A 72,089-nucleotide genomic window follows, 5' to 3' on the forward strand; every position below is an offset into this window, starting at 1 on the left:
GTGGATGCAGTGTGGGTTCTGATGCAGCAGAACTTGCAGGTTAGGCAGGTGAAGGGTCCGTGGGTGCGTCCTGGGGCGGCTTGGTGGCAGTCGGGGAGTCGGCCGGTGTTGAGTGCAGTGAGGGACGCGGCGTCGTACTTAAGGCGGGTGGAGTGGTTTTTGCGGGGGCCAGGGGCTATGGCTCTGGGCGTGGTCCAGGCGTGGACGGGCGTAGACGGGCTTACCTTTGGCGCACCTTCGGCGCGCATGGGGCGCGTCCGCTGCAAGTGAACGCTGCGCGTAAGTGCAGCTGTCATAAGTGGAGAGTGGAGGGGGCGGAGCGAGGGAGGAGCAGCTGGGAGGCGGGAGCAGGGTGGCGATGTCCAGGGAAGCTCGAGGGAACGGGGGTGGGGCCGCGGGGGAGCAGCGGCAGGGAGCTAGGACTAAATGGCACAGTACAAAATGCAGTGGGGGGGATCGGGGGCACAACCAGGCGCAAGCAAGGCACAACAGTTGAAAAGCAACAATAATACGATACCAGATACAGAAATACGATCACAAGCGAGATCGGGGGCACAATCAGAGATCAAACAGCAGAGCTGAGGGCAATATCAGTCTCCAGATGATACCAGGCGAGTTTGGGGGCACAATCAGGCGCAAGTGGGTCCAGGGAGCGAGTGGAGCGACCGTAGCTGACTTGATCCATCCTCATTTGACATTTCTCGTTTTTAATGGTAGTCCATAACTTGCAATTCTCCCCAATAACTCCTCTAGCAACCCATCATGTTCAGTGAATGATTTTCCCACCGCCATATTGACATCCTGAAAACATAATACCTTTTGCATTCTCTGAAAAATATTTTACATGATCCTCTGGAAGACAGCAGAGGCAGATTCCAAGCCAAACAGCATTCTTCTGTATCGGTATGAAGGACGAGATTACGGATGTAGATTTATCTGGTAGTAGGTTGCTGGCATATCCAGAACACTACACACCCTGCCACCACCCATCATGCTCAGCATCTCCCCTCAGCATCTCCCCAATGTTTGGTAATGGCAGCCTATCTACCCATATATTTCTATTGAGGTCCCTCAAGTCAATACATAGGCACATTTTTGTTACTTCCTTTGGTGCGACAACAATGGTAGCCAAAAATTCGAACGACCTAATTGGAACAATGATCTTTTCGTCAAGTAGCCTGGTCAATTCATGTTGAAGTGGTTCTCTCATTATATATGGTATGGACCTCACTTTATGCACAGCAGGCGTAGCATGATTCTTAAAGAATTGTCTGATGCATGACCTTCTTCCATACACCTTACCTGTCAGAGAACACCAGCAGAAATCTTTCTATCAATGTCTTGCCCCACTTGACACCCACATCGTGTGTCACAATTCCATTTTCATTGACTGGTTCTATCATCATGATTGGTTCTTTGGCATTGGGGTCAAGCACTATGGTTAAATCCTTATGGTGGCACCATCCCAATAGATCCGTACCCTCGCTAGTTATGTAGACTCTCCCATGCACCCCATTCTGTTTGATAATATGTCCATCCATGGCATTCCTATTATATTGATCCTCTTGCCGCCATATCCTACTGCCTTCACATACGATTGTTGCAAATCGTTAATTACTGCACTCAATTTTTTTTCTCATGTATCCTTGGAAATCAAAGTGAACAGATTTCCTGAATCAGTCAATACTTCAACATTCACAGTCCCTAATGTGATTTTGCAATGTGGCTCCTATAATTTCTCTAATGAAGTACCGGGTTTTTAAGAACCCAGCGGTGCCAGGGGACACACCCAAAGACTTCGAGTTCTCCTGTCTCAGACTACAGAAACGCAGAGACTTCCTGGTGACTTCAAAGATCAAATTTATTGGCTGCAGCCAGTAACAGGCATCCTAGAAGTACAACACGGTGTATATTCTCAGGAGACTGCTCAACTTTACAAAGCTAGTCATCCTTTTTATACCAAATATTATGCTTCAGGCAAACATTCCTTATTTACAGTTGACCATTCACATATTTTCACGACAAAGAAAAGCAGATTCATGATGACAAGCCCATTTTTCAGTTTGTCCAGCTCACAATCAATTACTCGGCAAGGCCCAACACTTTTCATCAGATAATCGTACGGACCCCTAATAAATTCGGGCACCTCCTCATCGTAAAGCAGGCCATAAAGAAAGGAACAGAGACAGGTGTGAGTAAGATTAGACATAGTTGTGTGCAATGAAGGGTTTATGGTATGCTGTGCCTTGATCCTAATCTCGATCGGCCACTGGGAAAGGAACTGGCCGAACAGGTTTGGCTTCGGTCAGTGGAGTCAGCTTGCCCAGTTCACACAGAAGTCAGCAAAAGGTGCACATGTCCCTAAAACTCGTTTTGGCCTTAGTCATCGGCCTATGTGAGGGCAACCACAAAATAACTGCCGTACTCAAAATGGAACCTGAAGGTTCAGAACGGAATCTCTGATTTCATGGTGATCTTGTCACTCGAATACGCCGAAAATACTCGTATATAGTATACTCATCATTCTCGGTCTGCTGATACCAAAATCGTCATGCTACGATGATGTTTATGACATGGGTCCAGAATCCACGGAACCACAGCCCTCCTTTTGCCCTTACATAGGCAATAACCTCTACTCACGCTAATCTGAGTCCAGGTCTATATTCATAAAATCATTGAGATGTTGCTGATGCATCATCCTATTACTTAGCTCGTCCCTCGATACAGGTTTCCTCACACATGATGTAGCACAGAGGCCACATATAGCAGGAGCACACTGTATACAAAGACAGAACAGGAAAAGAATGGCTAAGATCATCCCAATGACCATCAGAATCTTCCATCCCCAGGCGGATAACAGTCCCATAACCATCCCATCAACGACCAATCTTCTTTATCCACATGAATAGATTCAGAGAATTTATGCAGTTCGGAAATGGCCTGGTACACTGTCGGAGTGTTATCTGGAATGAAAACACAGCAACTTGATTGGATCACTTTACATACCCTACCTCGGTCTGCAAGTATGACATCTAGCGCAACTCTGTTCTGAAGAGTCATAAGACGATCCGACTGGAGCTCAGCAGTCAAGTTACTAAGGGCACCGGCAGTTTCAACTACGGTGGACTCAACCACCCTCGTTAATTGCCTTATATTCCTGCTGTTAACCATAGGTCCCCAAAACGGCAGAAAACCCTTCAAGAAGTCTCCCAATTCTTGTCCTGCAGTGTCTTCCTTACTGAAGACACCTCTAACTACCCTTGTCTCGTGGTAATCTGCAGCAGCTGTGTAGGTGGGAGGCAACAGGAACGAAACAAAACATGTGCCCGAGAAGTCAGGGGGCAACCATGTATATGCTCTATCATAACAGATGAAATAGGTACCCTTAGCTGCTAGGAACGAAGGGGAAGTCTGGGACGCAAAAACATACGTCTCAGTGCAGGTACTCTTCCCTAACTGAGCTCTTGGATTCTTGCCATTACCTTGCAGACATAGATGACCCTGATGTGGTACAATCCAAATCGGAGAGGATCTCTTTGCTCGCTGGTTCTCACTCAGACTTGCTCCATATCCAGTCACGTTCCATCCAATATATGCTTGTGTCTCATCTCTCGGGATAGTCTCATAGGAAGTAGCTCCTCTAATCATATCTACTATACCCTTAACTAGAGCACTATTCTTTGGATTATCTTTTACAGAACGTAGGGGGTGGACTTCACGAGCATAGATGAACATCGTTCTGTATGCCCACACAGAACCATTATGGCTGAATGGCAGGAGCAGATAAGGGATACCTTTATCAGTAGTATGAGGCATAAGACCACACACCCAACAGTTAGTCGTGTTCACTACTAATTGGTGTTGGTGCAAAAGCTGAACGAAGGAGTTATTGATGAACTCTAATCTTCTAACGGACTCATGTTCAGGTAGAGGGTGAAAAGAATGTGAGGAAGCAGTAGAAGGAGGTATGGGCTGTGTAGTGGGTGCCAAAGTCACTTGAAAAGAGAATAAAACATATCCTATTAAAAACATCATTACACTAAGCAACATGAAAATGCATAATATCAAGAAACGTTTTCTGGTCATCATTATACACATTTTGTCCTTAAAGTCCATCTCTTTGGCAGGTCTCTCCATCTCGAAAAACTCCATCCTCTAACTTTGCTGCTCGCGGAGGTAGGGTGTTCCGTGCTAAGGAATGCGCCTGTCAGTCCAAGGGAAACGCCCAAGAACCAACCAGAACCGTCGACCTTGTGTCTTCGGCTTGCACTCCAAAGACTTGTCGCCCGCGACCCTACAGCTGAACCCGGATGGTGGTTCGAAAAACAAAAATCAAAAAAGTTTCTCAGATGAGAGAGCTGCACTTTCAAAAATAGCAAAGAAAATAATTGTATTTGTCCATAGTTCTAGGCCTCAGATTATAACGTTTTTTTCCAGGTAAAGTCTGGTCTTGAAATAAGAGTTCAGGCTTGGTAGTGTCCAATCGAATTGACGGTGGCACGGCTTCTTGCAAAAGATTGTCACTTTCACGTTCAGAATTTGTTTCTTTTACACGTGCATCGCTGAAAGGCAGAAAACGAGGCACAGTCTCAGTCTCAGAGTCAGCAATACCCTCCTGGACCCACTGGCCGTACGGCAGAGGCAAAGGGACCCTCTTGCAGTGTACGCCGTGGATCCAGTTCTTCTTTCCTTCCACTTGCACTGCGGATCTCGTTGACAAAAGGACTAGGTAGAGGCTGGTCCAACGGGTCTGATCATTCTTTGTCCGCTGGAAGTTCTTTACTAGGACCCACGATCCAGGATCGATGATGTGCCCTGGATCTTCAGAAACCTGAGGCAAAGTATCGTGAACCTGTTGGTGTAAGACACGCAATTTAGCCGTCAAATCATACAAGTAATTAAGCAGTACAGGGTGTTCAATTTCACTGAATTTTGTCGGTCTTGGCACTCCCCATATATTGGCCGGGCGGCCAAACACAATCTCATACGGGCTAAGTCCCACTCATGAATGCACAGTCATTCTTGTCGATAAAAGTGCTAATGGCAACGCATCAGGCCATTTAAGGCCAGAGCTCGCTTGTATCTTGGCAAGTTTAAGTTTTAGAGTGCCATTGTAGCACTCTACTAGTCCAGCTGATTGGGGGTGATTTGCAGCGTGAAACTTTTGGCATATACCTAGCCCTTCACATACTCTCTTCATCACTCGACCCACAAATTCACTCCCATTATCACTCCAGACCATTCTCGGCAAACCAAACCTAGGGAAGAATTCTTTGACAAGGGCTTTAGCTGTTGATAAGGCAGTGTTATCTTTAAGGGGATATGCTTCTACCCATCTCGAAAAGGCACAAACAACAACGAGTACGTATTTCAAGTTGTTGCACCTCTCCATGTGGATGAAATCTAGATGCAAAACCTCGAACGGATACGTTGGAGGTGCAAAATGACCAGCTGGAGTTGGAGTTCCCTTACCAGGATTGTGTTTCAAACAAACCATACAGTTCTTGACCACATTCTCTGCACACTTAGGAATTACAGCATTTTGCCATACTGGAGCCAACAACTTACAAATCCCTTTCACACTGATGTGAGCCATTCCATGCGCCATTGTAACCACTGCGAGCACATACGCATCGGGTAACAACCATCGCTGATGCTCTGATAATTCAATCCAACAACCATTTGCATCTAATTTACCCGTACTCTCTCTCCACACACTCAACTCCTTTTCTGTAGCTTCAGCTTGAATAGACTTCACACTTTCTATCGTATCTTCACACATTCCAACGTCACCAACCCATCTTGCAGGGCCCGCAACATACATTCGACTCATCACATATCTTGCTGTTTCTTTTGCAACTTCATCAGCAAATGCATTGCCACGACCAACATCATCAGTAACCTTCTTGTGTGCACTACATTTCACAATCGCAACTTGCAAGGGCAAGGTAAGTGACTCAAGAAGCTCATTCACCAACTGACCATGCTGAATCTTGGTTCCATGCGAAGTCAGAAACCCACGTTCTTTCCACAATTGTTCAAAACTGTGAGCCACACCAAGCGCATACTGGCTGTCAGTATATATGGTCACTTTCATTCCTTTCGACAATACACACGCTCTCGTAAGTGCAATCAACTCTGCTGCTTGAGCTGAATTATGTGGGATACGTGCAGCTTCAACAATCGTATGCAAAGTCGTAACAGCATATGCTGCAGTTGTATCACCATTCGGAAGCTTGAAGCATGAACCATCCACCCATAAGGTACCATCACACTTCACAAGAGGAGTGTCATCAAGATCTACTCTCCCTTTCGTTTCCTCTTCTGTCCTGAGAAAGCAATCATGCTGTTCAGGAACATCTGTCCCTGCTACAATCGGCAACAACGTAGCTGGATTCAACGTGTTGAATCTCTTTATGTGCACATGACTCGCTAAAAGTGTCAACTCATAACCTGACAATCGAGCACTAGTTAAGTGCTGTGTCTTGGTCCTGTTTAACAAAGTGTCCAGTGCATGTGGAACCATTACAATCAACATATTATTCATCACTAACCTAGCAGACTGCCGAATAGAAACAGCGGCTGCCGCTGTGGCTCTCAAACAACTCGGCAACGCTCTAGCTACCGGATCCAAAGTCGACGAGAAATACGCGCATGGACGTTGCTTGTCCCCAAAAGACTGTGTCAACACTGACAATGCACATCCTTCTTTCTCATGGACATACAGTGTAAAGGGCTTACTGTAGTCGGGGGTACCCAACACAGGAGCTGAACACAATGCATCACGCAATTCGGAAAAACTTTTCTGACAATCTTCAGACCACGGAAGGGGATTCGGTGTATCTTTACAGGTCAATGCTACCAAAGGTTTGGCCAGCAGATAAAAATTCGGTATCCATTGTCTGCAATATGATGTAATACCCAAGAAAGCACGCACTTCTCTCTGTGTCATTGGCACACTCAATTTTGCAATTGCCTGAATTCTTTCTGGGGTCAGTTTCCTTCCCTCCTTTGATAAGAGATGACCTAAGTAGGTCACTTCTTGTCGACAATATTGCAATTTCGAAAGAGACACTTTGTGATGCAAATCAGACAAATGACGCAACAACGACAAGGTGGCTTCTTTACAAATTTCCTCAGTATCTGCAGCGACTAGTAAATCGTCGACGTACTGAATAAGGGTAGCGCCATCAGGTAAAACAATCGTATCAAGCTGTGTTTTTAAAGCCTGACTATATATCGATGGACTTTCACAGTAGCCTTGAGGAGCGCGTTTGAATCTGAAGCCTCGACCTCCTAAACAGAAGCCGAAAATATCCCTGCTCTCCTCGGCAATCGGGATGCTGAAGAAAGCATTCTTCAAGTCAATCACCGAGAACCAAGTCGCGGAAGCTGGAATCATAGTCAATAGGGCAGTGATATCAGGAACAACTGGAAATTGTGGCACACGATTTTATTCACCTCTCTAAGATCAATCACAAACCTGTAAACAGGTGGCTGAGAAGGGTCAGTACGCTTCAAAACAGGCAGAACAGGACTATTGCAAACGTTGCCTCTTGTTTCTTCAATTACATCTTTTTCAATCAGATCATAAATGATCGCTATTATTTATTATTATTATTTAAGGTTTTATAAAGCGCATAGTAACCCGTAAGCATCCCAGCGCTAAGATCAAGACACTCAAGAGGATAACGTCAGGGTGGAGATCATGGGAAAAGGTGAGTTTTCAGCGATTTTCTGAACCGAAGGTGATCTGGCTCTATCCTAAGATTGGGGGGGAGGGCATTCCGCATGCTGGCCGCGTTCACCGAAAACCGCTGTCCGCCCGTGCGTGCCTTCTTCACTCTGACAGTTGTGATAAGGTGTTTGTGGTCAGAGCGAAGGGATCTTGCGGCTTTATAGGGCCTAATAAATTTCTTGAGGATGGGGGGACCTTTGTACTGCAGGAGTTTATGGGACAGGCAGAGAGCCTTGAATTTGACTCGCTCTCTCACTGGGAGCCAGTGGAGATACTTCAGAGCTGGTCTGGCCGAAGATCTGGCCGGAGTGTTGGTAAGGATCCTTGCCGCGGCGTTCTGGATCCTTTGCAGTTTATTGAAGGTTGCTTCGGGGGCCCCCAGGTATATGGCATTGCTATAATCCAGCCTTGAGAGATGAGGCCATGGATGAGCAGTTTCTGGGAGACGGCAGGGAGCAGGGGCAAAATTTTCCTGATAGATTTGAGCAGCCCGAAGCAAATCCCAGTGGTTTTTTTGGCCTGGGTCTTAAAGGACAGATCTTTTTCTAACCAGATTCCCAGGCTTTTGATCTCAGCTTGGGAACTGGAGGTGCGCCCAAACAAGGGGGCCAGATGTTAGTGGGAAGGGAAGTCCCCTTTTGGCCAAGGATTAGGATATCTGTCTTTGATCCGTTGAGCTTCTACGATGAACAGTTCATCCATCCCTGAATTTCTGAGAGACAGCTATGGAGGTTAGATGGTTTCTGGTTGGGGTGTGACAGAGACACCACTAATTGCGTGTCATCGGCGTAGCTGATGATTTTTACTCCGAACGGCGTGACCACCTCCTCCAGTGTGGACATGTAGACATTAAATAGTGTCGGGCTTAGCGACAAGCCCTGGGGCACTCCACACCGGAGGGGGGTTGCAGGGGAGCGGGTGTCATTCTCCCAGACCTGGAAGCAACGGCTGTCCAGAAATGATGCGAACCATGCCAGGGCAGTGCCATCCACTAGCAACGCTTTTTCACCACTAGAGATCTTGCATTGGGGAATGCGTGGCATTTTAACATTGGCTTTCAACGTCACAACATATGGCGGTATTTCCAAAAGACCTACATCATTAGGACCAGTAGCCCAAAGAATATCAGGAAGAAACGACAATTCTGTCGGAAGTTTATCCTTCGACAAATACATTGGGGAGACCACTTTCTTACCCAATGTAAGTTGTACTCCCGAAGGAGAACAATACAATGTCGCATACAATCTTTTCAACAGATCCAATCCTAACAAGTTCTCACCACAACCTGTCGTCAGAATAAGGGGTGCTTCGAATTCACAAGGTCCAACAGAAAGGGACATAGGACTAGAAATCGGGTTCTCAACCGGGGCGCCAGAAAAACCTACTGAAACATTCGTCTCGCCAGACAAAGGTGCGCCAGGGAGTTTAGAGTGCATAATAGAACTCTTTGTAGCACCAGTATCCAACAGATCCACTCTGATCTACTGGAACGGAAACAACTTCCTCTCTTTGTCTATGGCTGTCCTAGCAATCGTCACCTTCCATATTCTCACCCTCCGCATAGTAGTCATCAGCATAGTACTGAGTCGTCCTACCAGACGCGTTATTCTGCTGATCAAAACTATTCATTGAATTTTGAGGAGGAAAGGGACGCGCGTTCTGGGGGAAATTTCCACATCCTCTACCTCTAGGAGCTTGTGAAATGCCTCGACCTCTTGCGCTAGAAACACCATTCATACGCTGTAACAAAACAGGACAGCTACTTTTAAAATGACCCTCTTCTTTACAATATGCACACTGATTAGGACCTACAGGAAAACGTGGTTGAGAAAACTCGAACCTTTGCGAGTTTCTCTGAAACTGCTGAGGTTGCTGATAGTCACGCTGACCACCACGAGGCGGATACGCCTGCTGTAAAAGAACCTTCATCTTCAATTCTTTAGTTTTCTTGTCTGCTCTATCCTTCTCATCTTTATCCCTATTTTCGTAGTACTGTGCAGTAGCCAATATCTGTGCTGAGGAGGAAACGGCCCAAGAACTCTCTGAATCTTTCAATTTCTTACACAGCTCGGGAAGCAAATTGTGCACAAACTTGTCAACGAACAACCGTTGACCACCTTCTGTACTCATATCTTGACCACTGTGGTCGATAAACGTTTCTTCAAACCTACTGAAGAAATCGGACACAGTTTCATCTTTCTTCTGCTCACACGCAGACAATTTGTCCCAATTCACTCGCATAGCAGGCATTAAGTCTTCATGTACATAACAATCTTACCAGGGAGGTCTGCAACTAAAGGCTCAGGTTTAGCACCACCAATTTGTCGGCCATCTGCAGCAGCGATATTAACCCATGAATCACCTAACTCTTGCGCATGATCTGTATGACGGATCAATCCCCATAAAGGCTGCGGAACAACATTTCCAAACAACATGTCTATGTCGGCTAAATTCATAATACATGAGTCTGCGGTCTGTGATAATTCCTTACAATACCCTGCAGGATTTTTACGGGGGTCAGGCAAAGTCTGCTTAAGAGCCAAAACTTCAGCTCTTTTCCATGGAACTTGTACCCAAACACGCTGAAAGTGTGGCGGAATGGCCGGATTAGCATTTGGGTCCCCTTCTCTCCAAACTGGGGGAACTTCTCTCATTGGATATTGTTTCACTTTCCTCTTAACAGAAAGATCAGGCTCAAACAACTGTTGAGAAATAGTCTCACTCCTAAACAACAACAATGTCGCAACTGCTTTCTCAACATCGGAACCCACAATCGTGCCTTTTGCAAACTTGAACCGTACACGGCACAAATCAGGCGGATTGGATTCCAAATCATTATCCTCCAATTCTTCACAAAGAAAAACACACATTTTCTCAAAAACATATCTCTGTTTCGGTGCTTCCCATTGACGGAAGACATCCATAACAGACTCTAATTCATATTTTGTGGGGTCGGTAACCCATTTATGCGCCAAATGATCCAATATCTCCCACTCTCTAGAATCAGGCAATTGACTACGCAACTGTTTGCGTGTTGAAACCGGGGTCATACTTGCTGCCCCAAAGAAAGGAGATAGGAGGCTAACAACAGTATCAGTCATTCTCTGTCGAACAGAAGGAGAAGTCGACAAAAGAACAGGAGGAAAGACAGAGTGAGGTAAGGCAGACGCAGAGGCAGTATCAGAAGGAATATTGGAAGAAGTAGTCAATACAGTAGGCAAAGTCGTAGGAGGCACAGGTGGAGCAGGTATGGTCGGCGTCCCTTGAGGAGGCTGCACCAGAGGAATAGGGGCCAACTGAAGAGGAGCTGGCGGCTGTGGAAGAACCTGAGGCAAAACAACCGGGGGTTGCACAACTAAAGGTTGTGGAGGTGCTGTAGCACTCTGCGCATAGGGGGGTGGCGAACTTAACAAATGTGACATTAAAGGATCTTTCTCGAGTTCCTTTGCTGCATCTTGCTGGAGAGGCGGAAAAACTGGAAAGCATTTATCAATCGCCATTTTACGTTGCCTGCGCAACTGCTCACTCGCTTGTTCTTCTTCGTTATCTTTATACTGCATAGCAGCTTGCATTATCGAGATACCCTTTTCCCTTTTATTTCTCTTTGCTAATTTAATTTCTTTCTGTTTGGCTTTCTTTCGCCATAGGCGGAAAGAGTCAAACATCGCCGGCCGGGCTTTCTTCTTAAAGAGTCTAACCTCTAGATTATCTAAAATCTCCGTGTCAAAACTACCATATTGGAGCCACTTTAGAACACCATCCTTCCTGGTGCATCGGATCCATACTTCATTATATGTGATGGGGCCCACGCCATGCTTCACATAAAGCTCATAGGTTGGAGTTCCAATCGGAGGAACCGGACACGAGTCCTCCAATCGGGAATCCCTATTACAACCAAGACAAAACAAATTTCCAAGTCTGCTAAGACCAGGCATCTTCGCTCACTAGTCTAGCTTCAAACTTCAAAGGATTATCGAATACGATAGCCTCGTGACTACACGAGTCCCTCGGCTTTGGTACTTGCAAGTTCCAAATCAAAGATCCCAAGGGGATATCAAAAACTAAGAACTAAAACTAAGGACTGGGAGACGCTCCACTCATACTTAACTGAGGTATCGATGACGTCACCAGAAGACTCATCTATCGTCTCGCTCTACAAATCATCAAAGGGTCCAAGACAGGGCGATAGTCAGAGCAGCAGTCCTTCGTAGCCGTCCGAAAGTGGGGAACCTCGCAGCAAAGACTTTCGGACCACGATGACATACAGGGGTCGATGAAGTGGTTGGCCTTCCTCCAGAATTTCACACGAAGCTCCTCACGAACCTCTGGCTTGGACCGGTACCACTGAAATCGCCCTACGTTGGGCGCCAAAAGATGTACCGGGTTTTTAAGAACCCAGCGGTGCCAGGGGACACACCCAAAGACTTCGAGTTCTCCTGTCTCAGACTACAGAAACGCAGAGACTTCCTGGTGACTTCAAAGATCAAATTTATTGGCTGCAGCCAGTAACAGGCATCCTAGAAGTACAACACGGTGTATATTCTCAGGAGACGTCTCAACTTTACAAAGCTAGTCATCCTTTTTATACCAAATATTATGCTTCAGGCAAACATTCCTTATTTACAGTTGACCATTCACATATTTTCACGACAAAGAAAAGCAGATTCATAATGACAAGCCCATTTTTCAGTTTGTCCAGCTCACAATCAATTACTCGGCAAGGCCCAACACTTTTCATGAGATAATCGGACGGACCCCTAATAAATTCGGGCACCTCCTCATCGTAAAGCAGGCCATAAAGAAAGGAACAGAGACAGGTGTGAGTAAGATTAGACATAGTTGTGTGCAATGCAGGGTTTATGGTATGCTGTGCCTTGAACCTAATCTCAATCGGCCACTGGGAAAGGAACTGGCCGAACAGGTTTGGCTTTGGGCAGTGGAGTCAGCTTGCCCAGTTCACACAGAAGTCAGCAAAAGGTGCACGTGTCCCTAAAACTCGTTTTGGCCTTAGTCATCGGCCTATGTGAGTGCAACCATAAAATGGCTGCCGTACTCAAAATGGAACCTGAGGGTCAGAACGGAATCTCTGATTTCATGGTGATCTTGTCACTCGAATACGCTGAAAATACTCGTATATAGTATACTCGTCATTCTCGGTCTGCTGATACCAAAATCGTCATGCTACGATGATGTTTATGACATGGGTCCAGAATCCACGGAACCACACTTCCTTTATACTTTTGTTGTTAACACTGTTATCCCTTTAATGAGCATCATCTTCTATATCATTTATAGTCAATACTATTTCTGCTTGATTATCGCCCTAATCTGCAACAGTTTTGACACTAGCATTCTGTACTCATCCTTTTGATCTACAAACCTTTGCTAAGTGCCCCGTCTTTCCACAAGATGTACACATCACATTTTATTGTTCTAATTTGGATGTGATTTGCAATAATTAATTGTCATGTATAAACTGTAACATCTATACATCTGTCCATGTTTTAACCTGTGCTTTTATGGTATTTGTTTTACCGAAATAAAGATTTTATGATGATGATGATGATGATTTCTTGCCCCACAAGGGAAAATAGAGCCAATGTGGCATGGACACCCACACCTATAGCATGTTACAGTCCAAAGTTCCTCAGGTTTGAGATTGGCAGAACTTTCATATTTGATAGGTTTCATTAAATCTTCTGTTCTGACCTCTTGCTCTGTGCTTCTTCTATTGTTTTTTCCCCATATCATCAATGTACCTTATTCACACAGCAATGTCCTCCATGCTTATTGCAATCTGTATGGATTCCTCTAAGGTGGGATCTTGAGATAGCCTTTTTTAAACGTTTTTATTGTTCATGTGCCTAACAATCTGATCACAAATTAAAGAGTCAATTAGGTTCTGGAATTCCCAGGTTACTGTCAAACCACGCAAAGTGATAACATAGCTCATTGTCTTGATCCTGCCCCTATAACCTCTTAAAGAACCTATGTCTCTCGAAGACAGCATGAGGTGCTTTTTCAACATTTGTAGTAACATATCATACATATTCCAATCTCTGGAAGATCCCAATACATTTTTCTACCTTCCACAGCAATATGGTGCAGGAAAATGGCTGGTTTTTGTACTGGACCATATTTATCTCCACCTATAGCTAACATATACATGAAGAAAATGTTCTTCCATCTTTTCCAAGGAATTGCGGGCTCCCCAGGCAGTGGTAAGACATTAGGAGGTGCTGCCATACTTTGTTCTGCCATACCTGCAAGAAATGTAAATTAACAAACTACCATAAAATACTAAAATAACAGGCCAATAAAATGAACTGAAATAACTGGCTAAAATAATTATCTAAAATAATTATCCAAAATAATTATCTAAAATAATAATAGTGGTCATTCCTGTTTTCAAAATCCTCTTCAAATTTGTTCTTTCACAGTAATCATCTTTTTTTTGTAAAGTCTTTCTTTTTCTTTATTTGCTTAGTAGTTTAAAGTCTCTTTCCTATTCCTTTCTATTTTTCAATACCAAGGAAGTACTGATTTGAAGATAACACGCATACACGTGTGGAGCACAGTTTGCACAGCTTAATTTATTATGATGAACTTGCGTGTATATCTTTTTATTTTTTTTCCAAAAGAAACCACTTTGTAGCCGTCTTTCTATTTAGCTATATTGCATGTGTTTGCAGAACAAAAATGCGTGGTGGCATTCGTTAGGCTCAGATGCCGCCTTTCTGATGCGCACTACAAGAGGCAGTAGCACATGACTAGCTGCAGCACGGGGCCCACTGAAGAACCGGGTTTTAGAACCCAGCGGCGCCAAGAGCACGCTCAAAGTCTTCGGATTCACCTGTCTTGGTATACAGAGACACGGAATACTTCTGGGTGGCGTCAGAGATCAAATTTATTAGCTGCAGCTAGTAACAGTAATCCCAGCAATACAACACGGTGTACAACTCAGGAGACTGCTCAATTTTCGTAGAGCAAGACATCACTTTTTATCCACATTTTACTCATTATAAACGCACACCCACTGCGACAAATACTGACGAATTAAATACATTTTCCCACACATTATCACATTGCAAAAAGCTCGATTTACATTGTACCAACCCACAAGTTAATTATTACGAATGTCCCAAATTCGATTTCCACAAGCCGGACAAACCCATAATTGAAAGCACTACCCATGTAATGAAAAGTCGTAAGAAAAGGAAATAGTTCAGATGCTGAATAGGATAAGATATGTGCAAGGAAACTAAAGTTAACGATCTCCTGAACATTGATTGGCAATCTCAGACAACGATCTGCCAGAGAAATTGGCCTCGCAAAAGGGTCAATTTCAGGTGACGGGCTCAGCGTCCTGCAGTTTACTCACAAGGGCAAAAAAGGCCTAGTTAATGCGTACATGAACAACGAAGCCCATGCAACTTTGTTCGTTTGGTTACCTCCACGGCCTACGTGAGGGCAATACAAAATGGCGTCACGAACAACTCAGACAAAATGGAGTCTGGTCCGAGAATCACAGAACCTCACCTCTTGGAGTATGGCATATCCTAGCAATGCGGCCTCTGCGATGCGCTAGGAGAATGCTAGTTTCCTGGTGCACATTCCTATGCAGAAGCGTGTTGGGCCTAGCAACGCGGCATACAAAGAGCTGTGTTGAATTTCAAGTGCGGATCATTGTGCGCAATTCCGTTGCTCCACCATCCCAAATAGCTAATTACTCTAATTAGCAGTAATAAACAGCCACTTAAATACGACCACTGCAATGCTAAAATATGTTTTTTTTTAAACTTACTGTTTACGGTTTGAGTAATCGCATTTCCATGTTCATGTAGTGCTATTCCCACAACTTGTAAATAGCACTTTTGCAAAGGTGGAGGTTATTTCATCAATCTCTGTCCTTTGCGAAGAGCTGCTCATCGCCAAAACTTGTAGTAACCAGGCGCAATCCTTGTTACTTTTCTCTTGACTTTATTTCCAGTTAATCGTAGACCAACATTAACCTCCAGCAGATTCCAGCAGAATGGCAACCAGCTTAGAATCCACCCATCTCCCCATTCCAACAGCATCAGCCCTTACATCACAGCACGTTCCATATCTCCTCAGAGTCCTGTCCTGCCAATTGGTGCCAATCCAGTCCTCGGCCCTTGAAAGGTGATTTCTGCTTTGCTGATCCGTCACAACCAACGCATCAACAACTTTACGCCGATTAGAACCGACGCATCACCCTTCAACGCCGACATGACTGCTGCTCGATGACATTGTTTTGATGGATTGCGCATCTCAATGATGATGGACAGCGTGGCTCGACGACGTAGAGCCAGCATCGTAAAGGGGTATGTCGACAAAGCCTTCATCTTCTGCAAAGTCAGAACCAATGCATTGAGTCGTCAACATTGACTCTTCCTCCGTCCAAGGTACTTTTTCAGCTGGGCCTGCATGAGTCTTGTAGCTGGCCTGATGTCCATCGCGGTTGGCCTGAACTTTGGATCTACCCCAGTACAGCGCAACCTCAATTAATCCTTAAGCATTATTTGCTTCAAAGCACCACATTTTGATTTAATCTTTAAAAATTCATAACTCCCGTTCTATTCATTGGATTTTTTCCATTTTGGTCTTGTTTTACTCATATGAATATAATCTATTTTTCTAACCATGTGCGGAGTATTTTTGCTGTGTTGTGTTGCTGTGTGGGTGTGCTGCACAAATTCTGTACTCATTGCCTCTGTAGATAAGCCTGACTGTTCTGTGCAAAGCAACCAGGGGGTGAGCACAGGTTATTTTTAGTGTGTATCTGGCTTGCCCTGACTAGAGTGGTGGTTACTGCTTGTAGAGGGGGCATACCTTGACAACCAGTAACCCCATTTCTAACATTGGTGATCAGCGGTGAGGATAGGACTTGTTTTTGTACATTACCATATAGTAACTCATTGTTCACCACACCACTATACTAAGACAAATTCAAACCTTTTAAATTCTCCCTGATTGGCCTTTTGATTTTTCTGCTAAAGTATGTCTCATTCTGGAGAAGAAGGATTTTCAAGTGTCCACTAGAGGCTTCTGTCAGACGTTGGAACTGTAGAAAGCCTTGAGAGCCTGGACAGAGACCAAGGTTATAGGGGATGGAAGTCTAGAGGAGGAGCCGGTAATTCATGAGGAGGAGGATTACCTGATTCTGTAGTCTGAATTGGCTCTAACTGCCTGTAGAGGGGGCCTACAATGTGCTGGATGATTCCCAGACCAGGGAACAGTATCTCCTCTAAGAACCTGTCCCCGGAGGAGCTAGTAGACAGGAGGGGGGAAAGAAACTCAACTTGGTGCTTGCTAAATTGGAGCAGGGCCTAGTAGAGAGGAGGCTGGCCATGGAGGAGAGGAAAGTAATTCATGAGCCCAACCTTAAAGAACTGGACATTAGATCCCTACAAGTGAGGACCAGCAACAGCAATGGCAGCAGCATACCTGCAGTGTCCACCGGTGAGTCCAGAGTTCTGATACCTAAGGATTTGGTGCCCAGTTTTGTGGTGGGGATGACATAGACAACTGGTCTGCAGCCTATGAAGTAGCTCTAAGAGTGAACATTGTCCCATCGGAGTTCTGGGGTAGCAGTTTATGGAGGTATATGCCACACAGTGGGAAGGGACACACTCCTTACACTAGAGGTAGAGGACCAGGCATGCTACACTGCTATGAAGGCCATCCTAGTCAGTAAATTTGTTCTGACCCCTGAGAGGTATAGCCTCAGATTCGGGGGCAGCCACAAGATCTCATCACAAACATGGGTGGATTTTTGGGATTATGCCAGCACTGCACTGCACTGACCATATACCTACGCTCTGCCCAACTGCCCCTCACCAACAACCCTCGGATATGCAAGACCAGGATCAGAGGAAGATCCTTCTCCTACCTCGCCGCCAAATTCTGGAATGTCATGCCCCTTCACCTCAGACTCTCCCTGTCACTGGCATAATTCAGGAAGGATCTTATGACCTGGCTCTTTGAATGAACAACAGCGTCCAGTTGGATCTGTAACCCTCCCCTACCCAGCGCCTTGAGACCCTCACGGGTGAGTAGCAGTGCTTGACAAGTATTGATTGATTGATGAAGGCAGGTTCATTTGAAGAAGAAGCAGGCCATTGTTGTGCCGAAGTTGAAAAAACCTTCCTTAGGCCCAGAAAAACCAGAAAATCTGAGGCCTATTGCTCTGCTTCCATTTTATGCCAAAGTGACTGAAAAACAGGTGAGTGATCAGTTGATCAATTTTATTAAAAGGGGGATCTATTATATTAGACCAAATCGGGCTTTCGCACGCAGTTCAACACAGAGTTGGCACTGCTGTTAGAATTCGATTCCTTGAGACAAATAGCAGGCAGGGGCAAAACTGCTACACTGATCATGTTGGATCTAAGTGCAGCTTTTGATACCATATCCCACAGCATTCTGCTAGAACCACTGTAGAACTGTGGATATGGCCTTGCGCTGGATAGCCTCCTTTTTTCAGAAGTGCCAATCTATCCTTTGACAGACAGATTTCCTATCTGGCGGGAAAGTGCTTCAGAATTTTGAAAAATCTGAGCAAAATCTTTCTCCAAGTGGTGATCAGGAAATCAGTAATCCAGGCACTAGTCATTTCTAGGTTGGACTACTGTAATATGCTGTGTCTTGGTGTTTTACAAGGCAGACTAGCTAAACTTCATGTTGCTACACTGCTGCTGCTTAACAGTCCGAGGCAGGCTCAATCTGCTTTTGCCAATTTATACTGGCTCCCTGTTAGGAAGAGAGTACTTTTCAAGGCTTTGTGTCCCCCGATACTTACACTCCTTGGCAACTTTTTGTGTACTGGGCAGATATCTCAAATCTGCTTATTGCTACTTCCAGGGTAAAAGCTCATCTGGGCAGATGTTCTTTTGGCTTTTTGACCTCTAAAGTATGGAAATCATTGCCTCTTGATCTGTGACAGGAAGGCTCTGTATTAACTTTCCGTAAGAAACTTAAGACGTCGTTCTTGTGGCAACCCTAGGGGCTAGCTGGTCAGTTTTGGGGTGGGGATGGACACTGTTTACTTAGCGCAGGGAAACTCCACCTGGAGTAACCAGGTGGTTTATAAATCATGTATATGTTATATACAGGGGCACTGTTATCACAGTTAAATTAAGAGGGCCTAGACAAACCTGTAGCTTTTAGTTAGTCGCCAGGGAGAAAAGGTGGCGTGCTGTAGAAAGATACACTTTTGCTGTGATCTGGGCACTGAAGAAGTTGAGGCCATGCCTGTCTAATATTGACTACCTGAGTCATACTGACCACAGGCCCCTAAGGTGGCTCATGCAAATGAGGGGTGAGAGTACAAAATTGTTGAGGTGGTCAATTTCCCTAGAGAGTATGGACTTCTAGGTGGAACAAAGACTAGGGGAAGACCACGCCATTGCTGTTGTTTATCCAGGTTCTTTCATCTAAGTGATGAGGACTCCCTAGAAGCTGGGTAGATCTCCCCACTTTCTGCTGGGGTGCCACATGTTAGACCAGTCATCCTTAGGGTGGTCTTTCCCCAACAGTTTTGCCTGCTTACTTCCTCTTTTTGCTGTATATTGTTGTTGGCCTTAGGACTCTGAACACTTAGCCACTGTTGACCAGTGCTAAAGTGCAAGTGCTCTCCCCAAAACATGGTAACATTGGTGTATAATCAATTGATATATTTAGTTGACTTGTAAGTCCCTTTTAAACCATATGCCCAGGTCCTGTAAATTAAATGCTAATAGTGGGCATGCAGCTTTGATTGTGCCACCCACACAAGTAGCTATCAATCCTGTCTCAGGCCTGCCATTCTAAGGCGTGTTTGTGTGTAGTTTACTGGTACTTAAACTTGGCATTTAAAGCCACTTGACAAGCCTTAAACTCCCCTTATATATTACACCAGGCACCCCTAAGGTAGCTCCTATGTAGCCTTAAGGGTAGGTTACTGTCTCAGTAAAAAGTAAGGCATGTACTTTTAATCTTTGCACGTCCTGGTAGGGACAAACACCCAAATTCGTTTTCACTACTTTGAGGCCTACTCCCCCCAAAGGCTAGTATTAAGAATTCCTTAAAACACTTTTAAGCTGTAATTCCTGATGAGAAAGGAGTAAATGCATCATGATTCATATCTTTGGAATGGTAATGATAAATCATCTTTACTGGTAAAGTTAGATTCAACATTACTGTTTTAAAAATGCAATTTTTAGAGAGTGGACATTTCTCTGTTATTACTGCTCTGTATGCCTTGCAGCCTGCCTCCAATACACGTCTGGGGTGGGTGACAGCTACTCTTTGTGAATTCACTCTAGACAGCCACAAACACAAGAAGGGTGGGTGCACAAACAAAGGAAGGATGGATATGACAGAAAATTCATCTGCATTCATCTGCACACTGATAGCTCTTCCAGGGCATGAAGTGAGGGGGAGCTTACACCTACACCTGAATAGGCAGTGCTCTGTCTCCGACACAAGGGCTCATTACCCCTTACTGATAGTCTAGAGCCAGGGTTGGGTGCACTTCAGGGGCCTGCTTTCAAATCCCTTTCACTCGGTATAACCACGCTGTGGAGCGCAGAACCCGACAACATTTCAGGGTCCGCCGTACATGGGGATCAGTATCACTAAGCATGAGGACGATGTTTTAAGAAGCAACCATCATGTGGAATGGACTTCTAAGTAAATAAGAAGCGCTATAAAATACGAACGGTACATCACAAAGACTAAAACTAGGACACCATACTGAGCTATCTTTAGACCGAGGACCTGTATATCAGAACAGGAGAATAAGACACAAGACAACAACAGCTCCCAATTGGGAGACTGGACTAGCACCCGCATAGTGGGTCAGTTTGTGTGAGCCTGATACCGATGGTCTATTACTCTCAAGAAAGGAATCTGATGATCCCCCCGTAGTGACCAGCATTGGGCATTACTAAAAATGTATGATCATTTTTAATTGAAATATTGGTTAAGAAGGAGACATAATGAAACATTAGTCTTGTCAAAGGTGGTGCACATATAGCAATACACCGAAACGCGTCGACGCAATTCACCTAAGTTAAATTCACGGAACGGATTGTCAGAAGGAATTCATGTGACTCTGACCTGTACACAAGATTCCAATGAATTAACATTCTGATGTGTTATTTTTAAACATCACGGACACTTAGTCTCTTTCCTGGTCTTTGTATGTTGTGGATATTTTTTTTTTAAATAAATCTTTTTCTGTGTACTTTTGTATAATCTGCATTGTTTTTAATGTTTTTAATTGCCATTTGATTTAAATAAATTTACACTTTGTGATAACAGTAATTTCAGGTTGTTTATAATTGAATGATGTTTTTGTATTGAAAACCATTGTATTTTTTAAATTCATGATTACAGAGTGAAGTGTGAATGAATGATTAACAGTTAGAAATTAGAGTTACCCAAGGGATATTTTTGTTGTTGATAATACTGGTACCCTGTCCCTTGGATAGTTGGGCCATTCCCCTTTGTTTTGTACACTGCTTTGAAATCACCCCCACTTCGAAGGCACTACTGGGTATAAGAACTGGGACACTGACCCTATCAAGACAGTACACTACTGGAACTCTACCAGAAGTAAAGACTGCTTTGCTACAAGGATTGCAACTCTCCTTGACTGCTGCTATGGAAGAATTGGTTTTCTGCCAAAGCTGTGCTCCCCTGCTACCTACTGATGTCTGCACTGCTGAGGACAAGGATTTGACCCATCTCACTTGACCCCAGAGTGACTCCAAGGGTTTGATGGCTTGCCCCCTGTTCTGAACTCTCAGCACCATCAAAGGCTTCCTTCAACCCTGCAACAGCACTTGGACTTAGCCATCTGTGAGTCCTGTCCTGACAATTGGTGCCAATCCAATCATGCGCCCTTGAAAGGTGATTTATACAGTGCTGATATATCAAAACGGTACAAAAGGGGGTGGTGATGGACGGAGCATCTGAATCAATCAAACACTCACACCCAGTCAAAAGATCTGGGTTGAATCCATCACCGTTCTTTAGCCCACTCTGCCACCCCAGTTCAGACATGGCTATATGCAAATCAGTCTGACCCTGTGCCTCATGGGAACAGTCCAGCCCGAACTGCCAAGCGGTGATGGATTAAACCCAGATCTTTTGACTGGGTGTGAGTGTTTGATTGATTCAGATGCTCCGTCCATCACCACCCACTTTTGTACCGATATATTCAAACGGGCGCATCGCTGACTTTACGCCAATTGGAACCAACTCATTGTCCTTGGACACCGACAAAGCTGCTGCTCGACGGCATCGCTATGACAGACTGCGCTGCGTTACGACTATGGACAGCACGGCTCAACGACGACGCATCACCTGCATCGTAAAGGGTTTCGTCGGGGAAGCCTTCATCGTCTGCCCAGATCAGAACCAACGCATCAAGTCTATGACGACAACGCTTCTTCCAGCCAAGGTACTTTTCAGCAGAACCTGTGTGAGTCCTGTAGTCAGTCTGCCTTCCATCGCGGGCGGGCAGAACGTTGGACCCGCGTGACCTCAAGTAACCCCTAAGCGCTATTTGCTTCCAAGCACTGGATTTATCTTTATAGATTCATAACTCCAGTTCTACTAATTGGAGTTTTGCAGCTTTGGCCTTGTTTTGCTCATAAAAATATAATCTATTTTTCTAACCCTGTGTGGAATATTTTTGTGGTGTTTTCATTGTGTTGCTGTGTGGGTCTGTTGCACAAGTAGTCTACACATTGCCACTTTAGATAAGCCTAACTGCTCTGTGCCAAGCTACCAGTGGGTGAGCACATGTTATATTTTAGTGTGCATTTAGCTTACCCTGACTAGAGTGGTGGTTCTGCCTTTCACATGGTGCCTGCTCTAACAACCAGAAGCCCCAGTTCTAATGAGAATATACCACGTAGAATTAAATTAGTCTTCTGGACGAATTTATCAGAAGATTTTGACATAATAATAGCAGAAGATGACTGGACCTCGGTCTTCATTAGGGAATCACCTTGAGGGTGAGGAGGTAATTAGAGTATAATTTTCTTTATCAGTACCTGAGGATACCTGGGAAATGTACACAAGAGAGTGGGCTGTCAAACAAACTCCAGTTCTGTAGAGAAACCAAGTGAAGTGGAATAAACACTCTATTCCACGCCATTCTCTTACGTAGTGAGCCCCGAGCACTGGCTCCATTTCTTATGAAGCCAGAAGCAACGCAGGATATTAAAACAATACTAAATCAGCTACAATATTAGGGCATTAACGTGCTGTGTCTTTCACCAATGGACACTCCTCTTTTTCCAGTTTTAATATCATATGGATCATATAGAATCGTTTTAGATTATAGGAATCTAAACACACATATATCCACCCACACATTTCAAAATGCCCACAGCACATCATTAATGACAAATATAGTACAGGAAAAATATAAACCAACCCTGAGCATTTCCAACAGGTTCTTCAGTCAGAACATAGCGTCTGAAAGTGATATTCCAACCGCCTTAAGTTTCAATGGAGTGCAATATTCGTTCAAAAAAAGTTTACCCATGGGATAAAAGAATAGCTCTAGCCTATTCTCAGCACACATAATGGAGATTTTAAAACCAGATCCCAAGATTCTATCACACATTGATGACAACTACCTATGTTAAACTTGTGGGACACCCCCGCGCCGCACGGCCACCAGCTGCTGCGTGTGCCCCTTGCCTGCCCTCTGCCTCGCTGCTGCCTCGTTTGCCGGTTGCCGGCTGCCTCCGCTGCGGTTGTTTTTGCCCTTGTTTTGTCGTTAAATTGTGCCTGTTTAGTTTTATTTTCATTTTGCCCTTGTTTTGTCGTTAAATTGTGCCTGTTTGCTTTTATTCCATTTTCCCCGTGTTTTGGTTTTTCCTTCCTTGTTGTCCGCCTACCTCGCCGCCCTCCGCCCTCCCTTCCCGCCACCGCCGCTTCTCCCCGCCCCTTTTTCCATTCTGTACCCTCCCCGCTCCCGCCTCCCAGCTGCTCCGCCCACCCGCGCACTTGGCCTTAAATGGCGACCGTGCGACGCAGGTGAGTGTGACCCACTTGTGGGACACCCCCGCGCCGCACGGCCACCAGCTGCTGCGTGTGCCCCTTGCCTGCCCTCTGCCTCGCTGCTGCCTCGTTTGCCGGTTGCCGGCTGCCTCCGCTGCGGTTGTTTTTGCCCTTGTTTTGTCGTTAAATTGTGCCTGTTTTGTTTTATTTTCATTTTGCCCTTGTTTTGTCGTTAAATTGTGCCTGTTTGCTTTTATTCCATTTTCCCCGTGTTTTGGTTTTTCCTTCCTTGTTGTCCGCCTACCTCGCCGCCCTCCGCCCTCCCTTCCCGCCACCGCCGCTTCTCCCCGCCCCTTTTTCCATTCTGTACCCTCCCCGCTCCCGCCTCCCAGCTGCTCCGCCCACCCGCGCACTTGGCCTTAAATGGCGACCGTGCAACGCAGGTGAGTGTGACCCACTTGTGGGACACCCCCGCGCCGCACGGCCACCAGCTGCTGCGTGTGCCCCTTGCCTGCCCTCTGCCTCGCTGCTGCCTCGTTTGCCGGTTGCCGGCTGCCTCCGCTGCGGTTGTTTTTGCCCTTGTTTTGTCGTTAAATTGTGCCTGTTTTGTTTTATTTTCATTTTGCCCTTGTTTTGTCGTTAAATTGTGCCTGTTTGCTTTTATTCCATTTTCCCCGTGTTTTGGTTTTTCCTTCCTTGTTGTCCACCTACCTCGCCGCCCTCCGCCCTCCCTTCCCGCCACCGCCGCTTCTCCCCGCCCCTTTTTCCATTCTGTACCCTCCCCGCTCCCGCCTCCCAGCTGCTCCGCCCACCCGCGCACTTGGCCTTAAATGGCGACCGTGCGACGCAGGTGAGTGTGACCCACTTGTGGGACACCCCCGCGCCGCACGGCCACCAGCTGCTGCGTGTGCCCCTTGCCTGCCCTCTGCCTCGCTGCTGCCTCGTTTGCCGGTTGCCGGCTGCCTCCGCTGCGGTTGTTTTTGCCCTTGTTTTGTCGTTAAATTGTGCCTGTTTTGTTTTATTTTCATTTTGCCCTTGTTTTGTCGTTAAATTGTGCCTGTTTGCTTTTATTCCATTTTCCCCGTGTTTTGGTTTTTCCTTCCTTGTTGTCCGCCTACCTCGCCGCCCTCCGCCCTCCCTTCCCGCCACCGCCGCTTCTCCCCGCCCCTTTTTCCATTCTGTACCCTCCCCGCTCCCGCCTCCCAGCTGCTCCGCCCACCCGCGCACTTGGCCTTAAATGGCGACCGTGCGACGCAGGTGAGTGTGACCCACTTGTGGGACACCCCCGCGCCGCACGGCCACCAGCTGCTGCGTGTGCCCCTTGCCTGCCCTCTGCCTCGCTGCTGCCTCGTTTGCCGGTTGCCGGCTGCCTCCGCTGCGGTTGTTTTTGCCCTTGTTTTGTCGTTAAATTGTGCCTGTTTTGTTTTATTTTCATTTTGCCCTTGTTTTGTCGTTAAATTGTGCCTGTTTGCTTTTATTCCATTTTCCCCGTGTTTTGGTTTTTCCTTCCTTGTTGTCCGCCTACCTCGCCGCCCTCCGCCCTCCCTTCCCGCCACCGCCGCTTCTCCCCGCCCCTTTTTCCATTCTGTACCCTCCCCGCTCCCGCCTCCCAGCTGCTCCGCCCACCCGCGCACTTGGCCTTAAATGGCGACCGTGCAACGCAGGTGAGTGTGACCCACTTGTGGGACACCCCCGCGCCGCACGGCCACCAGCTGCTGCGTGGGCCCCTTGCCTGCCCTCTGCCTCGCTGCTGCCTCGTTTGCCGGTTGCCGGCTGCCTCCGCTGCGGTTGTTTTTGCCCTTGTTTTGTCGTTAAATTGTGCCTGTTTTGTTTTATTTTCATTTTGCCCTTGTTTTGTCGTTAAATTGTGCCTGTTTGCTTTTATTCCATTTTCCCCGTGTTTTGGTTTTTCCTTCCTTGTTGTCCGCCTACCTCGCCGCCCTCCGCCCTCCCTTCCCGCCACCGCCGCTTCTCCCCGCCCCTTTTTCCATTCTGTACCCTCCCCGCTCCCGCCTCCCAGCTGCTCCGCCCACCCGCGCACTTGGCCTTAAATGGCGACCGTGCGACGCAGGTGAGTGTGACCCACTTGTGGGACACCCCCGCGCCGCACGGCCACCAGCTGCTGCGTGTGCCCCTTGCCTGCCCTCTGCCTCGCTGCTGCCTCGTTTGCCGGTTGCCGGCTGCCTCCGCTGCGGTTGTTTTTGCCCTTGTTTTGTCGTTAAATTGTGCCTGTTTTGTTTTATTTTCATTTTGCCCTTGTTTTGTCGTTAAATTGTGCCTGTTTGCTTTTATTCCATTTTCCCCGTGTTTTGGTTTTTCCTTCCTTGTTGTCCGCCTACCTCGCCGCCCTCCGCCCTCCCTTCCCGCCACCGCCGCTTCTCCCCGCCCCTTTTTCCATTCTGTACCCTCCCCGCTCCCGCCTCCCAGCTGCTCCGCCCACCCGCGCACTTCGCCTTAAATGGCGACCGTGCGAACGCGCAGCGGTCACGCGCAGCGGGCGCGCCGATTGTGCGCCGAAGGCGCGCCAAAGGTAAGCCCGTCTACGCCCGTCCACGCCTGGACCACGCCCAGAGCCAGGACCCCTGGCCCACGAAGACCCCGACCGACCCGCCTGACGTACTCCGCCGCCACCCTCACCGCTCTCAACACCGGCCGACTCCCAGATTGCCATCAAGCCACTCCACAACGTACCCACGGACCTTTCAGCTGCCACGCCTGCAAGTTCACCTGCATCCGGACCAGCCTCGCACCAGCACCCGCCAAGTCGAACACCAGCAGCACCCACCTCAAGTGCATCCTGCTCAACACCCGCTCCGTCCACAGACACGCCATCGAACTCTGGAACCTCCTCGACGCCACAGCCCCTGACGTTGCCTTCCTCACGGAGACCTGGATGAACGCCTCTTCAGCTCCCGACATCGCCATCGCTATCCCGGAGGGCTACAAGATCGTCCGGAGGGACCGAAACGCCAACCAGATGGGAGGAGGCATCGCCATCATCCACAGGAGCACCATCCGTCTCACGACCAGCACCGACAACACCCTGACCAGCGCCGAACACCTGCACTTCCAGATCCACACCAACCCGAACACCACCCTCAGAGGCACCCTGATCTACCGACCCCCTGGACCACGCACGCAATTCAGCGAGGACATCGCCGACTTCGTCAGCCCGCATGCCCTCCCCTCCGCTGACTACATCCTCCTGGGAGACCTCAACTTCCATCTGGAGAACAACAACGACCGCAACACCAGCACCCTGCTCGACAACCTCGCCAACCTGGGACTCAAGCAACTGGTGTCCACCCCCACCCACCTCGCCGGACACACACTCGACGCAGTCTTCTCTTCCAGCACAGACATCGACTTCAGCCACGCCACAGAGCTTCAATGGACGGACCACAGCTGCGTCCACTTCACCTTCAAGAGAACGACGACCCACCAACACCAGCAACAGGCCGCCCGCAGAAGCTGGAACAAGATCACAGCAGACCAGCTCGCCACCGCCCTGAGCCAGCACCCTCCTGCCAGCTCAGCGAACCCCAGCCAGGCCGCCGACAACCTCACGAAATGGATCAGCAACTGCGCGGACAAACTCGCCCCACTGAGGACCCCGCCTAGCAGACCCGGCAGCAAGAAGGCCCCATGGTTCACCGACGAACTCAAGAGCTCCAAGAAGAACTGCCGAGCCCTCAAGAAAGTCTGGAGAAGGGAACCAACACCGGACAACAGGACCTACTTCAAACTTGCCACCCGGAAACACCACCAGCTGATCCGCGCCGCCAAGAAAACAGCATTCAAGGACCGGTTGGACAACAACGCACACAACTGCAAGGAACTCTTCAACATCGTGAAAGAGCTTTCCAACCCCAGCGCAGGAAACAACGACATCACCCCATCGCAAGACCTCTGCAACTCCCTCGCTTCATACTTCCACAACAAGATCGCGGACATACACAACAGCTTCAACAACCAACCAACGCACACCATGACCGAGCAACCACCCCCCACCACCACCCTCCACGCCTGGACCCCGATCAGCACCGAAGACACCATCCGCACGATGAACTCCATCCACTCCGGATCACCGACCGACCCCTGCCCTCACCACGTCTTCAACAAGGCCGACGCTGTCATCGCACCCCACCTGCGAGACATCATCAACACATCCTTCGACACCACCATCTTCCCTGAGAGCTGGAAACACGCCGAACTCAGCGTTCTACTCAAGAAACCAACAGCGGACCCCACCGACCTCAAGAATTACCGCCCCATCTCGCTCCTCCTGTTTCCAGCCAAAGTCATCGAGAAGACCGTCAACAAGCAGATGGCCGCCTTCCTCGAGACGAACGGATCCCTCGACCCATCACAGTCCGGCTTCCGAGCCAATCACAGCACCGAGACCGCCCTCATCGCCGCCACCGATGACATCCGAGCCCTGATGGACAATGGAGAAACAGCGGCCCTCATCCTCCTTGACCTCTCCGCGGCATTCGACACGGTCTGCCACCGTACCCTAGTACGGCGCCTCAGCAACATCGGAATCCAGGACAAGGCGCTGGAATGGCTCATCTCCTTCCTCGACGGAAGAACGCAGAGAGTCCGCCTACCACCGTACAAGTCAGAGGCCTCCGAAGTCATCTGCGGCGTCCCCCAAGGATCATCTCTGAGCCCCACCCTCTTCAACGTCTACATGAGCCCCCTCGCGGCCATCGTACGCAAACACAACCTCAGCATAATCTCCTACGCCGACGACACCCAGCTGATCCTCTCCCTGACCAACGACCCCGCCGCCGCCAGAGCCAACCTGCACGAAGGGATGAAAGAGGTAGCCGAGTGGATGACGACCAGCCGCCTGAAACTGAACTCGGACAAGACGGAGGTCCTCATCCTGGGCTCCTCACCCTCCGCCTGGGACGACTCCTGGTGGCCTCCCGCCCTGGGCACCGCACCCAAACCAACAGACCATGCACGCAACCTGGGCTTCATCCTGGACTCCTCCCTCTCCATGACCAGGCAAGTCAACAACGTCTCCTCGGCGTGCTTCAACATCCTACGCATGCTACGGAAGATCTTCTGGTGGATCCCCACCGAGACCAGGAAGACCGTCACCCAGGCCCTCGTCACCAGCCGACTGGACTACGGCAACGCCCTCTACGCCGGTACCACCGCCAAGCTCCAGAAGAGACTCCAGCGGATCCAGAACGCCTCAGCCAGACTCATCCTCGACATCCCACGAACCAGCCACATCTCCGGACATCTGAGAGACCTTCACTGGCTCCCCGTCAACAAAAGAATCACCTTCCGCCTCCTCACCCACGCACACAAAGCCCTACACGACCAAGGCCCGAGCTACCTCAACAGCCGAGTCAACTTCTACGCTCCCAAACGCCACCTCCGATCAGCCAACCACGCCCTCGCCGCCGTCCCCCGCATCCGAAGAGCGACTACAGGAGGAAGGTCCTTCTCCTACCTGGCCGCCAAGACCTGGAACTCCCTCCCTCCCGTCCTGCGCCTGACCCAAGACCACCTCTCCTTCAGGAAGAAGCTGAAGACCTGGCTGTTCGAGCAGTAGCGGCCCCCCCCCCCCCCCCCCCAGCGCCTTGAGACCCTACGGGTATGTAGCGCGCTCTATAAGTGTCACTGATTGATTGATTATGTTATGGCCATACTAACATCAAATGTTTGCAAAGTTCCATTTAAAAAGTCTGAAATTGCCTGACTGACCGTGACTTTTCTTGGTTATGAATTATCAAATGAGGGCAAGGGACTGGCACTCAATTTCCTTCAGAAGTGTGTAACCTAACAACTTCCTGACACACTGAGGAAGTTACATTCTCTGTTGGATTTTCTCACCTTCAGGCAAACTTACTTGCCAAACTGTGCTGAGTGGTTACAGGTTGCTGAAGATGTGTTCACGAGCATTGGAAAGCACTGTGAAAAGGTTAACAGTTGCTTATTTCTCTATTTACTTATGAAACCGGTACTAATTAGGTGAAATCTCTGCCCAGATAGTATTAATTACTATGAGTAAAAATTACAAAATAATGAAGTGCCTCTATCAAAAAATGTACTGCATTACGCAGCATAATTTATATTTTCTTGCTGGATAATTTAGTCAATCCTGCCGCGTAATTTGGTGCTCGACTGTCACATAATTCCAGTGGCACTGTTAATAATGACACCTTCTGATTAATGATTTCCTTGAGTTTTTTCTTCCACTTTATTTCCCCTCATGTATCTTGAGATACACAGGGACAGGTAGACTAATGTTTCATGCACCGCAATGTAGAAAGGCAAGTTGCTGTACTATGTTGTGGGAACCCTGACGTGCGCCATATATTCAAATATATGGAGCTGTTCAGATCTCTCCCAGGGATAGCACACTTGTGACTGCTCAAAGCAGACATCCTTCCTGCACTGTGGGCATGCCTTCCTACACAATACAATCCTTAGAAGCTTATTGTCCTTTGTATTTGTGCTGCAGATTGTAGCACAAATGAAAAGAGGAAGCAACAGGAATAAATAAAGATATTTCTCCTCGTTACACCTGACTTGGGTAGGTACACTATTTTTGTGGAATTCCGAGTTTATGGACTTTAGCAAATTTTGGTTTGCGTCATAATCCATGGTTGGATGCACGGAAACGCCCATGCTCCACCCATGGAACACCTCACTGATGCAAAGTAAGGCTGCAATACTTTTTGTTTTAATAAGTCAAGCAAATTGGGGTTTTGCGTATTTTAGTAAAATCCCAAAATCTGCAAAAATGTAGTGCACCGCAAAAACCAAATATTAGTAAATCTAGGCTTTGCACAACCTGCGGGTGCGACTAAACAAAACTACTACACAGCCTGTGCAACAGTTCAGGGTGTCGGTAAAGACAGTGAGTTCCACGCACACCAATGTTTGCAGAAATGAATTCCGTGGTACTTTCCCAGCAGAAGGCTGACCATCAGTTCCCACACTAATAGTGGATGATTAAGGCTTCTGTTTGCAGGGCTACAATGTAGAGTTGAAACACTGGCACCTGAACAGACTCAAAAAGTCAAAAGGAAAACCAATTAGGAAAGGTAGCTGTCTTACGGATAAGCTTCCATTATTCCATGTGGCACGCACTTTGGGCCATCAGCCTGACAGGATTCATGCCCAAGGGAACTGTGCAGCTAACTTAGCTGCAAAGGCTGCAGTGCAGACTTAAATTGGAGACTTTAAGCAGGTCTCAGGCAAGGATCAACACAGATACACCAGCAGTGATACAAGCAACAGTGAAGTGTGAAACACCACCAGACTTCTTTCCTCTTAAATGCTGCTATACCGTCAATTCAGATACGACTTCTGGGGTTTTCATCCCCGGAGTGGGAAACAGGATAATTCCCAATAAACTGTCTAGATAAGACTTAATTAAAGCAACTCATGAGGGGTTGGCGTCTGCTCATGCTGGGATAAATGGGACCTGAGTAATGCAAAATCAACTCTACTGGTGGCCATGCTTACTTAAACAAGCCAGAGACTATGTTCAACAAAGTGATGATTGTCAAGAGATTAAAGATTCTAGTGTTAGAAAGCCCAAGTAGATTCCCCTCACAGTCTCCAATCTACAGTTTAGGATTTTACATTTAGACCATATCAGACTAATAAATTATGCTAACCAATACATATTGGTGGCAATTGACTCATGTTCTCAATTCCTGTGGGTGTGTACCCGCAAAGCATTACAGGGATGCCATATCTGCCCCAAAAATATGCTTGTAATTCAGCAATCCATTTTGAGCAGAGAATAACAGGTTAATAGCGCTCACTAATGTCACGCTAAACAAGCCCGAATCCCACGATGGTCACTTCAGGTCTTAGTCACCAGTTAGTTTGGAGTTTAGAGATCATTAAATCCATTACTTAGAAGAGTATTGGAAGGGCACACTCCATACGAAGTACTCTTTTAAAATCCCATGTATCTATCAGATCTAGATAATCCTGGGAAGGAGACGGAAGAAATATAATTTGACAGGACCAACATTTAAATGTCCTACAGAACATCCAAGAGGTTAGAAACAAGCTATCTAATTAGAAACATAAAGAAGATAGTGATGGAGCATATTGAGAGTAGTCCTTGTAATTCACCAATTATGGGATTTAAAAAGCCAAACGGGACATTTAGAATTGTGCAGGATGTGAGAAAAGTTAATAAAATTGTTGTCCCATGTTGTCCAATCGTTCCAAATCCAGCAGTGATTTTGTACCAAATACCACATGATGCAGTTATCGATTTATGCAATGCGTTCTTTACTGTTCCATTGCATCCAGAAAGTCAGCCAATTTGTGTGTTCTGTTTCCAAAATCGTATCCTGGCATGGTGTAGAATTCAGCAAGGGTACACTGAGAGTCCTTCGATTTTCAATCAGCTGCTAAAGAAAGCACTAGAAAATTTGAGTATGCCTGGAGAATCTGTGTTAGTGCAGTATATTGATGACTTATTGGTTGCATCAAAAACAAAGGATGCCTGTGTAACTGATACAGTGGCATTATTGAATCATTTGGCTGAAGAGGGACATAAAGTGTCTCCATCAAAATTACAGTTCTGTCAGAAAGAGGTGCAATATTTAGGTCACAAGATTGCCAAAGGAATCAGACAAGTCACAACTGAGACAATTAAAATGATACAAGGAATGCAGCCACCTAAAACCCAAAGACAGGTAAGAATGTTCCTGGGAATGGTAGGTTATTGCAGACAGTGGATAAGTGGATTTTCATTGATTGCGAAACCATTGCAGAGATTGAGAAAAGCAGATATCAGAGACCCTATTGTTCTGACCAAAACAGAGATGGAAGCATTTGAACAGCTAAAAACTAAATTGTGTGAAGCTCCAGCTTTAGGAATGCCTAATTATGAAAAAGAATTCGAACTGTACTGCAGTGAGCGAGAAGGATGTGCTTTGTCAGTGTTGATTCAAAGACATGGAAGAATGAGAAAACCAATTGCGTATTTCTCAGCTGTTTTGGACCTGTTGCAAAGGCTTTGCCAGGATGTCTGAAAGCAGTAGCTGCAACCAATGTAAGCCTGGAACAAAGTGAAGGGATTGTGATGGGATTTCCTGTGAGGGTGTACGTACCTCATTCAGTGGAGATTCTTCTTACTAGAGCAAAGACTCAGTACATGACCAATAGCAGAATGACTCGTTATGAGAAAATAATTTTGGGAGCTGAAAATGTGACAATTGCAAGGTGTGTGAATGTCAACCCATCAACATTGTTACCAGATACTATTGAGGCAGAAGTGAAAGGTGAGCTTGCTCATAAGTCTTTGGATGTTTTGGAATACTGCACAAAGCCTCGTCCAGACATCAAGGATGAACCTTTGCTCGAATCAGATTTTGTAATGTTTGTAGATGGATCATGCTTGAGAACTGAGAGTGGTGTTCTTAGTGCTGCATATGCTGTTTGTACAGTGGCAGAAGTGTTGGAAGCATCTTGTCTGAAAGGAATTCATTCTGCTCAAATAGCGGAGTTGATTGCTTTGACAAGAGCATGTGAGTTGGGAAAAGAGGTGAAAGTAACCATAGTGACTGATAGTCACTGGGGTTGTTCATGATTATGGACAGCTCTGGTCCCAAAGAGGTTATTTGACCTCTGCAGGAATGCAGAGTTCGTGAAGACACTGATTGATGTGATACAGTTACCTGAAAAATTGGCTGTGGTAAAATGATCCGCTCACAAGAAAGGTGAAGATTATATCACTCGAGGTAACAGTTATGCAGATGCAATTGCAAAGCAATGTGCTAAGAATCAAATTTCAATCAATCGAGAAAAAACTGAAGAACATGTTCCAAGTCCTTTAATGCTAACCACTGTAGTTGAGACCAGGCAGGAAGTGAAGCAAATGCAGGAAGAGGCAGGAACAGAGGAAAAAGCTATCTGGCTAAAATCAGGATGCAGACAAAGGGAGGAAGATGAAATTTGGGTTTACAAAGATGAAAGACCAGTAATGCCTGATAGCATGATTTCAGATATGGCCCGAATGTACCATGGTCAGGCCCACATTGGTAGAGACGCTATGATTCGTCTCTTTAGACAAACTTGGTATAATCCAAAATTCATAATGATTTCTGAAAGTCTGTGTCAAAGATGCTTAGTCTGTCAGCAATTTAATCCAAATAGAAAAACTGTTGTAAGCTTGGGAACCATAGGATGGGAGGGTGGCCCATTCACAAGAGTTCAGATGGATTTTGTTGAGCTACCTCCATGCAACAGACTTAGATATGTTCTTGAGATAATTTGCTTGTTCTCTCGATGGGTAGAAGCTTTCCCAACACGGAGGAACGATGGAATAACTGTTGCTAAACTGTTCTTGCATGAGATAATACAGCGATTCGTATTTCCAGTGACAATTGAATCAGACAGAGGCCCACATTTTCAGAATGAGTTAATGCAGATGATCTGCGAAGCTCTGGACATTCACCAGAAGCTACATTGTGCATATAGACCTGAGGCTTCAGGAGTGGTTGAGCAGGTGAATGGAACAATTAAAAACAGAATAGCAAAGATGTGTTTGGCAACAGGAATGAAGTGGCCTGATGCTTTGCCACTTGTTCTGATGACACTGAGAAGCATACTTGACAGAAAAACTGGATTAAGTCCACATGGCGTTTTGGTGGGCAGGGTGATGTGACAGGCCTATGTACCAGTTAATAAGTTGTTAACCATAAATGATGACATCATACTGGATTACTGCAAAAATCTGTCTGATGTGGTAACTTCTGTGCTTCACCAGGTGGGAACTGAATCAAATTCCAAAGAGAAAACTCCAGCTCATGATCTAGTCCCTGGGGACTGGGTAAGAGTGAAAGTTAATCGCAGAAGCAATTGTTCGGTACCAAGGTGGCAAAGACCACGTCAAGTTATCTTGGTCAGTAATACTGCAGTTAAGTGTGCTGGATTGAAAGGTGGGTTCATGCTAGTCACACCATCCGTGTGCCTGAACCTGAATACCCATACGACGGTGAAAGTACAACTGACTCTGATTCTGTAGGTGAACCTGAAAAGGATCCAGATACTGAAGATCGACAAGAACGTCGCCATCTGGAAGTATCAGAAGCCAGTTCTGCGTCTGAAGTTGAAGGTGAAAGGGAGATTGTTGAAATACCAGATTCAGAAGATCAACCTGAAGGTCGAGAATCGGTAAAGACAAGCACCAGTAAAGACGCAAAAGAAAGTGACAAAAAAGCTGTCGAAAAGGAGAAAACTGAAAAACAAAACTGGAGACTCTGAAAGCAGGAACGGAAATCCTAAAACTGGGGAAGAGGAAGTAACTCACGACAAGGATGAGATTCCAAGTACCAGTTATGAAGGTGTTCCTAACAGAGTAATAGTAGAGAAAACTAAATCTGATGAAGACAAAGATATTGTGAAGATCATAATCAATGATACAGTAGAAGACACTGAAAGTGAAACTGATGACAGTGCAGATGAGACTCCATTAAGAAAAAGCACAAGAAAAAGAGCTTGGAGAGTGGAGCATAACACTGTAGAGCCAAAGACTAAGAAAGTCTGCAAAGGAGATAATTGGCCTAAAGGAGCAGGAGAATTGAGATTCAAAATAGTGAACACAATAAAAGAACAAGAAGAGCAGGTAAATGAGATTACCAGCCAGGAAGAAACGTTGGGAAAGAAAATAGAGATTGTTCAAAGGCCAAAAACAGTAAAACGTCCAAATCAGAGATATAAATCACCTGAGTGGACATATATTGTCCTGCCACCAATTGTTGAAGTAAACAGTAGTCAAGAAAATCTATATGACCCAAATTCAAATGGGAAAAGTGAGTAAAAAGGTATCTAAGAGAAGAGAAAAGATAGGTGCTCAAAGTATATGATATTAAAGTAAAAAGTCTGAAGTCCCGTGAGGCGATTTTTCTGTAAATATAGAAGAGGTCGGAGTTGACACAAGGTCGAAGAAAACTTGTTAGAAAAACTAATTATAGCATAATTTAAAATAGAAATTGACACAAGGTCGAAGAAAACTTGTTAGTGTGCTGTGTGGTGTGAAATCTATAGGTGACATAAGGTCAAAGAAACGTTGTTAGAGAAAAATGGCAATGAATAACCATAAGATGAAATGTTCTATTTTTAGAAAATGGCGTAGATGTTTCACTATATGCATGGGGTAGTTGATTATATTGTGGGTGATCTTAGCTATTGTGATTCCATTCCAAACTAATTTAACAAAATTAAAACCAAATGCGAGTTCAAGTAAGCATGTTGAGAAAGAAAAGGTCCCTGAAACTCATGTGTACAACCCAGAATTGCATCAAGATAGGTCCATTAGTGTTTATACCAAGAACACTTTTTCAAAGTTATTACTTGAGTATGTTAAAACAATGAATGTTGATGACTGCTATGTTTGTGTAAAATTGCCAGCATCAGTTTCAAAAGGGGTGACCTATCACCACCTTCCTCTTACCTATGGAGTAACTTGTAGCGTGATTGCAAGTTTGTTCTATAAAACTGGGAAACTGGAATATCATTATTCCAATGTGGATGAAATATTTGCAAAATTAAAGATTGACAATTCATTAAATAAAAGAAAACATGCAGAAGTAATGGGAGAATATTTTCTAGAAGTAGATGAGTTAATGCATGAGTATGCTTATAATAATAATCTGACATGTAAAATGAGAGTTGAGGAAAAAGCATTTCCGAATATGGTTGAGGAAAGGAGAATTGCTTACAAGCTAAATGAAAAAATGAAACATGCAAAGTCGAAATATTATACATTTGATGATGAGAATATAGAAGATAAGAATGTGAATGTGGCAATAAATATAGATGCACCAATGTTGGGAAAATGTTGTATTAGAAGAGACAACTCAATGTATGACAATTATTTTGTGGGTGCAAGTCAATGTGAATACACCTATAGAATTATAGGGGGTGGGGATTTAAAGGAGGAAATGACCCTGTTTTTCCTGGAGTTTATTTTATTTGTGGGAATAAAGCTTACTATAGATTACTAGACCATTGGTATGGAACATGTTATGTGGGTTTGGTCTTTCCTAAAAGATTCTATGTAGATAGAGGTACTAAATGGAAAGCATGAGATAGGTAAAGTTCTAAGTAGAAAAAGAAGAGAGACTGTGTTAGAAATATTAGGTGATGTATTAGGACCACTGATACCAGCAATGGGAATTTCGTTTAATGCAAATAGAATCAGAAAATTGTCCACAATTGTTGATCGATTATCAACAGACACAGCAGGAGGATTCCTGATGGTCAATACTGAAATGATTGCTATGAGAGCTATGGTTATGCAAAATCGACTTGCCCTTGATATAATTTTAGCAAAAGAGGGAGGAGTCTGTGGGATCTTGAAGATGCACCATTGTTGTACTTATATCCCAGATAAAAGTCAGATTATTGAAAAGTATATTATAAATATTACTGATTTGCATAGAGACATTGAACCACTGGAGGTTGAAGGTGTCCTTGTAAAGGCTGGGTAAAAGCTTCTCAGCAATTAAGCATTGGTTTCAAGAAATAGGTAGTTCAATTATAGGTAAAATACTAATTCCAATAACAATTTTAATAATAGTAGTTTTTATGATAAGATTATGCTGCATATACAAAGGTAGAAGAGATTTTAGAAAGTCAATACAGAATAGGAATGAGGAAAAGTTAGCAAGAGTGAGAGAAAAGAATGAAATAGAAATGGAAGAAATAAAAGAAAAGTTTTTCAAAGATTCAAAAGAGAAAGAGACAAAAGTATAGGTGACATTTAATGAAAAGGAACTGAAACATGTTCTGCTAAATTTTCTAAATTGTGAGGGTTATTTGGTGATAAAATCACCAGATGAGGGAATTGATGGAGCGAGGTGGCAAACGCAAAATCTTGTGTACCCCTCGCAAAGTTAATGTCCCTTAACGATGATATGTACTGATTGCATGTTTTGCGAAATTAACCAACCATAGAGTAAAGTGCACACATTATTTTTATTATTACACACGGGGAAAACTAACTTTGCTTGCATGTTGCAATAAACCTAGCTAATATGTATTGTTATCGTGTTGAGGATTAATGTGCAGCTTAATTGTAAACAAAAGCAATTTAATGTGCTTATTGTATACGTTTCTGTGTGGTGGAGAGCTCGAAATTGTAAGTATAAAATGCATTTATGTGGCTTATCTGCTAGGTAACAACTAATTGGGAAACATTAATAAGGTGGGAGGTAAACAGAATGGGTTTAAATTCAATAATTAACGTAAATCTGTGTTTGTTTTTACGATAGGTCCAAAAGTGGCCTCTGAGGCCTATGCGAAAAATGGCTGCCCGGTTAAACTGTGAGCAAGAGCTGAACTGCGCAGGCGCGCTAAAAACCTGCAAGTCAGAGTGAACTGTTTGTGCTCAAGGAGGTTCAAGGCTGATGTGGCCCGGAACCTAGGATGGGTGCCAAACCTGGACGACTGAACGTTGAGATCATGAGAGTTTTGCTTGATGTTGCCACTCAAGGAAGTGGCTAGGCCAAAGACTGTCCTAAACAAAGACCCTTTGGGGCATATTACCAAGCAATAGCGATAATTATCGCTATTGCTTGGTTAGAGACAAAAATTTACCGCAAAGCTGCAGCGGTTTTTATCGCAAATAAACCTTGGTATTACCAAGGTTTATCGCAAATGCGATAAAAATCGCCGCAATGCATGAGTATCGCTGAAAAGTCAGCGATATTCATGCATTATCGAGCTAATGCTCTTAGCCATGTTATCCACCTACCATTGGATAACATGGCTAAGAACTGCACAGGGGCAGGTGTTAGCTTTTGGAGATAATCGCGTTTAGCGCGAATATCTCCAAAAGTTGGTAATAGGAGATAGCGATGTTAGCGACTGTTTCCAGTCGCTAACATCTTGGCACGCCCACTTTGCATGTCATTAGTGATAACTATCACTGACATGCAAAGTGGGGCCCAAGATGGTCGCTATCTCCTACTAGCTGTCGCTAACTGGTGTTAGCGACAGCTAGGTAATAGGGAGATAATTTTATCTCCGCTTTCTTGGCTTTTAAAGCCAAAAAAGCGGAGATAAACCCCCTTGATAATATGCCCCTTTATTTCTTACTGAACCATCGAGAAAATTATGTCGTAAGGGTGAGATGGTGCTCACCCATCCCGAAATTGTCCAAAGAAATTTTGAATAAGAGATGTTAGATACTTTTTAGATAGATTAAGTTAGGAAATTAGGGTATAAAAACCCCTGGATTTGACTAGAAGGGGTCGCCTTTTCACTTTCTATCGGAGATGCTGCCCGATTGCTGACCGATTCCTGGATGTAAGAACTTTAATGTTTTTTTTTTACTTGTTTGCTTTGCAGGATTGAAGGAAGAGATGAGGGTGCTAGTTAGGGATGGAGAGAATGACTTTGGAATTATCTGTTCTTTGCTGATCTTTAAAGGGTTTTCTAAAATAAAGCGATTTTCCTTGAGCTCTAAATAAAATGATCATTTGAAATAAAGTTTAAGATTTTACTGAATAAAGATTTATTAATGCATAAATGTCAGACATGATAAAGTTTTGCTTTGAATAAAAATTAGATAAATGAAGAAGTAAAAAGCGGGTCTTTGATTCTTCCTACGCCTAATTTTCATTCTAGTATATCCATTGCCACGATGGTGGTGTGTCTGAATAATTCAAGTCTGAATAAGCCCATGGTAAAATGTTTAAATCTGCAGGTGTAAATAATAAATAGTTAAATAGGTTTAGACGCTCCACCAAATGTTACAGCATTTCTCCATTGCGATTCACCAAAAGCCTTGAAGCCAAGTGTAAGTGAACAGAGTAAATGCGCAATGTTATGGGCCCCACTGGTGCATGATTTGTGTGTTTTAAGGGTTTCAGGGAAATGGTGAGTAATAATTAGAAATGATTTTTGGAGCCGCGCTGTAGCAATAGCACTGAAAAAGAAGTGATAACAGCTGTTGACAGCTGGGTACCCAAAGTAGATGATCTAGTTCGATAAAAGATCCACGATAAACAAGCCTGTTGGCCATCCTACAAAACACGCATTTCAGTTCTTGGGGTAAAGGGCAAAGCAAGTGTTATCCTGCCTCCATTGTCTGGTTCAAAGAAAAACAGAAAGATGTCCACTGACCACAGTAAAAAGCACTATGTGACCGGTCTGGTACAGCAGAACCTCCTGGACATCAAGAATGATGCAGAGTAGAACCCCACAGCCTCTTCCTACTCTGAACAAAGTACTTCTTATAGAGCGCAGTAACATCACCAGCTTGAGTACCCAACCGGTGATACTTGAGTATAATGTGTCTCCAGCTTTACATCAATTAATAGATTCCACGAAAGAATCTGATGCTGCAATTACTACAGTTGAAAATGTTCCAATCAAATCCGTGGTTTACTTTGAACCCCTGCATGAGTCAACACCTACTTAAATTATGCATTTTTGAGAAACAACACTGCATGAAAATGAATCTGAGTTTTGAACAGATTTCATCACACTCCCCAATCACTCTACACCACTGATATATTCCTGCTTATCATTGGTTGCATGACCGGCACTTGACACCATTGTGGCCCTATGTTTGGATTGACACAGAATTGAAATGCTCCACCTCTTGTCATCTGAATTTCATAAAGAAATGCCCCTATTTCTAGAGTGAAGACAAGTCCAATCCCTCATCCGTCTAAGTTTTTCACAACAACTCCTGAAAATCTTAATTACCACCAACAAGGAGATTTATTAAGAGGAGTACAATCAGAATTTGGCCATACAGGCAAAGTAGTATTGGAAAGAAAATATTGACGAGATAATTGTTTGGGGAACCAAATATTGGGAAGTGCAAGATAAAGAAACCCTATTTAGAGCATGCATTATACACAAGCATGATTTTCCTGAATGAAACAATTCAGCAGACTACCTGTCTGTGATTTGGAATTATAAAAGCCCTTAAATAGTCCTCTATACGAAAGGGTTAATCAACACTGTTCACCAATTGGTGACCGCAAATTAATATTTCAGGCTCTGAAATAAATACTATGATCAAGAATGGAACTTTTACTTCCACACATTCGTCTCCTTAAGGTTTAATATTATGGCTGTATGATTAAAAAACATACATGCATCATTTCCTCTCCAACACCCATGCATTACGCAGCACACATGCACAGAAGAATAATCCTCCAAGTATACTTTTTGTGTAGGAGAGTTTCCCTTCCAGCACAAAACCTATCCGGACTACAACGTAGGCACCTAAGCGTCGTGGCACAAGGGTGCCTGTGAAGGTGTTAGGCACCCAGAAGTGCGCCAGCGCTACAAGAGTGTTTTTCTGCGCCATATCTTAGTAGATACGCCACATTTCTGCCCTCTCCCTTTGACACCACGCAGCACAGCAATTTCCCTAGCTGGTTTTCATAAAATGGAACGTGAGGAACAGCGCCATATCTAATAAGATGTGGTGCTGTTTTCCTGCACTGGTGCACTTTTGGCTACCATGTACTAACGCACACACCCTTGCACCACAGTGCAGGGGTGTGTGCATTCTGTGGTTTATAGTTTTTTCATTAAAAAGGGAGCTTCTAGTCCAAAAGCTATCCTTTAGCAATTTTCATACGTTGTATTGCGTGCTGGACAATGCAACATGCACGCAAAGTTGAGAAAATGAGTAGAAATTAAAATGTTTCTTCTTGTTGCACCTGAGTAGGAGGTGTAAGATTGTGGTGCAAATCCCTATCTATGATTGTTTATAGATATGGATTTGCACCACATATTTAAGTGGTTGCATTGGAATGCTTATGCACCTCCCACGGAACACCCCCTTCACACAAAATAATGTAAAGCAGCGTAAACTGTAACTTTGCTTTACTTTGGGAAACTAAACAATAGACATCCTGTGTGATTGCATTAGATAGTAAATCCCAACATAACACTTTGCGTTAGGCTTACATTATAAAAATACCATAAACCCAGTAAAAAACGTTAACAAATCTGAGCCGAGGTTTGTTTCATTTACATGTTTCATGGATATTTTGATCCAGATTTACAAACGTCATGGAAAGCAGCATAGCAGCCAAAGTTGCTGTGCGGGGCTGCATTGCGTGAGAGGGAGAGAGCAGGAAAGCACCAGGCACAGATTTACTAAGCCTTTGCATTACGTACGTTGACGAATCGAAATCACAAATGCTTCAGTCAGATTTACAAAGCCATGCAAGAAGAGATTTGCGCCGCCTTGCCTGGCTTTGTAAAGAAATGTAACACCACACTGCGGCTGCTCTTCGTTGCCTTACATTTCGAGCTGGAAGCAATTATGTGGGTGGAGCATGGATATTTCTGGGGATCCACCCATGGATTTGATGCGGTTCTAGATTTACAACGCTTTGTAAACCTATGAGTGCGTCAAATCAGTACAACTAGCAGAGGATGGCTTTACAAGGAGAAAAAACGAAATTCTGCTTATTTGTTTCCTCTTTCTATGCATGATGCATTCTGCAGCAAATGTATCTTGCTGAAATAATAGTAAATATATCCCCATATCTACTAAGATATGGTGCTTGCCTACTCTCTCTCCCTAGCGGTGGTACACAATTGGGCTGCCTAGCGCCATTCACACGCCTTTGCAAGACAGGGCAAGTGTGTGTGCATGATGTCTAGCACAGGTTTTGTATATGAATGGTACCTTTCAAGTACAAAATACAATGCCATCTTGCTCCTCGAGCCTGGAATGCACTGCCACTGTCACTTAGGAAATGCGGGACCCTCTTGTCTTTTAGGAAAGAGCTGAAGACGTGGTTGTTCTGCAATTAACTCCCCTGGTCGTGATGGTTGTGTTGTGTTGGGTCTGACAGCACCGGGACACTCGGTCCGAGTAGCTGAGCGCTTAATAAAACTCGTTAAAACTCGTTATAACATAACATAACATGCCTCGACAGCTATGACAACTTTTCCCACTTTGAATATGGGCTATGCAGTACAGCACACATTCCTGCACATAAACAACCAATGGTGTTTTGCTGTATCCAAATGTGCTGCGCGACTCAGCACACATTGAAACAGAAACGAGGAGAAATTGAACATTTCTCCTCCTTTCGCCAGGGTAAGACCCCGTTTTCCATGGTCTTAATTTTGGCGCTGCCCCATATTTACGCCACCTTTGTAAATACGGAGCAGCGACAAAATCAATCGGTGTTGCGGTGGAATGCCCACGGCAACACTCATTGCCCTCCCCTTTCACGCTATAGGAAAGGATGCCTTATTTACCATGCTACCTTGTAAATAGGGCAAAGTCCCTATCGCCACCTTAACGTTCAAAAAAGTAACTTTGTGGTGCCGATAGGGTCTTGTAAATATGCCCCTGAGTGTTCACACTGAATATGCTTTCTCAATATTTGCAGATAATTTACAGGTAAATATAAAATAAATGCCCAGAATTTAACGACAAGTGTCTCTTGCTGTTATGTGGGTGGTATGTTTGCAGACAATATATTATGGTTATGCTGTGTTAAAAATGTATATGGGCAATTTTATATAAAGTCCTGTCCATATATATCATGTCTGGCCCTGTGCAGAATCTTAATACAGAATCAATTGGCTGGTATTTTACTCTGGAAACGGTGGCTACCCTATCAGTAATTTGCCTTTCTCCTTGATTGCGATGTCAGAAGGCAACTGTAATACCTTGTTACAGTTGAGGAGCTAGGTAATTTCTTAAGTAGTGTCATAACTCACCTGTTCATAATTGGACATTTCTTTTACATGCATGCCAACAGACCCGATTCAGGTGGGAGACTACTGATTTTTCAAACCAAAAAGTGCCTTATTTTAGCAGACTCCCACCTGAAATTACCTCTGCTTCAATAGAAGTCAATAGGGAAATCCCTTGAGTATTTTTTCCAAAATCTCCAACTTCCTTGTTCTAAGAGGTTGGCTTGGATGCTTTTACGTAGGGACCGCAGGCTCCCACACAGTGCACGAGTCGGGGTATCACGCGGGAGGACGGCGTCCCCCCACTTATTTTACAGGGTGTACACTGTCCACCCTGCTCCTCTAAAGCTGGATACTCGACCAACCAAGCTTTTCCAGGTGATTGCAGGTGAATCCGGGATTTCTCTGTCTGCCGGTCACCACGCCCCTGCACTTAACTTTCTTAGAAGGCATAAATTGACTTTCCCGCCCCTCTCTCTGCGCTACCTATCACCGCTCTTGCCTTGCATTTTTAACCTGCCGCAATCGCCTCGCATCCTTTGCCGGGCTGCTGCAGCTGGTCGCCTTTTGGTGGCCACGCCCTGTATTATGCACTGAGATGGTGCACCAGGAGAGCTCATGGGGCTCAAAGGGCTTCAGATCCCCAATCGTCTGTCATCCCGACCTGAGACAGCTACCTGGGCACACACAAAGACTGTTTTTGAGCTGCTTTAGGCTGACTGGTCTGGTGTCAGTCTAATTGCAGCCGCACCCGAGTACTTCACAGGTGTTTAAAAGGGATATATGATTAAACAACTACTGCCTAAACCACGAATTCCTTAACCACGAAGGCTAAACAACTAGCAATGCCTAACCACTACATTTTTTACAACGAGTTCCTAAACCACGAAAAATATTAAATTGCTCATTACCCATTTACACCACTTCTTTTTAATCTACATGCTTTTGACATTTAAAAAAAAAAGAAATGTATTTAGTGATGATTTTTTTTGTCTGCCCTCTCAACTGAAAAGGAAAGCAAGAACTCCCAACCCTCTGCAGGCTGCTGCTTGCATGGCGTAGCAGACAAGAATGGGCACTGGTCCCGCCGCGAGTGCCAGTGCCTGGCACATCCTGCCCAGCGATACGTGTGGAATGATTGTGTGGGGCTGGCCAGAGCCTGCTTCTCTCTCAGTAATAGCTGCTAGAACCGGAATTTGGCTAGTGTCAGCAGTGAATCGGACGCTGGATCTCCCGACTGCAATTTTTGGCTTCTGTAGTTTATGGGTTCACAGTTGATACACATCTTGGAGTTTTCGCAAAAATGCTAATTTTCACATTAGTTTTTTCAATGTTCTTTCATTGATTTAATATAAATTGACATTTCCCTCCGTAGTGTCAGTACTATATCCATCAAATGTAAATCTTCCTGAAACATTTCTTCTAACCTGTTTTATAAATAATCTAGGGTAGTTATTGGTAGTGTTGGTCCCTGAAGTGTTTCCACTGTATGCTTTGAATACGGGTGCTTTGCATTAAAGACAGCACATGAATATACAGACATTCACATCACATGGAGAAATGCTCCATGTTTCTGGAGTTTACATACAGCCTCTTCACACATTCTTAGCACCACCCGGTACAACCAGCCCTCTGTAACATGGCGGGCACTGCAGTCATGGGTCTGTACAAACATATCCTGCTTCGGCTAGTACACAGGAGATGATGACGCACAAAGCATATGAGGCAATTTCGTCCGGGGTAAATGAAGCACTAACAAGTGTCAGATCACGCAACAGGAAATGTTTAAAAAAATGCATGAAGGAAATAAACCAAAAGAGAATATTTTGTAATTGAGCAAACATGAAAAGAAAAAAAAGAGAGCTGTTTAGCACCTGTTTACGGCACTTCACTGGGGCATATTATCAAGGGGGTTTATCTCTGCTTTTTTGGCTTTAAAAGCCAAGAAAGCGGAGATAATTTTATCTCCCTATTACCTAGCTGTCACTAACACCAATTAGCGACAGCTAGTATGAGATAGCGACCATCTTGGGCCCCGCTTTGCACGTCAGAGAAATTTATCACTAATGACATGCAAAGTGGGCATGCCAAGATGTTAACGACTGGAAACAGTCGCTAACATCGCTATCTCCTATTACCAACTTTTGGAGATATTCGCGCTAAACGCGAATATGTCCAAAAGCTAACACCTGCCCCTGAGCAGTTCTTAGCCATGTTATCCAATGGTAGGTGGATAACATGGCTAAGAGCATTAGCTCGGTAATGCATGAATATCGCTGACTTTTCAGCGATATTAATGCATTTCGGCCGATTTTTATCGCTTAGGAGATAAACCTTGATAATAGCAAGGTTCCTAAGCGATAAAAATCGCCGCAGCTCAGCGATAAAAATATTGCCGCTAAGCCAACATAGCGATAATTATCGCTAGTTGTTGGTAAAATGCCCCACTACCACAGACACATCCTCGGGCGCCAGCAATGATCGTAATTGTCTTTACAGACAACACATATCCATTTAAATACTGCGCTATACTTTAGCAACATTATGAAAGGCAGTTCAGGCCGTGCTGCTTCCCCGCGCTTAGCTTTGCCAAGTGAGTCATACCTGGGGGCGATGATCGTGTCAGGTCAAGAGGGGAGAGACTCGTGGTTTATGAAAGTCGTGCTTAAGGAAAGTCGTGGTTTATAATTGTCGTTGTTAAGGATTGGTCGTTGTTCAGGTAAGTCATTTCAAAAACTTCGTTGTTGAGGATGTTTCCCGTTTAAAAGACCCCGAAATGTGGCTCTAGTTGCGCCTCTGGGGCCTCATTGATGAGAAATGACACATCGCTGCGTAAAAGCAGCGATGCGTCACTTCTCAGTGCGCACTCCTTGCGACATTCCTGATGCGTAATATTTAATCTATGACGCATCATGTCGCAAAGAGTTACAGATACGTCAGTATTTCTGACGTATCTGTGAGCGCAAAAGTGACGCATTGCTGGAGTGTGTCACAAAAGTGACGCAACTCCAGCAATGCTTCCTTTCACATGGGGCAAGCCCCATGTGAAAGGGCTTGCGTCAGTCTTACACCTGCTGTGAGGCAGGCGCAAGATTTTGACGCAACGGCGTCCTAGAAGTGACGCAGTGAAATCTCATAGGTTTTACTGCGTCACTTCTACAAGGCTTTTTGCGGGAGAACGCCCCCCCCTGCATACATTATACCTGACGCAGGCATAATGTAGCGCAGGGGTTTACAAAGTGACGCATCTGCTTAGATGCGTCACTTTGTAAATAGTGCGCAACAGGATGCATGTTTTACGCTGCCGATGAGTCACAAAAAGTGACGCATCGGAAGCGCAAAACTGACGCAAAGCCTCATAAATGAGGCCCCTGGTACCAGGTAAGGATACGAGCCGGGGCCAGATCCCTGCGCTCCCCCTCAGCAGAATAGGGCCTGCCGGCCGCCTCTAGCTGGTTGTCTGCTATGAAGCAATGGATGGCGCATGTGGTGTTTCTCGAGTTAAATTCCGCTGGTGTCAGAATGAAAGACTCAAATAACGCAGGCCTATCCTGAATTTTCCATGAGTGGCGCGTGCATGTTGTGATGTTCTGGGCTCATTTCTGTTCACATACCGGAGTCCCTTCCATTTTACAAAGTGCAGAGGGCAGCATCGGTGAGTGAAGCAGAGAAGAACTACTGACAATTCAGCCTGCAGGTTTCACCGAGAAGCCCCATAGACTGGGTTCATGTTTGGTGTTGATGCCAGGAAGCCTGGCATGCACATGCTTCTCTGGTCCACGGTGTTAGATTTGTAGTGCAGTTGCTAAATGGTGGTAGCTCCCACAAAAATAAACGTCTTGTGTGGTTGCCTCTTAATGAACATGACTGTGAAAACGGTATGGCAGTGGCTGCAATTGTTGCCTTCCCATAGAATCTAATATACCATATCATATTCTTGCAAGAGCAGCTACAGTGAATGTAAAGGAATTTCCACAGCCTCGCATGTGCCACATAGGTAGGTTATGTAGATAGGGGCAGATTTATGAGGCACTTGCGCCACGTTTACGCCGCTGTTGCGTCACGCAAGGCGGCGTAAACGTGGCGCATCCCTACGAACGATTTACAATGTGACGCATCTAGGCAGATGCGTCACGTTGTAAAGCCCTGCGCCGCTTGTGGGCGTTCCGGCGCAGGGTGGGCGTTCCGGGGCAGGTGCGCCTCGCAAAAGTGGCTGAGTGAAATCTATAAGATTTCACTCAGTCACTTTCTGGCCAATGCTGTGTCAAAAGCCTGCGCCTGCTTGAAGCAGGCGTAGGTCTTGACGCAGCATTGTTAAGATGGGGCACCCCCGAGCCTTGCTGGAGCTGCGTCGCGCTTGCGACGCAACTCCAGCAATGCGTCACCTTTACGTCACAGATGCGTCACGCATCTGTGCCGTTTTTGCCCCATGGTGCGCCGCATTATAAATGCGGCGCACCATGGGTGGCGGAGCTGTGGCGCACTGTGGCGCACATTAACTGGCGCATCCCTGGGGATGCGCCAGTTAACATAAATCTGCCCCAGAGTGTGTAGTGTGTGTTTGTACAGGTGACACCCAGCAAGGGTGGCCTTGCTCTTGAATTGCTGCAGGTTCAGCTGTTTAAAACGACACGAGGGCTGCAGGTGCCTTGGTAACGTCTAACTCCCTCCTATTGCTATGAACTCCCAATCAAAACCTCCTAGACCTTTCCCTCTTCTAACCCCCAGTTTTCATTTTCAATCCAACCAACAAAGTAACATATTCTCTGCTCATTTCAACTTCATGTTTCAAGCAGCCTGATTTATGAAGCTAAATTGCACTCGCAGAATCTTGCCTTTTGCGAGTGCAATTTTGGCATTTGGGATTCACAATCCCAAATGCAAAAATCGCTAATGAAGAATTAGCTAATATGCGAGGATTAGCATTTAAGGAATATCTATTAGAGATTCCTTAAATGCTATTCATGACACTTTCAAAAATTGCGATTTTGCAAATTTGGGCCGCTATTTACCGAGAGGTCAGACCTCTCGGTAAATACCAAAAACTCAGAAAAATGCTTTTAAAAGCATTTTTCCAAGTTGCATGTTGCACACACACATGTCCTTTGGACATGTGTGTGCGCAACACCTGTTCAAATGTGCATTTTGGCACCCTTAAAATCGCTATCTTATTTGCGAGTAGTAAATTGCTACTCGCAAATAAGGGATACTCCCCATTCATTCCTATGGGCCTTTTGGCCCATAGGAATGAATGGGGAGTTATTCCTTTTTTTGCGAGTAGGAAATTTCTACTCGCAAACCGTACATGAATCAGGCTGTTGATCTTGTGATCATGAATCAGGCTGTTAATCTTGTGATGTCACTAAACATCTAACCGATGCAGAACTGTATACTATCATACCAATATTATTACCAATTAAGTCGGGCAACTCCTCCAGGAATTGCCTTTCAAAAATTGTGAAGAATGATAATCGCTGTCACACAAAGTACAAGTAACTATCAAATCCACATTTTATGGATTGAAACCCGTTTCGAAGACTAGCAGCAAACAGGTAATGGACATCCTCACGATTATAATCACTTATCAAGGTGAGAGTGACGCTGCCATTTGTTGAAATGAACAATCTATAGTATTGTAGTAAATCTCAGCATATTGTAGAACATATGAATCAATACATTATGTTATATTCCATGAGAATGAAAGAGAAGTGACTTGTGGCGCTGTATGTAAATATCTTGCAAAGGATTGTGGGGACTGTGGGTGTTGCGCTCACCGTCTGGCGATGCTGCAGAGTTGCCTCATCTCACAGCAGCGCAGCCCGTCTGAAAGGCGCTTTGCATCGATCATGGAAGGATGGAAAGTTGAGTTGCTTTTGCTCTGATCCAAACATAGGGGTACCGCCTTCACCCAGGTGACATGGAGGTTGTGGGGTAACGGGGTGTGACCATGTGAGATGGAAGGGGGGTGAGAGCGAGATGTGGGGGTAGTGGGGACAATGGGAGTTAATAAGTGCTAAACACGGTGCCCAGAGCATATTACAAGACAAATATTAACAGCAGTATAGGAAGAATCACTGGCGCCAGTCAGCGGGAGGTGCTATGAACAACCTTCATGCAGAGTGTCTCCCCCCCTCGCATGGACTTGAACCCACAACCCATAGCAGGAGGCCAGGAGCCTGTTTCTGTACCAGGCAGCGGCGACCGTGGCTGAACCCACCGTGCTGCCTGTTTGTACTGAAGGAGCCTGCCCTCTGGCGACAGACTTGAGCACTGCACTCCCGGCTCTCCCCCTGACTGAGATGGGCCCTGTGGGGCTTATTAATGAGCCCCTGCGTCACTTTTGCGCCATGATTGCGTCTCTTTTTGTGACGCACAAGTAGCGTTATAAAATGCGCCATTTTGCGCCATATTTATGAAGTGACGCATCTAGGTAGATGCGTCACTTCATAAACCCCTGCGCTGCATTATACCTGCATTCGGTATAATGTATGCAGGGTGGGCGTACCCCCCCACCCTCCCAAGAAAGGGTCGTAGGAGTGGCACAGTGAAATCGATGAGATTATGCTGCGCCACTTCTAGGACACCAATGCGTCAAGACCTTACGCCCGCCTCATGGCAGACGTAAAGGTGACGCAGGCCCTTTCACATGGTGCTTGCCCCTTGTGAAAGGAACATTGCTGGAGTTGTCAGGTTTCCGACACAACTCCAGCAATGTGCCACTTTTTGCGCTGACAGATACGATGGGGCAGATTTATGAGGCCCTTGCGCCACGTTTACGCCGCTGTTGCGTCACGCAAGGCGGCGTAAACGTGGCGCATCCCTACGAACGATTTACAACGTGACGCATCGAGGCAGATGCGTCACGTTGTAAAGCCCTGCGCCGCTTGTGGGTGTTCCGGCGCAGGGTGGGCGTTCCGGGGCAGGTGCGCCTCGCAAAAGTGGCTGAGTGAAATCTATAAGATTTCACTCAGTCACTTTCAGGCCAATGCTGCGTCAAAACCCTGCGCCTGCTTGAAGCAGGCGTAGGTCTTGACGCAGCATTGTTAAGATGGGGCACCTTGCTGGAGCTGCGTCGCGCTTGCGACGCAACTCCAGCAATGCGCCTCCTTAACGGCACAGATGCGTCACGCATATGTGCCGTTTTTGCCCCATGGTGCGCCGCATTGTAAATGCGGCGCACCATGGGTGGCGGAGCTGTGGCGCACTGTGGCGCACATTAACTGGCGCATCCCTGGGGATGCGCCAGTTAACATAAATCTGCCCCGATGTATATATCCTTCCTTGCGACATGATGCGTCACATTGTAAATATGACGCATCATTGGTGTCGCAAGGAGGGCGCACTGAGAAGTGGCGCATCACTGCTTTCACACAGCAATGCGCCACTTCTCGTAAACGAGGCCTTGTGTGTTTCCGTACTAGGCCGGAAGGAACAGTTTGCTCGTGGATGCAACACCGGTCACATACATTGAAACATCATTCGTCTTAATCTCTGGAATTAGAGGATCATGTTTAAAGCCACTGACATGCAACGGAAAAAGCTTCAGGGACCGGTGTAGATATGAAGGATACTGATTAGAATATAATAGGTTTTCTTTTACAAAAATATCAGGCGGATAGTTCTGGACTTCATTAACAAAATTCTGGGATTGTCTATCACACCAACTCGCAAGATTGAAACAAGCATTGGCATAGCCAATAGGTCTCGCTTTGGGACCTTATAAGTGTTTAGCCATGCAACAGTTGATATTGTTGCACCAAGAATATTGTGCTGGATAACTAAACACTTATAAAGTCCCAAAGGCGAGACCTATTGGCTATGCCAATGCTTGTTTAGGACTTATGCCTTGCTCCCACATCTAAGGATATTTATTGTAAGTCACCGTGTAGTTCCATTACCTTCTAAAAGAATTCGACCGTGACCTTGCTGCGCTGATCACGGAAGTCCTTCGTGATTCCCAATAGCCTTATAATTTGAAACAAACTGATCTTATATTATGACTGGGCCGTTTAAACGTAGAAACTTTCATCAAATGGGAAGACCTCTGTCGGTGTTTAGTAGGATTGCAGTCTTTAGTCTTTCAGAAATCCACCGAGAGGCCATCGCAAACAAGCTTCTGGCAAAGCCACCAAACCCATAATGCATTGCCTTTATGCAAATACTCGGCACTACATCAAAACACACAGTTTGAATCTACAAACATTATTTTTGTCTTTGCCCTGCAAACTATGTGCTAGCAAAAATCGGCTTTTCCTAATTTCGATGGTCACTATAAAAGTTAGCGTTTTAATTGTCTTGTGGTAAATCTTATTTGAGAATCTACTGACAAATTGGAATTACTTAGCATAACATTATCTATGGGCTTGTAATGTAAATTAGTTGTGTTTGTTGTATCGGTATTCTACAATTGTATATTAGAAACCTAACATTTAATCATTTTATGCATGTTAATCTTTACTTTTTTTTTTTTGAGTCTTCACAAAAATCTTTATTTAAAGTTTAGCAGGTAACACAGCTGAGCGCCTACATCCATAGACTGGCCGGCAGGTCACAATACGATCATTGCGTTCTGTCACGGTGTATTGGCTAGCAAGCCATTGATTAACACAGCATGCCGCCTACAACCACACAGGGCCGGCCGCGTATGAAATCAGCGGTCACTGTGCCAGCCTGGTATCCTGCCCCCATATCCGCGCATGCCCCCCTCTCCCACCTCGCTTTTATGCCCATCTGTCTCAGTTCAGTATGACGTCAGTGCAACTGACGGGGAGAGGTAGCACAGCGCAATCCATGCTCTGTAGGCATGTGTTAGACTCAGTTTTTTTTAATCAAACTTTTCAACTTAACATAAATGTTATTCTTTACTCTTCGCTTCGGGTACAGCCGAAGTTCCGTTTTATTTGACTATTCTTCTTAACTCCCTCCCAATCAAGGAGGCCTGAGCTCTTGCTCGACACGAGCAGACAAAAGCAACAGAGCTTCGAGCCGAGGAACCGACGAAGTGATTCAGTTTGTTTAATTTATTTATTTATTTATTTATTTATTTATTTATGCATTTTTATATAGCGCGGACTTTACCCGAAGGTGTCAGAGCGCTTCACAATAGGAACAGAACTGATACATGAGAACATTACAAGTGAACAAAACACAAAAGCAAAAGTTACATTAAATGACAAATGACAATCATGAGCCAACAAAATACAAGAGGTAGCAAACGGTGCATTACAAAAGTGACAATCGTGAGCCAACAAAATACAAGAGGTAGCAAACGGTGCATTACAAAAGTGACAATCGTGAGCCAACAAAATACAAGAGGTAGCAAACGGTGCATTGCAGGAGGAAAAAGTGACGTGTGCAGGTTACAAAAGCGTACAAAATAAACATAGAGGTATAATACTGCAATATATGGAGGACACTCAAGCACAAGAACAAACGTTACGTAGGCACTGGTGGCACTTTTGCAGGTATCAAACAAACAAATGTAAGAGGTAGAAAACAGTGTTACAAGAGAAAGTGACGGGTGCATGTTGCACACGAGTCCCAGACACAGGTAGAAGGATAATACTGCAGTAAAAGGCAGACTCTCAAACCACAGGAACACACTGGGAAGGCACTTCCATAGTCATGTAAAGTAGATTTTTCAGTAATTGAAGGGCTTCCTTCAGATAATAGAGAGGGCATGGATTACATTTGGAAATGTCTTTGAAGAAGGAGAACTTTGAGGTCAATTTTGAAGGCCTGGGAGGAGGTGGTGGTCCGGAGCTGAGGCGGAAGTGAGTTCCAGATTCTCACTGCGCTGCCTGAAAAGGATTGGGCCATCGATCTCTCCTTCTTGAAAGTGGGAGGTTCAAGCAGTAGATTTTCCGCATTTCGTGATGGTCTAGAGCCTCCAGAGAGTTTCAGTTTATTCGCCAGGTAGCGCGGAGAGGAGGAATGCAAGGCTTTGTGGGTGATGCAGGCAGTCTTGTAGATGGCTCTAGCCTCGGGAAGCCAGCGGAGGGAGGATAACATGGGAGTGATGTGGTCGCTTCTTTTGGCCCCATAAATGAAACGAGCTGCTGAGTGTAGAACAGACTTAAGGGGGGATAGGTGGGATTTGGGGAGGCCAGTCAGAAGAGAATTGCAGTAGTCCAGTCTGGAGAGGACCAGTGATTGGACCAGGGTTTTAAGGTCATGCACCGGGAAGAAGCGACGAATCCCCCAAAGAAGGCGTAGTTGGTATCGGGCAGACTTTACAATTGAATTAATGTGGGAGAGTAGATTGAGTTTTGTGTCGAATATGACACCAAGGGATTTTGCGCTGTCGACAATGATGGGTTTAATGTTCAGCAGATTCATCTGGTCCATCCATGATTGCACCGGGGGAGGAGAAAGTGAGGAGGAGAGGAGGAGGAATTTAGGGGCATATTATCAACACAGGCGATAAAATTATCGCTGCTTTTATCGGCAGAAAACTGCCGCAAAAGCGGCTTTAGCGGCAGTTTTCTGCCGCAAAAGCGGCTTTAGCGGCAGTTTTCTGCCGATGAAAGCAGCGATAATTTTATCGCCTGTGTTGATAATATGCCCCTTAGTTTTGGAGGGGTTCAGAATCAGTTGATGTGTTGACATCCAGTTATGAATGGAGTTGAGGGTAGAGCTTAGGACAGAGAGATCGTGAGTGGAGGCAACCTTGAGGTAGATTTGAGTGTCGTCAGCGTAGAGGTGATAGTTGACCCCAGATTTACTTAGGAGATTTCCCAGAGGTTCCAAATAGAGATTGAACAATGTGGGTGCAAGAATAGAGCCTTGGGGAACACCTTGACCCACCGCCAAAGGAGGTGAAAGACTGTCCGCTATTTTAAATCATTTGGGATCTATCAGAAAGTAATGAAGCAAACCATATAAGCACAGTGCCTTCCATGCCCATTCTCTGTTGAAGGGTGTTGAGGAGGGTGTTGTGGTTGACAGTGTCAAAGGCTGCCGAAAGGTCAAAGAGAATTAGAAGACAAGACCCCCCCGAGTCTAGTATTCGCAGCGCGTCATCGATCACTTGCAGCAGGGCAGTTTCAGTGCTGCAGTTTTGGATGATCAAAAACCACCACTGGGTCTGTGCCCCCAACAGCAAGGCTAAGCCACAAAGTATCAATAAACAAAAGAAATGCCAGTACTGTCACAACTAATTATTTTTAATTCCTCAGACCATAAGAATGGTGCACTATGGTCGAATAACACGCAAAAGTTTGAATGAATCCTCTATTTTATTTTAAAAAATTTTGAACAAGGATTATTGGTTATTATTTCACCAATCCATTATACATTTACACAACCTCTCCTCTATCTACATATATTTACACAATATTCACAAAAAACATTTACAATATTAACAATATCAACATTGTTGGAACAATCATACCCTCATACATTCACATCCATACATTTTATATTACTCCTTTGTTTAGATGGCGAAAAAGTTGTCTACGCGTTTCGAACTCACACTATTCGCGGAGTTCTCATCAGGACAAATTAGCTGTGGAAAAAAGGAGAACAAAAGCCTTCCTTTAGGGTCATATCAGAAATGATGGTAACCTTACTTGCAACCTCTATTACTCAAGCCTCCGTGTCTTACCTCTAAAGACTAATAGAGCAGTCTGGGGTTACGTAAATCACCCGTCGAGATCACCAGTTATCCAAATCAAACCATCTGTATTGAAGAAACAATCAATCACCAAATCATTTCAATGCCAATCTTACTTTCTCAACAGACAAAGTGAGGGTGAACTTACTTTAATTAAGATGGAGGTCGCATGTGGAACATGAAGTGTGGCCAGTCCTGTGGCAGAATGTACAAGAGTACATATTTTTAGGATCATTTCTTTTTAATCGACTTTCTAAGTAAGCATATAAATGTTGATGCTTACTTGTCAGATATATGACCGCTAACCGCAATGGTTAATCGCAGGACGCAGGCGCTCACTGCAAAGAAGAAGTAGGTGAACGGTTAGTTCTACCAAACCATTTAGATGCGAGCATCAGTGCGAAATAGTTGCATTAATTTGTCACACAAGGTTCTACCTGGTTGGCCCGGAGTTCTGAGTGTCCCCGCTGTGCTGCACACCTCGGCGCTGTAGTCGATGGCTGTGCTCTTCCGTAGGGCGAATTTTCTGTCCCCGCTGCCCCCGAAGGAAATCACGAGGGGCTTGTGGTCTCTAAAACAACGGTGTACAAGCTGTTAACACCGCCGCCCATGTTCTTTGCATGCATGCATCTTCCAATTGTTTGATTCAAACCCGGTTGCACAATAATAGAGCTTACCAGTCTCGTTATGAGTTTCTTACTGTCATCAGTAACGCATACGGGAATCGCTCTCCGCCGCACTTCCGGTTCCGTGAAAGGATCCTGGGAGTTGTAGTTGACTTGCAGCTGGCGCTCTTATATTCACAACTGTAATTCGAATATCAGTGCGTGGTGAAGGATTGGCCACTCTGTTTTCAGTATGTTTACGGGTGGTCAAGAAACCCCCAAGGGTGGTTCAAACCATTTATAAAATTATCTCATTCTTATCGTGTTGTTTGAAATGGCTATCGTGGCGGCCATATTGGAGTGGATTCCATGGTAACTTGCACAGTATGTTTTCGGATGTCTGTTAATTGCTGGGACAAAAAAGTAGGCATTTGAGCCAGTTTACAGATGCTGTTTCTCCAAAGAAGAATGTGTTTGGTCTCAACTTAGTTTGTATATTTCAGAGAGCTCATTGAGTCCATGAGTGGCGGTGTTAAATTTCACAATTAACAGCCTCCTGTTTGGACAATTTCAGGTCCTGGTCTCCTCCTCTTATGTCTTTCTCTACTTTAGAGATAACAGTCCACATTACGTCAGATTCTTTATGATTGTTTATTCGCCAATGGTTCACCAATGGAGCTGTCAACACGTTGTTCTTAATTCTTGATTTGTGTTGTTGGATCCGTGCTCGAACTTCTTGATTTGTCTTTCCAATATATATGAGTCCACATGGACACTTAATACTGTAGACAACATATCTTGATCTGCAGTTGGTGAAGGCATCATGTTTCCATCCTATTTTATTGTGGCTAAAAAATGTACCCTCCACAGTTGTACTACAGCATTTACATGACCCGCATTTGTGATGGCCCTGAATGGGAGGTAACCTCAACATTGTTCTTGAATCAGGAGCTGTTGTCTGCGGCAATGCCGCGCGTATTAGTTGATTGGCATATGCATCTATTAAAAAACTTGGATGAAACCTTCAGCAAAGAACCACTTTTTGCATTCAAGAAAAATTCAAGTATTGCCAATCAACTAATACGCGCGGCATTGCCGCAGACAACAGCTCCTGATTTAAGAACAATGTTGAGGTTACCTCCCATTCAGGGCCATCACAAATGCGGGTCATGTAATTGCTGTAGTCCAACTGTGGAGGGTACATTTTTTAGCCACAATAACATAGGATGGAAACATGATGCCTTCACCAACTGCAGATCAAGATATGTTGTCTACAGTATTAAGTGTCCATGTGGACTCATATATATTGGAAAGACAAATCAAGAAGTTCGAGCACGGATCCAACAACACAAATCAAGAATTAAGAACAACGTGTTGACAGCTCCATTGGTGAACCATTGGCGAATAAACAATCATAAATAATCTGACGTAATGTGGACTGTTATCTCTAAAGTAGAGAAAGACATAAGAGGAGGAGACCAGGACCTGAAATTGTCCAAACAGGAGGCTATGTTAATTGTGAAATTTAACACCGCCACTCATGGACTCAATGAGCTCTCTGAAATATACAAACTAAGTTGAGACCAAACACATTCTTCTTTGGAGAAACAGCATCTGTAAACTGGCTCAAATGCCTACTTTTTTGTCCCAGCAATTTAAAGACATCCGAAAACATACTGTGCAAGTTACCATGGAATCCACTCCAATATGGCCGCCACGATAGCCATTTCAAACAACACGATAAGAATGAGATAATTTTATAAATGGTTTGAACCACCCTTGGGGGTTTCTTGACCACCCGTAAACATACTGAAAACAGAGTGGCCAATCCTTCACCACGCACTGATATTCGAATTACAGTTGTGAATATAAGAGCGCCAGCTGCAAGTCAACTACAACTCCCAGGATCCTTTCACGGAACCGGAAGTGCGGCGGAGAGCGATTCGCGTATGCGTTACTGATGACAGTAAGAAACTCATAACGAGATGGGTAAGCTCTATTATTGTGCAACCGGGTTTGAATCAAACAATTGGAAGATGCATGCACGCAAAGAACATGGGTGGCGATGTTAACAGCTTGTACACCGTTGTTTTAGAGACCACAAGCCCCTCGTGATTTCCTTCGGGGGCAGCGGGGACAGAAAATTCGCCCTACGGAAGAGCACAGCCATCGACTACAGCGCCGAGGTGTGCAGCACAGCGGGGACACTCAGAACTCCGGGCCAACCAGGTAGAACTTTGTGTGACAAATAAATGCAACTATTTCGCACTGATGCTCGCATCTAAATGGTTTGGTAGAACCAACCATTCACCTACTTCTTCTTTGCAGTGAGCGCCTGCGTCCTGCGATTAACCATTGCGGTTAGCGGTCATATATCTGACAAGTAAGCATCAACATTTATATGCTTACTTAGAAAGTCGATTAAAAAGAAATGATCCTAAAAATATGTACTCTTGTACATTCTACCACAGGACTGGCCACACTTCATGTTCCACATGCGGCCTCCATCTTTAATTAAAGTAAGTTCACCCTCACTTTGTCTGTTGAGAAAGTAAGATTGGCATTGAAATGATTTGGTGATTGATTGTTTCTTCAATACAGATGGTTTGATTTGGATAACTGGTGATCTCGACGGGTGATTTACGTAACCCCAGACTGCTCTATTAGTCTTTAGAGGTAAGACACGGAGGCTTGAGTAATAGAGGTTGCAAGTAAGGTTACCATCATTTCTGATATGACCCTAAAGGAAGGCTTTTGTTCTCCTTTTTTCCACAGCTAATTTGTCCTGATGAGAACTACGCGAATAGTGTGAGTTCGAAACGCGTAGACAACTTTTTCGCCATCTAAACAAAGGAGTAATATAAAAAACTTCCATAAAAAGTTTCATCATTGAAAATGTATTGTATATGGCTTACTGTGATTATTTTCGATTCCAGGTTTTGTGATAACAATTTTTGTTGTGTATGGATGTGAATGTATGAGGGTATGATTGTTCCAACAATGTTGATATTGTTAATATTGTAAATGTTTTTTGTGAATATTGTATAAATATATGTAGATAGAGGAGAGGTTGTGTAAATGTATAATGGATTGGTGAAATAATAACCAATAATCCTTGTTCAAAAAATTTAAAAATAAAATAGAGGATTCATTCAAACTTTTGCGTGTTATTCGACCATAGTGCACCATTCTTATGATCTGAGGAATTAAAAATAATTAGTTGTGACAGTACTGGCATTTCTTTTGTTTATTGGCAGTTTTAGATGAATCCGGACTGAAAATTGTCAAGAAGATCATTGTCCTTGATATGACGAGAGAGTTGTTTCGCAACACATCTTTCTGTGATCTTCGCAAGAAAGGGTAGGTTAGTGATGGGGCGGAAGTTGTTGAGGTCATTCGCATCTGCAGTGGGTTTTTTAAGCAGAGGGGTGACCTGCCCAGTTTTGAAGGGAACAGGAAGGGAGCCTTGACAGAGGGAGAGGTTGACCAGAGTGGTCCAATAGGGAAGAGAAAGGGTATAGAAGTCAATGGCAATGGCACTGGGGATGGGGTCGAGCGAGTGGTTGGAGGGCTTTGTTTCGAGGATGCACTTGAGGAGGACATCTTCAGAGATGGGGTCGAAGTTCTGCCAGATGGCTAGTGATTTGCGCTCCTCTGGAGGGGTAGGATGAGCGACCTGAACCACAAGTGATTTCTCTTTTTCGTCTAAGAATACAGCGAAATCAGCAGCTTTCTTTGTAGAATCCTCCAATTTGGAGGTTAGGGGAGAGTAATTAGAGTTCTTGATGAGATCAAATAGTTTTTTGGGTCTATTTTTGGCTGAGTCAAGGAGTGTTCTGAAGTGTGATGCTTTCCCTAGGAAGATGTGCTTGTGGTACTCGGATCTTGCTGAACGAAGCGTGGCCAAATTATCGGTGGAGGGTGCTTGCCTCCATTGTTTCTCCAGGAGTCTTAGGTGCTTCCTTTCTTCATATAGGGATTTGCTGAACCAGGGTGCTGAGGGAATGGGCCTGTTATTTTTGCTTTGGAGAGGAGCGACGCTATTGATTTCGACTGCAAGGACTGAGAGGCATTGTGAGGTGAGATCATCAACATCTAGGTTCGGGTCTAGCCTTGGAAGTGACAGCAAAGCTGATTTACAGAGGGAAACAGTGTCAATATTTTTAGCGTCACGGAACCAGGAGGTAGCCCTCTTAGGCTGGCCAAGAGTAATAGAGTGTGCTAGGAGAAGAGAGAATGGAATGAGGAGGTGGTCAGACCAGTCTACGTGAATAGGGGTAGCGATAGAAAGCATGCCTGCTTTAGAAATAACAAGGTCCAGGATTGAGCCCTTAGAGTGTGTTGATTCTGTGCAGTGTTGGGTAAGATCGTTTGTAGAGAGGAAGGAGGCCAGCAAGTTCGCGGAAGAGTCTTACAGGGAGCCCCAGTGGAGAGTGAAGTCACCCACGAAGGTCTGATTGTCACTTTGTGCGTATTGGTCGCTGATGAAGTCAGTGAGTTCCTCCATAAATGAAGGGCCACTGCCAGGTGGGCATATATGACATGGAATCTAAGGGGTGAGCGGTGGTGAAGTTGAAGCTCAAGAGATAGACATTCAAAAGTGCGGAATACGCTGATGGGAAAAGCCTTGAGTTGAAGGGAGTTTCTAAAGATGACTGCAACACCTCCCCCAACTTTGATAGGTCTGTCATTCCTGAAAATAGAGTAGCCAGTGGGTAGGAGTAGATCAAACATGATTTGAGAGGTATCGTTGAACCAGGTCTCTGTTAGGAAGAGCAGGTCAATATTGTGAAGGGTGATGGTATCAGAGATTTCGAGTTTGTGCTTTATTTCAGATCTGCAGTTGTGGAGCAGGCAGCGCAGTTCTGTCGAGACTGTTTTGGTGACGGGGCACTTGGGCAAAGAAGGGTGATAGGGATATTATACCTATATGGGGGTGCCCGGGAGTGTCTAGGTGGATGCTTGGTTCTGACAGAGGAGATGGTTGGAATAGAGTAGGTAATTGGGTTACTCGGAGATGCTGGTTGAAGAAGGGTGGCGTTCAAAGGCTTGTGTGAGTGAGCGATGTTTGCAGACGACAGATTATGCTTGGCTATAATGGTGTGAGGGGGCGAGGTGCATCTCGTGCCCTCAGCTGTGCCTATATGAGCCGAAAGCCAGCGACTCATAGTTAGGGACACTGGTTTTATGCGATTCAGCATCGTGTTTTGCATACTTATGGATTTGTAACATAATTCATCATCTGCTGCATCTGTGTTGTATTTACATGACTTAGGGCCAGATGTATGTAGCCGTTTGCGATTCGCAAACGGCGTTTGCGAATCTCAAACTGTGTTTTGGTATGTATGAGCAAAATCGCAAAATAAGGAATCGCAAAAATTGCGATTCCTTATTTTGCTCAAGCATTTAAGGAATCACAATTTCGCGATTCCTTAAATGCTATGCATCAAACATTTTTTTTTGCGAATCCACATTAAGAAATCTTGGCATTTGTTAAGGTGCCATGTGACGCTCATAGATGCCCTAAGGGCATGTATGTGTGCCATATGCGCACACATGTAAATTTCAGGCGTGCAGCAGGGTGTCCTTAAGACACCCTTGCGCCCTTGAAATTATTCTCAATTTGCGATTAGCAAATTGCGAATCGCTAATTGAGAATTACTTCCCATTCATTCCTAAGGGCCTCCTGGCCCATAGAAATGAATGGGAAATTATTCCTTAATTGCGATTAGGAATTTTAAGAAATCGCAAAAAAATTGCGAATTTCTAGATACATACCATTTTGCAATTCTCAAATAGCGATTCTCAAAAAATCGCAATTAGAGAATCGCAAAAGGGTATCTTGATACATCTGGCCCTTAGATGTATTGATATTACAAATAACAATGGCTTTTAATTTTTTTAAATAATTAATACTTAAATAAAAGTTACTGTAATTTATAATGGCAATAGCCTAAACTTTTGTAAATAACTTTTGTGAAGATTATATTCAATGAATTTTATTGTGACGAAAATCCAAGAACAGAAGTGAAATATTAACATCTTTTTGTAACATTTGTAATAAAGCTTGAAACATTGAAAGAACATATTTGAACCAGTTGTTGTTGAATGGTTGCACAGATTGATGCTCTGGTGGCGCTGAGTGATGTTGTGGTGGCGACGAGTGATGCTGTGGCGTTCAGTGATGCTGTGGTAGCGCATAGTGATGTTGTTGTGCCCCTGAGTGATGCTGTGGTGATGCAATAGATAGAGTGAGTGATAGATAGAGGGAGGGCAATAGATAGATAGAGGGAGGGCCATAGCGGGAGGGCGATAGATAGATTTAGGGAGGGCGATATATAGAGGGAGGGAGGGCGATAGATAGAGGGAGGGAGATATAGTGAGGGCGATAGATAGAGTGATGGAGGGCGATAGAGTGAGGGCGATAGATAGAGGGAGGGCGATAGATAGATAGAGGGAGGACGATAGATAGAGGGAGGGCGATAGATAGATAGAGTGAGGGAGGGAGATAGATAGATAGAGTGAGGAAGGGCGATAGATAGAGTGACGGAGGGCGATAGATAGATAGAGTGAGTGCGATAGATAGAGGGAGAGAGGGCGAAAGATAGATAGAGGTAGGCCGATAGATAGATAAAGGGATGGCGACAGAGGGAGGGCGATAGATAGATAGAGGGAGGGAGGGCGATAGATAGTGGGAGGGAGATAGAGTGAGGGCGATAGATAGTGAGAGGGAGGGCGATAGAGTGAGTGAGGACGCTAGAGTGAGTGAGGGCGATAGAGTGAGTGAGGGCGATAGAGGGAGTAAGGGCGATAGAGGGAGTGAGGGCGATAGAGTGAGTGAGGGCGAAAGAGTGAGTGAGGGCGATAGAGAGAGTGAGGGTGGTAGAGTGAGGGCGGTAGAGTGAGAGTGGTAGAGTGAGGGCGGTAGAGTGAGTGCGATAGAGTGGTAGAGTGAGGGCGGTAGAGTGGTAGGGTGAGGGAGGTAGAGTGAGTGCGAGAGGGCGGTAGAGTGGTAGAGTGAGGGCGGTAGAGTGAGGGCGGTAGAGTGATAGAGTGAGGGCGGTAGAGTGAGTGCGAGAGGGCGGTAGAGTGGTAGAGTGAGGGCGGTAGAGTCGTAGAGTGAGGGCCGTAGAATGTGGGCGGTAGAGTGGTAGAGTGAGGGCGGTAGAGTGGTAGAGTGAGGGCAGTAGAGTGGTAGAGTGAGGGCGGTAGAGTGAGGGCGGTAGAGTTGTAGAGTGAGGGCGGTAGAGTGGTAGAGTGAGGGCGGTAGAGTGAGGGCAGTAGAGTGGAAGAATAAGGGCGGTAGAGTGAGGGCGGAAGAGTGGTAGAATGAGGGCGGTAGAGTGAGGGCGTTAGAGTGGTAGAATGAGGGCGGTAGAGTGAGGGCGTTAGAGTGGTAGAGTGAGGGCGGTAAAGTGGTAGAGTGGTATAGTGAGGGCGGCAGAGTGAGAGTGGTAGAGTGAGGGTGGTAGAGTGAAGGCGGTAGAGTGGTAGAGTGAGGGCGGTAGAGTGAGAGCGGTAGAGTGGTAGAGTGAGGGCGGTTGAGTGAGTGCGGTAGAGTGGTAGAGTGAGGGCGGTAGAGGTGTAGAGTGATGGCGGTAGAGGTATAGAGTGGTAGAGTGAGGGTGGTAGAGTGGTAGAGTGAGGGCGGTAGAGTGAGGGCAGTAGAGTATAGAGTGAGTGCGGTAGAGTGAGGGCGGTAGAGTGGTAGAGTGAGGGCGGTAGAGAGAGGGCGGTAGAGTGGTAGAGTGAGGGCGGTAGAGTGAGGGCAGTAGAGTGGTAGAGTGAGGGCAGTAGAGTGGTAGAGTGAGGGCGGTAGAGTGAGAGCGGTAGAGTGAGGGTGGTAGGGTGGTAGAGTAAGGGCGGTATAGTGGTAGAGTGAGGGTGGTAGAGTGAGGGCAGTACAGTGATATAGTGAGGGCGGTAGAGTGGTAGAGTGAGGGCGGTAGAGTGAGGGCGGTAGAGCGTTAGAGTGAGGGTGGTAAAGTGATGGCGATAGAGTGAGGGCGGTAGAGTGAGGGCGGTAGAGCGGTAGAGTGAGGGCGGTAGAGGGGTAGAGTGAGGGCGGTAGAGTGGTAGAGTGAAGGCGGTTGAGTGAGGGCCGTAGAGCGGTAGAGTGAGGGCGGTAAAGTGGTAGAGTGAGGGCGGTAGAGTGGTAGGGTGAGGGCGGTAGAGTGAGGGTGGTAGAGTGGTAGAGTGAGGGCGGTAGAGTGGTAGAGTGACACATGCGGGAGAAGGAAGACTCGTTAGGAGAGAGTGTGATGAGGGTGATGATAGAGAGAGCAAAGAAGAGGACACCAGTTTGCAGAAAAAATTACTATTTTGCACTGGTTCGTTTGTGTAAAGCTCCTGAATACTGGCGTTCATTTCATGACGGAGTTGCTGAAGTGCGAAATAGACCCCCCATCGAACGGCGCTACTCTGCAGTATCCAGACTGCCCGCGGCTGATTTACAAACGTACACTACTGCGTCTAGAGCTACATATTATCGCGACAGCGAAACCTGAGGATAATCTTGCACCGTTCTCTGAGGTTGATCCTTGCCACGAGACGCCACTGATTCTTGAAACTAGCGGCCGGTGCTCCTCTGTGAACCTTGAGTTGAGTTCAAGCCCCCTACATGACCCTACTAGGACCACTATCAGATGGCTTCACATGATTCTAGAAACCCCTGAAACCACGTTTGCACAGTCTTTAATAGATCGCTTTTGAAAGGAACCCAGTGAGTGACTCCTTCTGACCACTATCCTGGGTTGGAGGTTAAGATATAAGAAAAGAAAAACTGCTATTTTATGTCGTGTTGTCCCCTACTCCGTGGTACCTCTTCGCCCTAGCGAAGGAGCGGCCTGATTGGGCCTTTACACCGAAAGGCACGTCTGCGTGGTTCTTGTTGGTGGCAGGATCTCATATGTTCAAGACAATCCTTTTTCCATCTTTTGACTTCCCCACTGCTCCCTTTTGTTAATAAAACAATGTCCACCTTAATTTCATTTAAAGGCTTTGATGTACCATTGATACTGTTGTGTATGGATATAAAATTGTTAATTGTAAATTGTAAATTGATACTTGTATAGCGCACTACTCACCCGCAAGGGTCTCAAGGCGCTTGTACGAATACCGCTGTGGAACCCATCCTGGCTTTCCTTGAGAGGCATCCATTCCTGGGCACCCCCAAGGTGGAGGCCGGCATGCTTAGCGTTGTGGGGGCCGTTGTGGAGATTAAGCAAGCTATTGCCCAGAGTTGCAGAGTGGGACTCCATGATTGGAATAGGCACCGAGGCGAGAATTATCAGGTCCGTGGAATTTTTTGAGCCGAAGACCCGCCGAGGCGAGGAATTGAAACCTGGTCCCGGGCTAGACCTCTGCATCAGGGTGTGCCGCTCTAATCATTGAGCCACACTTCTCCTCATATATATATATATATGATAGAATGATTGAATGAGAGGTAGTGGAAGTGATATGGTTATGATTTGAATATATGATGTGTGCGGGGTTTGTGGGACCTTATTTTCTATTTCATATTGAGATTTTATATATTTTAACGTATGTAATACTGTCTACCAAATGTGACAAATAATGAAATCTAAAAAAAATCAATATAATGATGAATAAACTTAGAATCTAGTAACCGTTGTGTTTTGGCTCTGCAATTACGTTGTTGTCACCCCCCCTGAGCTTTAGGATCCTCTTGTAGGACCTTTACTATATAATGCTGGCAGGGTTCTGTTGTTGATTCTTTGCGCAAGCTCCTGAATACCATCTGGTGCATGTGCGTTGTGTATGACTCGTAAGTAAGCAAAGATTCTGCATTGCCTGTGGCCCAGTACTGAACCAACCCCTGCAGCTGCTGCATAATTCCCTCCAATCGCACACAGATGTGCCAGGGCACTCCAAAAACAAGCTCTGGCATTACTCTGATGGGGCGGGAAAGCGGCATCCTTTGAAGTCTGATTGGGGGTGTGGGCGGGGGAGCGGCTTCCTTTGAAGTCTGATGCCGAGGCATGGTGTGGGATGTGGCTGCCGATGTGCATGCGCCTGCCTCAAATGAATTGTATGCGATCCGCAGTTTGGTAGACTTTTCTAAAGCCTTACTATAAATTTCGCCTATCATCCCTATGGGATGGAATAGGCGAGACCTAAAAAAACCATGCCATCCTGTTTATGCGCACTACAAGGCTCATTGCAAAGGTTAACTGGTCATCTTTCATTTTCAAAATTATATATTTGGTTGTTAAACTATTACTAAAGAGGTAAAATCTTTGCCCAGGCAGTACTACCATGTGTAACGAGCATTGGTAAGATCCCTTTAGGAGAGCGATGTGTACATTAATCCTGTCAAAATAGGCTAAAACAGACCTAATCTTTTTGGGATTGTTGAGCTTGCATACGTTCTATGTTAAAAACGTTGTTGCACTACCCATGTCAGCAGCACATTGTCATTTTAATTGCACATTTCCAACCACCCGGCAAGCCTAGATACTAGATCATAGGCATCATAAAAGCAGAGTACCATACTTGCTTTGAACGCTCCCCAACACACCCACCCTCCTCCCACTTCAGCAGCACCAACACGCTAAAGTCATGCTCCAGTCCCGTTAACCACCCTCCCCAACAACAAAACATCCTAAGAACCCTGCATAAGTTGAAATCATCTAGAACATGCTACACATATTGCAATTGTAACAGTTCCCCTCATGAAGCCCTACCCCCTCCCACTTTAGCAGCCCCAACATGCCAAAGCCATCCCCTAAGAAGAGTAAAACAACACAATGCAAAAACATGCACAAAAGATATATGCGGGGTACTTCCATAGGGGGTCACTGGAACACAATCAGCCTCCCGGATGTGAAGGGAGATGGCTGAACAACATCATTTAAACACATCCATTATAGTATGCATGCAGCAGAGCAATATTACAATAAACCAGGTGTTTGCAGTCAAAACAAGTATCCAGGCCGTGCATTCCAGTATTCACAAAGGCAACCAGCATTATAGGATCATGCAGACAGCCAGGTGCAGACATATAGTTACGTATGCAGGTCTTAGTGTATTGGAGTGCTCTCCTCAATAGACCCGACCATCACGGTTTTTGTAGTTCGTTGCATCTTCGGTTATGCCGCTAAAAGAACTAGTTTCAGGTTCTCTCATCCCTATATACATGAAAGTAAACAGTAGTGTGGTGGTGATCAAATAGCTAATTACAGGCATATAAGTACTTATACAGGCCTCATTGTGAAGATGCGTCCGCCAGTAGGCCTGTTAAATTCCGAACAGTTCGATCCGTTGAGCAGTCAGTCATACAATTATTCCTCCTCGTCCTCCGGAGCGTTGGATTGCTCTTGCAATGTAGGTGCAGATTCTGGCTTTATCCACCATAGCTATGCATAATCTGGCAGGATACAACATGGCATACAGCACTTTCTCCGCAATCAGCAGCTTCTTGACAGACTGAAATTCCAGACTGTCGGCCTGGACCATCGCCGTGAAATCCGGAAAAAAGGACTAATTGTTGCCTTGATGAGATATTGCACCCTTCTCTCTGGACATTCGCAGGATCGAGTCCTGATCCCGGTAATTCAGAAGATGGGCAATAATAGGCCTTGGAGGGGCCCCAGGTTGAGGATGGGTGGCCAAGGCCCGGTGAGCTCTCTCAACCACCAGCATTAAAGACAGGTGCTCAGATCCAAAGATGTCGCGAATCAGGTCCTCAACATACGTCTCCATCCTTCCTGTGTTGGTCGATTCCGTGACCCATGACCCTGATGTTGTTACGGCGGGACCTAGCTTCTAAATCCTCGTTCTTCGCTTGGATTACTGCGAGTACCTTCTCCATGTCGAGTGTCTTGGTGGTAACAGCGCCTAGACTGTCCTCAGTGTTCGATATTCTTTTTTCTGCTTCGCCCAGTCTAGCGCCATGTTTGTCCAGCTTAGCAGACATATGGTCGATTCTAGGATTGAGAGCGTCACTTTTACTGTCGATAGATTGCAGGCTGCTCTGCATGGCCAACAGCGTGGATTCCAGGGGGTGCTGCTGGAGCGTCCAGTTCAGAGTCAGATGTGGCCCCCCCACTGTGCCTTACTCGATTTCCAAGCTTCAAAATTGAGGCGTGGCTGAGTTTTGTCTGGTTTACCCATTTTGTGTCCAGTTAAGTACAGTAAGAAACCTCTGCCGGTCACACCCCACATTCAGACTGCACAATGCTGCCCTAGCAGTAGGTTGGGCATGCAGACTCAGCAGTAGCAGACTGTTGTGCCCACCACAGCGATCCAAATGTGATCCACTCACAAAGTGGTACGCTCAGCTCCAGTGCCCACTGCTCCCCAGAAAGCCAAGTAACAGCCAATGGTTGTAGTGGGGACGCAGTACGAACCTCAGACTTGAACTATGTCCCAGGTCACCTTCATGCTTGCCAGAGTAGTGACCCCAGAGTAGCACAGGGGCGTAAATGCAGTACAGGCCTGCGCCCCCCAAACACGCCGTTCTAATTGTAAAGGCGGCACTCAGTCACCTCATGCACAGTATGTCCCACCAATATCACATAGGAAAGCGAGCAGGCCGGGGAATCAGCTTCACCTATCGATCCATGCTCCCACCCGACAGGATCTGCAGATATGGGTAAGGTCCAGAGCATCAGGGCATGGGCTTCTTCAGAGGTCCTCGTATCGCAGACACGCAATGTTATGTGCAGATTGGGCAGGTTACGCACTTTTTAGGAGTCACCCCGCAAGACCTCCGGTAATGTTGTCTGCGGCCCAGCAGGGACACGGTGCGAGGCCTCCAAGCGCCTGCACCTCTCTCTAAGCTCCCTCCTACAGAGCAGCGTCCAGCCAGGGAGTCCAGTCCCGACTTCTATTATGCTGCCCCCAGGGGTGGTCACTCACCGCAGTTGTAGCCAGGGGCAGCGAGTCCCAGTCGCGGACACCTCCACAGCTCCGATTCCTGCAAAGGGCTGTGCGCGGCCTGCAGCTGCCAGTGCCCGCCTTTGATCACGCGTAGCAGGGATCGCTGCTCTCACCCAGGGCCTACCCACAGTCCCGAGGGCTCTACTGTAGATTTAGGTAGGTATCTCAGCACTCCAGCCGCCAATCCAGGAACCCCCCAGCCGGAGAGAGCTTCTCAAGTATTTTGGTGGACCGATCTCTCCCCTCGCTCATGGCTCGCCGAGTCTACATGTAAGGGCTGCAAGGCAGCCGCCCGCCGCCATGATGTACACAGGCTCGATCAAACAGGGCCATTGGATCACTATTTTCTGCATCCAGCAACTCTACGAATTCACCTCCGCTGCACTTAGGGTGTCATGACAGCTTCGCCCCAAGGGTGCAGGGCGAAGGATGGCGTGATGAGAGCAGGATAATTGTCGATCGAGAGTTCAGCCAGCGAATCTGCACTAAGACACAGCCATCTTGCCCTACGCCCTCTAGCGTCCACAGTTCCCCCAAATGTGATCTGATTGCATGAGCTAAGAGTGAAAGCTATTTGTTTCTAGAAGCTCAGCAAAAGTGTGTCCTTGAAACTCGTTTTTTGGCGCAGTAAAGTTTATGATAAAACTCAGGTTATGGGTGAGGTGCGTTCGCAAATATTGTTCAAAGCTGTCTAACAACAAATGAAAGGCAGCATTGTCCAAGGTAGAATAAATGTAAGGTGAGAGCTGAATGTTGCTGTCTTTTTCACTTTTTGGACATCCATGAGCTAAAATATGTGAAGGGTAACAATTTCCCATGTACCTTTCACACATCCTATGGCTTTGCAGTCATAATGTAGATTTTCCTAGTTGTTATGACGGAAAGTCTTAATTTTATTAAAGACACGGAGGCAAGTACTATGCATTCTTATCTTGCATATTTATTACAGCAGCCAAGATAAGTGAAACCACAGTTCCCAGGGGGCCAGGCGACAACTGGGCCATGGGAACGAGAAAAAACGATAACTCAGTAACCAATCACCATAAGGAACATAGATAAGAGACCAAACTGACTGCGCAGCTTCCTCTTTTTGCTGGCGAGCTGGTCAGATAACATTCGAAAACAAAGGAAAAATAGCCAAAATTAAAGAAAACGCCAAAGTCCAGGAACAGACATCTTGAACCAAAAGGAGCCAGGGCATCAGTCCAACGTGGGCATCCGCAGAGGGTTCCAGAAGAGCCGGAGTGACAGTCCAAGAGGGTGAGGAACGAAACCGCTGGAGAGAAGACCTCCTTTGATGAAGCAGGTGGCAAGGCCGGATTCGCTGCAGGGAGGGAGAACACAAGTTAGTAGTGTAGTGGTGGGATAATACTCGCCTCCGTGTCTTTAATAAAATTAAGACTTTCCGTCATAACAACTAGGAAAATCTACATTTTATGGCAAGACCGGAGGCTCCTATTATGCTTGTTCAAAGCATATCAATAACATCAGAAGCTACTGAATGAATCGGCTTACAATAAAACATATGAAACATACTGTCATTGGACCAATCGGCTGATCTCAGAATGTCCTCCAAGCGGGAGCCAGACCAAAAGGCCTTCGAAGCCATGGATCCACTGGCCGAATGCGCTCCGAAAACGAAGACGTCAATACCGGCAAGGGACATAACCCAACGAACCCACCTGGCAAGAGTAGGGGAGGAGACAGGAAGGTGGGGTTTTCGGAAAGTGATAAGGAGTTGGGAACAAGAGGGCGCTCTGAGATCAGCTGTTTTCTGTTCCTACACCTTCAAACACTGTCCTACACATAATTGGGGGTGGGCAGGAAAATAAGGATAAAAAACAGATTCTAAATTAGTCTTGGTTCATCTGCGAATCTGGAACAACACACCTGTAGGGGAAAATTGACGAGAAGAAACATCTAAATCTCTAACATCAGATACTCTTTTAATGGATATTAAACATAATAACATAGTAAGCTTAGCAGATAACATTTTGAGAGATAAGGCAGAATTTTCTGGCCAGTCCGTAAACAGTTTAAGCACCACAGAAACATCCCATAAAAAGGTATACTTAGCCAACGTAGGTTTGGAGCAGCGAACACCTTTGAGGAAGCGACAGATCAAAGGATGAGCGCCAACTGGTTTGCCATCGATCTGGGAGTGGTTGAGAGAAATGGCTGAACGATAGAGGTTGATAGTACGATAAGCCTTGCCGGCACTGGCTTCAGAAGCCAAAAAATTAACGATCAAATTCAGAGGGGCTGAAAGGGAATCGATATTCCTTTCCAAACACCAGCTTGCCCAAAGAGACCATGTGGAAAAGTCAGCCCATAACGCTCCTGATGCCCAGGCTGCTGGCGCAAGACGCCTCTTAGTTCCCATCTTGAATAATTACCAAATAAAGAGACGGGCGCTGGAAGCAGGAAAACAAGAACAGAGTTTTATTTCTCATGAGGAGAGCCTGTCATTTCGGACACTCGCATAGTGTCTTCAGGAGGTGCTCTAACAAGTTTCTCTGAGGCTTCGTCTTTTATACACATGTTTATGGTACACAAACATCCTTCATTACAATCAAGGCATTGTGTAGTATGAAGATGACATCCCTAATACCGCCCCCCCCCCCCCAGTTCCGGCCCTTTCCAACACGTGGCTACAGTAGAGGCCCTTACCCTCCATACAATAGGAGGGGGCTGTCACGCAGCTGAGTGTTCTGTCGATTCCTTTGGAATGTGTGCGCCTGATTGAATCTCAGGGGGTGGGGAGGTCATGATCAATAGTAGCTCCTTTGAAGAGGGGCGAGTGCATACAGTAGTGGGCAATAAACTGTTAAACTGTATCCTCAGGCTGAGGGATGACCAGCGGTCCGTGCAAACAATCAGGCTCAGAGGAAGGGGTCATCAAAGGAGGGGTATTCATGGATGAAAAGGAGGTGTTGGTCAGGCGCGGGGTGTGATTTCTCAGAGCCAGGGTCAATGCGGAAGGGGAAGGGTTCATGACTTGTGCATGTGAGAGTGGGGGCGGTCGGGGTGCATGGGGGATGCTTGCAGGGTCAGGGAAGGGCGCTGATGATCGATCGCGAACAGGGAGACCATGGTACCTAAAATGGCTGTTGTATATATGTGCGCATGGGTCTATGCTGGCGGGATAACACAGTCAGTGTTTTGCAATATCCGTTCTGCTTACGACAAGGGGTACAGTGAACACAAATGAACGCCGCTTATGTGTATATACATTGCCAATTTCAACAGTCGCCGCTTTTTAACATACGCTAGTTCATTTGTGTTTACCCCAACTGATGGAGTGTACATATAATCATGTGTGGCCAAATGAAAATAGCGTTTGTCAATACTAGCAGATCGCATGTAACCATATACAGTCGATACGATTGGCGGAATGCAGTACATATGAATTTACATTTGTTGGATTATTTATACAAGGCTAGAGATCGGCATAGTACTTAGTCGGGGTCAATCAAGAAAAACATTCTGACGCATTATAGAATCAAGT

This window comes from Lissotriton helveticus, chromosome 3_1 (genome assembly GCF_964261635.1).
Source record: "Lissotriton helveticus chromosome 3_1, aLisHel1.1, whole genome shotgun sequence".
NCBI lineage: Eukaryota > Metazoa > Chordata > Amphibia > Caudata > Salamandridae > Lissotriton > Lissotriton helveticus.